Below are 63,661 nucleotides of genomic sequence, written 5' to 3'. Positions count from 1 at the left end.
TTTTTTTTCCTCTTCTTTATTCTAAGAACCAGCAAGGGTCGGCTAGGTTTCGTAAGAAAAAATGGAAAAGAAAATGAAAGAAAAATTACAAGAAATTTAGAAAATATAAAATTTAAAATTAATTAAAAATGATTTGATTCACTTAAGCTTAAGTTTACCCAACGTAGATTTATGACCCATTTAAAACTTGTTAGGTAATCCATTTATAACTCATTTAAGCTTGTTTTTAAAGTTGAAAGCAACCTAGTGACAACTCACATATTAAATATGAGTTAAAATATGGGTTCTAGGCCCATTTTGCCATTTCTACCTTATGCATAATACAAGAGAGCAACTCGAATTCTTGGGTTAGTAATCCTCTACACGTTGCGACTCGTGATTACGTGGTATACAGAATTGGACGCTTCTTGTACTTCAAACACTTCATAATATTCTCTCTCTTCAATGTTCAATTTATTACTTCTTTTTGTTCATCTCTTTTCTTGTATATTACTTCGACAACAATAGCAAGTATGATATATTCGATTCTCCTTCGAGTGCTAGGAATCAGCATATCAAGCCTTTCTATGTTCTGGATTGATCGAGAGAGATCTCACGTATTCAGATGGCTGCCTAGTCGACGAGTTCCGTGAAACCAAAACTGATTAAGGAGCAAGGACGTTGTCGATGTTGATCAAGCGCAAAGTAAAGGGTCCGCTTCTTTTTTTAGAAAAGCATGATCTTTAGAACATGCCGTGTTTCGTTATGTTGCTCCATATCTAGGACAAGACTCTTTTTTCTCTGCGAACCTGTCAGATTCCTCGTGGGCATAAGAAGTCTTTCCCGCTTGTTCCAGCGTGAGTCACATAGGACCACGTTAACCACGTCGGTAGGTAGGCAAGTGTCACCGGGAGCAACAGGTCATGCGTTCACCGGGGGGGAGTGAATTCCAACTGTGCACCGTCATGCGAACAAGTGCACAAAGCCACTGTTTATAAATAGAAAATTTGAACACAAACTCTCCATGCATGTGCGAATATACGGAGAGACGAGATCCGAATATGGGCTTGTTTCGCTATATCTAGGACAAGACTCTTTTTCTCTGCGAACCCGCCCTCCATCAGATTCCTCGCGGGCATAGGAAGTCCTTCCGCTCCTTCTAATGTGTTGAGATCGAACCGTCCAAATCCACTCGCAACATACAAGAACACGCCTTACTTTCCCGTACCACGTGTCTTTCATTATCTTCTTTGAACATCTGACATGATATCTCGAGTCACAGTACCACGTTAATCACGTTGGTAGGTAGTCAAGGGCGCGTTTGGTAACGATTACATTAGGGGTAGATTCGATCGAAACCGATTCTTTTTATTACATTTAGGAAGCGATTCTAAGCATTTTAAGCCGTTTTTTGTACTAAAATTTCTAATTCTGAAATAGAATTGCGTTTGGTACCGTGCTCATTAATTCGTTCCAAATCAATTTTTTTTTTTTTTTAATTTTTAAGTAATTTTTTTACTTTTTTTCCTTTTTCTCATCTTCTTCTTCTTCTTGTGGTGGCGACCTCACTAGAGCGTTGCCGGCCCTCATGGCCGAGCCTCCCGGTTAGGCGAGGCTCGCCCGGCCCCGCCCGGTGGCTGGCGGAGCCTAGCCGGGCTGGGCGTCGCAAGGCTTGCCCGGCCCACTTGCCCGGCCGAGGCTCGGCCTCGCCCGGATCTGGGGGCCGAGCCTCGCCCAGATCTGGGAGGCCGAGCCTCGCCGGTGGGCCGGGCAAGCCTCCCGTGAGCTCGCCGGTGGGTGGGCTTGCCTCGGCAGCGGCGGCTAGCGGCGGCGGCAGATGGCAGCGGCGGCGGATGGTGGCGGGCAGTGGTGGACGACGGTCGCGAGATGGCCGAAGGGAAGAAGAAGAGTTCTTGATTTTGATTCTCAAATTCGTTCCCGAAACAAGAATCAACTTTTTTTGGTTCTTAATTTTATTCCCAATCTGTTTAGAGAACAAAAATTTTACCAAACGCGATTCTAAGCCCAACCGATTATGGGAACAAAGAATCGGAATTTGGCCTGTTTGGCCCTGTTTGGATGGTTACCAAACGGGGCCCGGGTGTCACTGGGAGCAAAAGGTCATGTGTTGAGATCGAACCGTCCAAATCCACTCGCAACATACAAGAACATGCCTTACTTTCCCGTACCACGTGTCTTTCATTATCTTCTTTGAACATTTGACATGATATCTCGAGTCACATAGGACCACGTTAATCACGTTGGTAGGTAGCCAATGGCGCGTTTGGTAACGATTACATTCGGGAGTAGATTCGATCGGGTGATTCTTTTTTATTCGTTCTGGGAAGCGATTCTAAGCATTTTAAGCTATTTGGTAAGCTTGTCAAAAATTTCTAATTCTGAAATAGAATTGCGTTTGGTACCGTGCTCATTAATTCTATTCCAAATCAATTTCTTTTGATTTTTAAATAATTTTTTTACTTTTTTTCCTTTTCTTTTTCCTTTTTTTTTTTTTCTCATCTTCTTCTTCTTCTTGTGGTTGGTGACCTCACTAGAGCGTAGCCGGCCCTCGTCGGCCGAGCCTTGCCGGCGGTTGGGCGGGCTTGCCTAGCCCCACTAGTGGCTAGGCCCGGCCTCGTGGCCGGGCGAGGCTGCCCGGAGCCATCGGCGGGGTTGGGTGAGCCTCGCTTGGCCATCGGTGGGGGCTGGGCGTCGCGAGGCTTGCCCCGCCTGCGACCCTAGCGAGGCTCGGCCTCGCCAGATCTGGGGAGGTCGAGCCTCGCTAGTGGCTGGGCAAGCCTCCGGCGAGCTCGCCGGTGGCTGGGCTTGCCTTCGCCAAGCTCGCCGAACCTCACCACAGTGCAGCGAGCTTGTCGGCTGGCGGCCCAGCGGCCGGCATCGGCGGTGGATGGCGGCGGAGCGGTGACGGGCGGTGGTGGACGGCGATCGCGAGATGGCGAAGGAAGAAAAAGAGTTCTTGATTTTGATTCTCAAATTCGTTCGGAACAAAATCAACTTTTTTTTTTTTTGTTCTTAATTTTATTCAACTGTTAGGAGAACAAAATTTTACCAAACGCGATTTTAGCTCCCCAAATTGATTTTAACAAAGAATCGGAATTTGGCGTTGGATGGTTACCAAACAGGGCCCAAGTGTCACTGGGAGAAAAGGTCATGCGTTCACCGGCGGGGGCGGGGCGTGAAACCCAACTTTGCACCGTCATGCGAACAAGTGCACAAAGCCACTGTTCATAAATAGAAAGTTTGAACACCAAACGCTCCATGCATGGGGAATATACGGAGAGACCAGATCCGATGGGGGTTGTTGCATGCCAGCCCTGTCTTGCGCCCCCTTCTCTTGTCTCTCCCCTCACGGCTCTTCGCGCCCTCTCGCCTATTTAAATGCTCCATTTTTAACTAACCCCTCAAGGAACCTCCACTGCACCTCCTCGCTTTACCTCCTCCGGCCTCTCCTCCATGGACACCACCGTCGGCGACGTCAACTCCCGCAAGCCCGACTCAAACGGCATCGGGTCGCCCCCAGTGGCGCTGCCTCAGTGATGCAGAGCCTGGCCCTCCCCGCACGCCCTGGCCGCCGGCTCCCTGATGCCACCATGGGCCGCCACATCGCCCGCCGGCTCGTCCAGATTGGCGTCACTGACGTCTTCTCTGTCCCCGGTGACTTCAACCTTGTGCTCCTCGACCACCTCATCGCCGAGCCGGGGCTCAACCTCATCGGCTGCTGCAACGAGCTCAATGCTGGGTATGCCGCCGACGGCTACGCCCGCGCGCGGGGCGTCGGGGCTTGTGTTGTGACGTTCACTGTTGGTGGGCTCAGCATGCTCAATGCGATTGCAGGTGCATACAGCGAGAACCTGCCAGTGGTCTGCATCGTCGGCGGGCCTAACTCCAACGACTACGGGACGAACAGGGTACTTCACCATACCACCGGTTTGTCTGATTTTAGCCAAGAGCTTAGGTGTTTCCAGACTGTTACTTGCTTTCAGGTATCTCTTCGGTCCCTTCTCATCCTTTTCGCTGACAATAATTTTTCTCTTGGATGTGATCTTTGCCTTAGGAAAGATGCATATGTTGACTAGAAATATTGCTCAGAGGATCTCATTGTTTGTGGTGGGTCTGTTTAGTGAGATTATTATAATCTACTAATGGTTGCTTAAATAGTGTGCCAAGGGGAGTTGCTATTGGGGTTTTAGCACAGATCTTTGTGACGGGAATGTATGTTAAGTGCAGATTGAATGAACTGACTTGTTGATTGCTTCTGTTTCGCCTTTTTTTAGGCTGTGGTGAATAACTTGGAAGATGCACACGAACAGATTGATACCGCGATCTCGACTGCTCTGAAAGAAAGCAAGCCCGTTTACATAAGCATAGGCTGCAACTTGCCTGCCATACCTCACCCGACTTTCAGTCGCGAACCGGTTCCATTTGCACTCTCTCCCAAGTAATTTTTCATCTGTTCAGTCGATTGAGTCTGTTAGCTGTGTTAGCTTATGAATAGAGTGATGTGATTGATTAATTTTTGTTGACACAGATTGACTAATCAGATGGAATTGGAAGCTGCAGTAGAGGCAGCTGCAGAGTTCTTGAACGAGGCAGTCAAGCCAGTAATGGTGGGTGGCCCGAAACTCCGGGTTGCCAAGGCTTCTGAAGCCTTCGTAGAACTAGCCAATGCATGTGGCTATGCTGTAGCTGTGATGCCATCAGCAAAAGGGCTTGTGCCCGAGCACCATCCCCACTTCATTGGGACTTACTGGGGTGCGGTGAGCACTGCATTCTGTGCCGAGATCGTGGAATCTGCAGATGCCTATGTATTTGCTGGGCCCATTTTCAATGACTACAGCTCCGTTGGGTATTCCCTCCTTCTCAAGAAGGAGAAGGCCATTATTTTGCAGCCTGATAGGGTTGTGATCGGAAATGGACCTGCTTTCGGTTGTGTTCTGATGAAGGATTTTCTTAAAGCGCTCTCGAAGCGGGTCAAGCGGAACACGACTGCTTACGAGAATTATCACAGGATTTATGTTCCAGACGGCCATCCATTGAAGTGTGAACCCAAGGAGCCCTTGAGGGTCAATGTCCTGTTCAAGCACATACAGGACGTGCTCTCTAGTGAATCAGCTGTGATTGCTGAGACTGGAGACTCTTGGTTCAACTGCCAGAAGCTGAAACTACCACGAGGCTGTGGGTACGTGGGTGTAGTTGCATAAATTAGGTCTCTTGTCTTCAACTTTTTGATCTGGCGCTACTTAAGAAAACAAACTGAAATTGTTCGAATGGGGTTATGCAGGTATGAGTTCCAAATGCAGTATGGATCTATTGGATGGTCCGTTGGGGCAACCCTTGGGTATGCACAGGCAGTGCCAGAGAAGAGAGTCATTGCATGCATTGGAGATGGTAGCTTTCAGGTATGGAATGGTTTCTTATCTCTGTTATATTTCTTAGCACATTCGAACGAACCATCATGAATGACATAGCTATACATAGAGCTTCTGTCAAGAAGATATCCACTAGCTTTGCAGGCTCAACCTATGAACAAGCAAGTAATCCTTTTAAGCATTTTGCATAGGTGAAGAGTTTAGTCATACAATGCCAGTCATGCACTGACCTTATTCATCTCCTTCCCTTTTTCTACTAAAATTGATTATTTTAATCTTGTTTTGTTAATTGAATGGAAGAAATAAATAATGTAAGATTCGTGGGCGACTTTTGCACCTTAGGTAACTGCCCAAGATGTCTCAACTATGCTTCGATGTGGGCAGAACACCATCATCTTCCTGATAAACAATGGCGGCTACACCATTGAAGTGGAGATCCATGATGGTCCCTACAACGTGATCAAGAACTGGAATTACACTGGCCTGGTGGAAGCAATTCACAACAGCGAAGGCAAGTGCTGGACAGCAAAAGTAAGTTTCTTGTATACGAGTTACAATCGGGACGATCTGCCAATTCAAGAAATCCCTCCACAGAAATAATAAAATTTGCTCATGTTTGCAGGTTCTCTATGAGGAGGAGCTTATGGAAGCGATTCAGACGGCGACAGGGCCCAAGAAGGATTGCTTGTGCTTCATAGAGGTGATAGTTCACAAGGACGACACCAGCAAAGAGCTTCTGGAATGGGGTTCCCGGGTCTCGGCCGCCAATAGCCGCCCTCCCAATTCTTACTAGAAGCCTGATTCTCATCAGTATGTTGCTTCGAGTACTTGTTGGAGACATGAAAAGAGAGCGTCTTCTCGAGCATTGCCGATGCTCTGTGAAATGAAAATAATCATGTCTCCTGGTTGTGGATTTGAATAATATATTTGACCGTTGGCTTCGGGTCGACATCCTAAACATGCGAAAGGAACAATTGCGAATGCACGGTTGCATTTGGTGGGCTTGGAGTCGGGGACAAGGACCTCCACGAATGCATGTGTCACGGGTCAGCAGATCCTTGGCCATGAAATAGGCCATGCAACGTCTAATTAGCGAATAACACTCGGCTGCCCTTCCTTCCATAATTGTTCTAGAGAATATACGGCAAATAGTTTCCTCATATCAGATCACACCATGCGCAATTTAGCTTGAGCATCTAGTCCATCAAGCGAGATGGCATATCACTTTAAGCACACCAACTGATTTTGACTAGTTTGTGCACGAGAAGCTAATCCTGCCTTTAGAACTCTGTAGAAATTTATCCTTTCTATCCTAGAACTCCTAACACAAATCGTCCCGATGCTACTCTCGCGGCCAGTTGTATTCATCTCCTCTACATCACCTACTCTTTACCTGATAACCCCGAACTCCATTCACAAGGGTTCGAGAGTACAGAAGAATCACGAATTGTGCCATTCTCCCCCACTCAATTCCACAACACTCTCATTATAGGTTATCCCTGCATTTCCTTAACCATTGATGTCCCACTTTGGATCATCATATATCAAATGGCAATGCTCACCTAACAGAACAAACTACTCCATTGGTAATTTCTTTTTATCGCAACTATTCAGACACATTCGGTCACTTGTGCTTTCCTTGACAAGTGTGCTGCTATTGTCATCCTAGAAGTTGGTCAAGAGCCGCGATTTGTTCGAGCATATTTTGCCTTGGTGATTCACTATTTGCCCTTATAGGACCGAGTAGATCACAAATTTTCTCAGACTCATCTCACTTACTGGAGGGATCTTGCTTTGATACCATCTTTTACAAGTTAGTAGATCCTTGGTTGAGGAATAACTCGTGTGGCGCCTCATAAACGGATAACATTAGGCCAACCTTCCCTTCTACAGTTGTTCTAGAGAAAAATATGGCAAATAGCTTTCTCGTATCGGATTGTACCACGCCCAGTTTAGTTCGCGCGTCTAGTCTATCGAGCAAGATAGCAAATCACTTTTGACACAGTAATTGGTTTTGGCCTGCCATAGCCTCATTAATAAGAGAGTAGCATAAGCTCTCAACCAGTTTGTGCATGGGAAACCAACCGCACTTTTAGAGCTTTATAGAGATGTATCCTTTTTATCTTAAAACTTCTAGCATCAATTGTCTTGATACCACTCTCATAAACCTATTATATTCATCCCCTCTACATCACTCATTTTCATCCGATAACTCCAGCCTCCACTCACAAGTGTTCGCAAGTACAGAAGAATCACATACTATAGCACATGCATTGCCTCAAATCTATCTTTGATTAGTATGGGGACCCTTCAAGTTGTTTACTTTTGGGACATGTGAAATGATATAGCAGTCTGATTGTCATAATCTTCGGAATCAAGTTGTGGCATGATCCACCATCTTCTAACCTACGTTCAAAGTTAAGCCATTCTTTCTATAAATAATCACTTATAAAAGGAAAATCCGCTTCCAAGCTTGGGGATGGGAATTTTAGCTTATACCTTGGGCACTTTACTCTCAGACATGATTTTTTTCTTTTGGGGGTTGAGTGGAAAAACGTGGTTCAAGTTAAGTGGCTCCATATTATATTCATTAGCAATAGCCTAATACAATTATCTTCCCGCCTTTCACGTTCGCAATGAACTTAGTGGAAAGTAAAAAAAAAAATGAAGAAATAATGATACAAATGATCTTTGAACTTTGGTCAATGTACAATGTGATTTTTAAACTTTTGCTTAATGTTCAATGTGGTCTCTGAATTCTTAATTTCTTCAATTTAGTCTTTGGACTTTTGATACATGCTCGATATGGTGCTTCAATGTAGTCCTTCCTTCAATTCAAGATTAGGGATAACATTGAATCTTTTCATATAGTTTAAGGATTAAATTGAATATGTATCAAAAGTTCATAAACTATATCAAATAAATTAAAAGTTTAGGGATTGCATTACATATTGAGCTAAAATTCAGAATCACATTAAATAAATTAAAAGTTTATAAATCACATCATATATTTGGTCAAAGTTTAGAGACTACTTGTATTATTTTTCCGCAAAATGAAAGAAATGTTGAGAATAAAATAGAAAAAAAGTTTGCCCCAATCTAAGGACAAGTTACGGTTTTTGGCCCAAAAAGGAGAAAAGGTCAAATTGTCCAACAAAGGGCGGCAATGATCGAGGAAGGTCGGTTTCCCTTTGCCACTTGTCGTTTTCTATTGCAGAAGCCAAGCAAACCAGTGGCCCAATCCAACTCGACGTCTTAGTCTTCCGAAACCAGCCCGATGTATCGTTTCCAGGGACCGCTCGCCGGATTTTGAACCCCTAAAAACAGCGTCCACAGATGGATCTTACTCCACCATCGGGGCGGCGTTTCATGTGATTGGGAGTCACATGGGCAAAAGCACATTTTCCTTCTTATGTGGATCCGTCGCGTGTCGCTGTCGCACGGTGTATTCACATGTAAAAGTACCTATTTCTCTTTGAAAATCAATATTTAAAATTTCACGAGACTGGTTTTCATATATCGAATGATTTGGAATTTTCTGATTAAGTATTATATACTTCTTACGAGTATTACTTAACATGGGAATTTTGCGGATTAATTTTAATATGGTTAAATCTGGACACTTCTAAACATCAATTAGGTGAGTTTTTCCAAGTTTGTATAAGTTTCACCTTCCACTTATAATTTACCTGTTGGAACATGTTCCATATCTTTTGGAACTAGTAACTTATCCTGCATATTATGAAACTTAGAATCTATCTCTCAAAACTTATAACAACTCAAAACTGTAGCTTGTGGGTTTCATTAGGCTCCAAAGTACTTCACACAATCATGTGCAATTTTTTTTTTTAAAATTAAAGAAAATGTGGCAATTGTAGTTATTAGCACATTCAATAACATTCACCGTAAGAAAACAAAATCCGGTTCATTCATTATAAGGGACATGTTCGTGGCTACTAACGATGTAATTCTAAGACTTAACAAATACCGGAAAATAAAATTGTAAGAGTTAAATACACTTATTCCCATTACTCGATACATTTAAACATAAAAAAAAAGATCAGTAAAAAAAAAAAAAGATCAGAAAATCTTATGAATAGCTTGGTATGCGTAAAGAGTGTGCAGGCAGATTTTCAAATTCTGAAACCCCAAAACATATCATGTGACTTCTAGGGGTACATTTGGTAACATTTTTATTCTCGAGAATAATTTCGGTTTAGAAATAATTTTTTTTTTCCATTTCTATTCTTTTGATGAGTTGCTGTATAGAAAAACGTGTTTGGTAATTGTACAAGGATTTTGTTACCGGAATAGAAAATGAATAAAAATGTGATTGGTACAACTCTAAAAATTTCTACTTCTAATTTTTTATTTAATTATAAAAATATTTAACATTTTCGTGTTTGGATAAAATTGGACTTTTATAATGATTTGATTGATCAAGGTATTTTAAAATGACCTAAGAAAATCCAACATAATAGTTAGTAAAAAAATGGATGATTGGAATTGGAAAGGGAGTCTCATTAGTTTATAACTTACAATATGAGGAGATTGCGGGCATTACAATGAAAAGGTGTATAGATCTTTTGAGATAAAAGAGTAAGTGTTGCTTGGAGTCATCAAGCTTTTGTCACTTTGCATTCTCTCTACAAGAAACGACATTGAAAAATCTATCTAGTAAATCTCTAAAATTTTATTCAATTTTGAATCCAATTTTCATCAAAATATTTTCACATTTTTTTATGCTAAACTAATTCTAAACTAGAATCGACATTAAAATATAGTAAAACTACTCAAAATCTAATTTCTAAACTTTTTTTCTTATTTTTTTTATTATTCCAAAAATGGGACTTGGATTGGATCAAGAGACCGGATCTTGTGTCCATTGTGTAAAGACAAGTATTAAGTTATATTGAGCTTGTTTTTCTAAAATGACATTATTTCTTTCTTTTTTTTTTTTTCAGGAATAGGAAAGTGAGTTTTTTTTTTACTTATTGTTTTTATTCTAAATTTATTCTTTGATCATTGATCTATTTCGAGAAATAGAAAATTAGTTGATGTTACCAAACAAATTTATATTCTTTTTATGTTTTTTATGACCCAAGAACTTCGTGAGACGGTGACGGCCCGTGAGTAAACGGATAAGTAAGCGGGAGGACCCACCACCCCGATATTAAGGGGGAGAGAGCCTAAACCATCGCGGCCATTAAGGTGATGGTTATTCTTTTATGTTTTGGAGAGCAAAAGAATTGAAAAATATAAAAATGGAAACGCTACTAAATAGGGTCAATACCTCGTCTTGCTACCCCTTTTTCGAGTCACGCCTAGTCCCCCCCGCCCACAAATTCAAAACGAAACTGAATATTCCCCAATTCCAAGGTCCAAACAGTGTGGAACACAACATTTGTGGGTCAATTCGACATCCAAAACTAAGGAAATCCCACATGAAATTGCTCAGCTCACCTTTGAAAATTCAATCCTCCAAAAAGGCGCAGATAGAAAAAAAATCATCACGATCACTCCAATCTCCCTCCGCCTTCAACGGTAATGCCAATACCTTTCCTCTCTCCGCCGCAACACCGCCCATAGGATCCTCTCTCTCGTTGGCATATATAAAGACTTGCATTTTTTAACCACTCTTCCACGCCCAAACACACATAAAAAAAACTCCAAAAGCGCCCCGCCAGCCTCCATTGCCACTCCTCGCTTCACCTTCTCCCTCCACCTCCTCCTCCGCCGCCGCCGCCGCCCCCCCTCCGGCTCCTCCTCCGCCGCCGCCATGGACACCAGCATCGGAGCGCTCAGCTCATGCAAGCCCCCTGCAACGACGTCGGGTCGCCCCCAACGGCGCCGCCGCGGCCATCCAGGGCTCGTCCCCCGGGCCCGCTGCGGTCGGCTCCCCGACTCCACCATGGGCCGCCACATCGCCCGCCGGCTCGTCCAGATCGGCGTCACCGACGTCTTCTCCGTCCCCGGCGACTTCAACCTCACGCTCCTCGACCACCTCATCGCCGAGCCGGGGCTCAACCTCGTCGGCTGCTGCAACGAGCTCAACGCCGGGTACGCCGCCGACGGCTACGCCCGCGCCCGGGGCGTCGGGGCCTGCGTCGTGACGTTCACCGTCGGCGGGCTCAGCGTGCTCAACGCCATCGCCGGGGCGTACAGCGAGAACCTGCCGGTGGTCTGCATCGTGGGCGGGCCCAACTCCAACGACTACGGGACGAACAGGGTGCTTCACCATACCATCGGGTTGCCAGATTTCAGCCAGGAGCTTCGGTGTTTTCAGACTGTTACTTGCTTTCAGGTATCTCTTCGGTCTCCTTTTCATCTTTCCTTTTGCTGACACTAATATTTTATTCGGACCCGATCTTTGTCTGAAGAAAGTTGTATATGTTGACCAGAAAAATCGCTTCGAGGACTTTCTGGAAATAGTCATATTATAATGCTTGTCGTGATTTTGGATCACGTTATTTATGGTGGATCTGTCGTGTAAGATTATTATAATTAACTAATGGTATCTTAAGTAGTGTGGCATGGGACTCGAAGTTGGAGTTTTTGCTTGCAGAGATTGCAGTGATGGGGGTAAATATGTTGAGTGCAGATCGAACGAACTGATGTGTTGAGTGTTTCCTTTTCGCCTTTTTCCAGGCTGTGGTAAATAACTTGGAAGATGCACATGAACTGATCGATACTGCAATCTCGACTGCTCTGAAAGAAAGCAAGCCGGTTTACATAAGCATAGGCTGCAACTTGCCTGCCATACCTCACCCGACTTTCAGTCGCGAACCGGTTCCATTTGCACTCTCTCCCAAGTAATTTTCATCTGTTCAGTCGATTGAGTCTGTTAGCTGTGTTAGCTTATGAATAGAGTGATGTGATTGATTAATTTTGTTGACACAGATTGACTAATCAGATGGGATTAGAAGCTGCAGTAGAGGCAGCTGCAGAGTTCTTGAACAAGGCAGTAAAGCCGGTAATGGTGGGCGGCCCAAAACTCCGGGTTGCAAAGGCTTGTGAAGCCTTCGTAGAACTAGTTGATGCATGTGGCTGTGCTGTAGCTGTGATGCCATCGGCAAAGGGGCTCGTGCCCGAGCACCATCCCCACTTCCTTGGGACTTACTGGGGTGCGGTGAGCACTGCATTCTGCACCGAGATCGTGGAATCCGCAGATGCCTACTTATTTGCTGGGCCCATCTTCAATGACTACAGCTCCGTTGGTTATTCCCTCCTTCTCAAGAAGGAGAAGGCCATTATTTTGCAGCCTGATAGGGTTGTGATTGGAAATGGACCCGCTTTTGGTTGTGTTCTGATGAAGGATTTTCTTAAAGCACTCTCGAAGCGGGTCAAGCGGAATACCACTGCTTATGAGAATTATCACAGGATTTTTGTTCCGGAGGGCCATCCATTGAAGTGTGAACCCAAGGAGCCCTTGAGGGTGAATGTCCTCTTCGAGCACATACAGGACATGCTCTCTAGTGAATCAGCTGTGATTGCTGAGACTGGAGACTCTTGGTTCAACTGCCAGAAGCTAAAATTACCAAGAGGCTGCGGGTATGTGGGTGTAGTTGTATGGATTAGGTCCTTTATCTTTTAACCTTTTGATCTGGAGCTACTTAAAGAAAACAATCTGAAATTGTTTGAATGTGGGTCTACAGGTATGAGTTCCAAATGCAGTATGGATCCATTGGATGGTCTGTTGGTGCAACACTTGGGTATGCACAGGCAGTGCCAGAGAAGAGAGTCATTGCATGCATTGGAGATGGTAGCTTCCAGGTATGGAATGGTTTCTGATCTGTTATATTGCTAAGCACATTCGAAAGGACCATCATGAATGACAAAGTTATGCATAGAGCTTCTGTCAAGAAGATATCACTGGTTTTGCAAGCTCAACCTATGAACTTGCTAGTAATCCTGTTAAGAAATTTGCCTAGGTGAAGAGTTTTTGCCACGCATTGACCTTGTTCATTCCCTTCCTTTTTCTGCTAAATTTGATTTTATTGATCTTGTTGTGTTAATTGAATGTAAGAGATGAATAATGTAGAATTCGTGGATGATTTTTTCACTCTAGGTAACCGCCCAAGACGTGTCAACTATGCTGCGATGTGGGCAGAACACCATCATCTTCCTGATAAACAACGGTGGCTACACCATCGAAGTCGAGATCCATGATGGTCCCTACAATGTGATCAAGAACTGGAACTACACTGGCCTGGTGGAAGCAATTCACAATGGCGAGGGCAAGTGCTGGACAGCAAAAGTAAGCTGCTTGCATACGAGTTATGGTTACGATGATTTGCCAATCAAGAAATCCCTCCATTACAAAAAAAATAAAAATTGCTCCTGATTGCAGGTTTTCTACGAGGAGGAGCTTATCAAAGCGATTAAGACGGCGACAGGACCCAAGAAGGATTGCTTGTGCTTCATAGAGGTGATAGTTCACAAGGACGACACTAGCAAAGAGCTTCTGGAATGGGGTTCCCGGGTTTCGGCCGCCAATAGTCGCCCTCCCAATCCTCAGTAGAAGCCTTGATTCTCATAAAACAGAGCATCTTCTCGAGTATTGTTGATGCTCTGTGAAATGAAAATAATCTTTGTGAAAGGAAAACTGATGATCACATTATTCTGTAAAGGTCAATTTATATTACATTAGTAATCAGCAATAAATTAAGCGCTGGGTTTTTAAAGATCATTTTACTCTTCATACTTCTAATACTACCCTCTAATACTACCCTCAAGTTGGAGCACATATATTAATCATGCCCAACTTGTTACGAATATGATCTATCCTTTCTTTACCTAGAGGCTTAGTAAAGATATTTGCAAGTTGTTTACCAGTACAAATATGATTAGGAACCATCACTCCACTCTACAACTACTCTCGAACAAAATGACAGTCAATCTCAATCTTTTTTTTTTTCTCTCATGAAACACAAGGATAGAAGCTATATGCATTGTTGTCTTATAGTTACACCATAGAGACATAGGAGCTAAATCTCTAAAGTCTAACTGAGTCAATAGTTGAATCCACACTAATTCATGTGTCATTTTTGCCATGGCTCAATATTCCGACTCAACGCAGGAGTGAGAGACAACATTATGCTTCATACTCTTCCATGACACTAGATTTCCTCCAACCAAGGTACAATAGCCGGTGGTTGATCTCTTATCATCTAGAAAGCTTGACCAATTAGCATCAAAGGATCCTTCAACTTTGCCGTAGTTTTAAAAAACAATTCCTATCCCTTAAGCCTTCTTCAAATACCTTCAAATCCAAATGACTCTATACTAGTGAGATGTACGAGGGGAAGACATAAAATGGCTAACCACATTTACTAGAAAGGCAATGTCTGGTCAAGTAATTATGAATAATTTAGCTTACCTACCAATCTTCTAAATCTCTCGAGATTATAAATAACCTCTCCTCCCTCAGCAACCAATTTAACCCCTTGTTCCATGGGTGAATCAAGATTCCAACATACCTGTCTCATTGAGCAAATTCAAGACATATTTTCGCTTTGACAAAACAATACTTTTTTTGTGAATGTCTCATCTCAATTCCAAGGAAATACTTCAATTTTCCCAAGTCGTTAGTCTGCAAATGTTTCTTAAGATGGAGCTTTAGTTTAGCCATACCAATCAAGTCGCCTCCCATGATAATATTCAACATATACAATCGGAATATCTTGCCTCCCCCTAACTATTTATAAAAGAAATGGCGATCATTTTCTACATCTAGACAATTCATAAGAAAGTATAGACTTGAAGAATCTTCCAAACCATGCTTGTAGGATTGCTTCAAACCATACAAAGGTATTTTTAATTTACAAGCCAATCCCCCAGATTTCCCCTAAGCAACAAACCCAGGAGGTTGCTCCATATAAACCTTGTCTTGAATAGTACCATGCAAAAATACATTATTAACATCAAGTTGAAACAAGAGCTAGTTATATATGGTAGCAAGAGAGATCAAAACACGAACAGAAGTAAACTTCGCAACAGGAGAAAAAGAGTATAGATAGTCAACCTCATACACTTAAGCATATCCTTTTGCGACAAGACTTGTTTCCAAGCAACCAAGAGAACTATCGAGATTGACCATCACAACATACACCCATTGACAATCAATAGCAGTCTTGGCTAAAGGAAAGTACACAAATTCCCAAGTTTGATTGACCTTTAAAACCTTTAATTCTTCTTCCATAATTGTCCTCTAGCCAAGACTCTATAATGTTACAGCTATCAACTTAGGGAAAGGCTTTTGGTCATTAGTGGATAAAAAAGGCTAAAAAGAAGGAGACACTAAAGAGCAGAAATAAAGTTTGCAATAAAATGTTGAGCCAAGAACGTGCATCTTTGCGATGAGCAATAGAAAGATCAAGATCAAACCCAAGAAGATGGTGAGCTAATGACATATCTAGAGCTGAAGGTGACATAGATGATGATAGGAGGAAAGTGGGGAGCAATACCCACTCGAGGACGCCAAGTATAGACCTTGAGAGAAGATGATTCCTGTGTATACACTAGTGAGATAGTTGAAGCAATTGACCAAATGATGGTCACATTTAAGTCTTCATCCAACTTAGAAACAGTAATTGGAACATCATGATAAAGAGTGAATTCAAAGAATGAAACATCAATAATTATAAAGTACTTTCTTGATGATATAGAATAGCAATGGTATTGTTTTGTAGCGCAAGAATAACCCAGAAACACACACTTGATGGCCTCGAAATTAGATTTTAATACTCAATAACGATGATCATGAACAAAACAACTGCAACAAAAAATAGGGGTGGTAAGACAAACAATGACTTATTTGGAAACAAAGTAGAAAATAGTATACTACCTTGCAGAACAGAAGAAGGCACGCAATTAATGAGATAACTTGCAATCAAGATAGCATCAACCAAAAGATTTTGGGAACCTTCATCTTAAACAACATGGACCTAGTAACTTCAAATAAATGCCTATTTTTCCTTTCAGCTATACTATTTTGTTGTGGTTTATCAAGATAAGGAAATTAATGGATCATACAATGTTGAGTCATAGGGTGAGAAAATGGTGCAGAAAGGTACTCCTTAGCATTATCAGAACGCGAAGCTTTAACATGCACAAATGCACAAAACATAGAAAATAATTTTGAACAACTTTTCATTAGATATAGCCAAGCGACTCTCAAATAATCTTCAACAAAAGTAACAAAGTTTCTAAAACACAAATTGGAAATCATATGACAAGAAGCGTAAATATCTTAACAAACTAACAAAAAAGAGACGTCACCATTTAATGACTCAAGGCGGGTGATTGATGTGATTTAATTTGTTAAGTTGATACGACTCATATTCTAAACTAGAAAGAGCCTGAAAATTAGAATTTAATTTTGAAGACCATGCAACGAAAAATGACCAATACAATAATGGATCCGATGTAGGGATATAACACTAGAGCATGCAATTGAAGGAGCATTTTCAAGCACATACATGCCCCCTTTCTCATGTGCGAAATAAATAATTTCCATATCATATTCAATAGCAATAAAATAATTACTATGATTCTCTGCCCATCCACGGTCGTCATGAACCCGGTGGAAAGCAAAAGCAAATGAAAGAAACATCGAGAAGAAAATAGGAAAAAATTTTGTGGTTAGGCCCCCCATTCTGAGGATGAGTTCCAATTTTCGGCCCAAAAGGCAGAAAAGCTCGAAGTGTAAAACATAGGACGACAATGATCCGAGGTAGGTCGGATTCATTTACTTTACTGTAGAGGGGCATATAAAAAGGGCTGATCCCACTCGTCATTTTCTAATGCAAAAGCCAAGAAAACCAGAGGCCAAATCCAACTCGACATCGCGGTCTTCCGAAACCAGCCGATGGTATCGTATCCAAGGACCGCCGACCGGATTTTTGACCCCCCAAACACGGCGTCCACAGATGAATCGCACTCAGCCATCGGGCAGTGTTTCATGCGATTGGAGTCACGTCGGCAAAAGTACCTCTTCCTTCTTACCTTTACGTCATGTCGCTGCTGTCACGCAATATATTTGAAAGTATAAGTATCTCTTCCTTTTTGGAAATTAATGTTAAATTTCACAAGACCGATTAGTATGTTGAATCATTTTCAATTTTTAAGTAAATATCAAATACTTCTTATAAGTATTGCTTAACGTGAATATTTTGCGGATTGATTTTAATATGGTTACTGCTAACTCAAGATGAGGGTGAAAGAACATGATGGTAGGAGAAACAAGATAGACCCAGGTACTTCTTAACAGCAGTCAATGAGTATCAATGGTGGCCTTTCACTTGGGATGAATTTTGACCATGAAATGAGTGTGAAAAATATGCTCTGGTTAGTGAATATGAATAGGGTTTTGTTTACGAGAATATATATTTGTCATTCTCAAAAACTTTATCATTTTGTCGACGAGGTCCTATAAGGATCAATATTGAGTAATCTTTGAAGACATGAAAATCTACTATGCACAAGTTTTAGAACTGCTCGAAATTATAACGTGCTAGATTTGTGGCTATTAAAGTACTTCATACCATTTAAGTCTTCTCCTTGTATGTTCTAAAGAGAAACTTATTCGAAAAAAATGCCCTGATTCCAATTATCAACACATTCAACACTCACGGTAAAAAAAAAAAAATCCAGCTCATTCATAATAATGTACATGTTGATGGCTAACGGGCACGTAAATCCGAAACGCAACAAACAGCGAAAGTAAAATCAAGGAGTTAAATGTATTCATTTCCATTACTTGACATGTTTATAAGCGGAAAAAAAAAAGATCCATAAAAGAAGAAGAGCGGAAAGATCTGATGCATGGCTTGATAGGCGTAAGTAAAGGGTGTGCGTCAGATGGGCCTTCTCATCAGCGCTGATTCCCCTGTAAAGAAATTATCCGCTCACAAACTAAATGCATGTGCGTCTTATCTTAAAATATCCAAATAGAAGAAAACCAACATGCGAAATAAAAAACCAGATAAATAGGAAAAAAAGGGGAAAATCACCCCAACAACCAATGCTTCTCACAAAGGTTCAGAACACATTAGGATGCATGTCACAGGTACTTACTCAGTGAAATTACCATAGCTTTCAACGATTAGTTCTCACTCCTCGGGAACCTAGAGTAAGTTCGACATTATGTTACTTATTTGTAGAATTTGTGATTTGCCTAGTTGATAGAATATTTATTCCCCATTATTATCAGACCATCTCTGCCTTCGGCTTGAAAAAGTAATATCTCAGATGGTGTGCAAGCCAACCACGCGAGTACCATGTGATTTGTCAATCGTAGTTAAATGAGCCATCCACGCCTTATGTATGACAGTTGCCACAGGCTTTCTATGCTCTCCTTGCCATATTGCAGGTTTAGAAGATCATGCATAACAGTGTTTCAAACGCCAGAATCAACAGACAAATCCTTCGCAGTTACAATGCCTTCCTCTCGAGCAACTTACGGGGTATCGCGCCTGGTCCTCCAGTACCGGTTGACGCTGTTCTTGAAATACACCGACGCCATCAAGCGGACGTCCACTTGAGGCGCCAAATCCTTCGCGGTTATCACTTCCTGAACAACACAGAACAACCTCCTCAGCTTAAAGAGAACCGCCGACTCATCCACGCATTCAGCGCGAAAACAAACACGCGCGACAGGCGAAACGCCGGAAACCACCCCCGACGGGAGATGCCAATCCCACGGCACAGACCGAAAAAGCTAGGGAGCGAAGAGGAGGGAAGATACCATGAGACAGGAGCAGAAGCCGGGCCTGCTCTTGAACTCGCCGAGCGCGGCCTCGGCCGGCTTGCGCACCCTCTCGTCACCGCTCATCGAATTGGCGGGCAGGGCGTAGACGGCGGGGAGGTCGGAAGCCGATAGCGCCATGGCCGCGGCACCTTCGGAGCTCCGGAAACCGAGAGGCGGCGGCGGCGGCGGTGGCGGAGGAATCGGGCGGGGGGGTCCGCCGGAGATCCGATTGCCGCCGGGGGACGAATGCCGCGTCGCGGCGGAGATGAAGTCGAGAGGAGGTCGGCGCCGATTGATCGATTCGTTCGGGTTTCTCTCTCTGCGTTCTCGCAAGCGGAGGAGGAAAAATGGAAGGGAGGAGGAGCGAGGAGCAAGCTGGTCTCGTCTTCTTCGCTTTTTAGAGAGAGTTTACACGACGGGACGCTTAGCACCGTGATGTGGTGAAGCTTTTGTATTAGAATATTATTTTGGAACGTTTCCTCGCTTTTGCCGGAAAATTAAAAAAACTCCCTTTTTTTATTTTTGTATTTTTATTTTTAAACATACCATTAACTCCGCTAATTATTTTGGTTAATATAATTAAAAATTTTAAACTAATACATAAAAAATCTTCAACCGATATATTTATGATAGATAAATCATTTGTTAAATTGAATTAATACCACAAAATTGATATAATTAAGACAAATGAAGTCAATTATTTCATATCATCCAACTCAACAATTTAACAGTAAAATTTAACGAAATTAATAGAGGATAAATTTGTCACGAAAGTATATCTGTTCAGGATAAATTTGTTAAAAATCTATCGATTTATGGTTTTAGCGGTCAAAATATTATTTTTTGGTAAATTTATCATCGATATATTAATTTATGATTTTTCGTGATATTAATTTTAAAATTTTCGATGGTTAAAAATTAATTTTGATAAGTTTATCTCTTTTTTGGGGCGGGGGAGTTTACATGACACGACACTTAGCACCGTGATGTGGTGAAGCTTTTGTATTAGAATATCATTTTGGGACTTTTCCTCGCTTTTGCCCAAAAAATTTAAAAACTCCCTTTTGTTTTCTTTTCATTTTTAAAATATACCATTAACCTTGCCAATTATTTGGGTTAATATCACAAAAACTCTAAACGATACACAAAAATCATAAAACGATACACTTGTGATAAATATATCATCCATTAAATTGAATTAATACTACAAAACTGGTATAGTTGTTACAAATGAAGAGTAAAATCAAAATTAACATATAAGTCATTTGTCACATGTAAGCTAACTTTAATGGAAGCTAATTGAGGATAAATTTATCACGGGTGTATCAATTTGGGGTAAATTTGTCAATGGTATACTAATTTCGGGTTTTTAATGGTCAAAATTTTAGTTTCGGATAAATTCGTTATCAATGTATCATTAGTTTGAGGTTTTTTATGGTATTAACTATAAAATTTTCAATTGCCAAAAAATAAATTTGAGTAAATTTATTATGGATATACAGTTTGGAATTTTTGGAGGCACTAAACATATTCTTTAAACCCTACCAAAATTGACACCGCTAAAATAAATATAAAAGTCACTATTCCTATCCACTCATGACTGGGTGGGCATTGTCGATGGATCGAGATTGGGTGGGCATTGAATTTGGCCGCGTCAATTGGCATGAGCTCAAACCTCCATGACAAACATGAGTGTATACACCTCTCTTGAATTTTTCTTACTTCTAATTAATATGTGACTTGACGTGGTGCTTATTTGACGATGCATATATTTTTTTTTAAGTAAACCATCTACATTGGTAATTCAATAACCACGTCAATAAAACTCAACCAACATGAGAAAAAGCATAGTAGAAAGAGCTGCTTTTAAAAGGCAATGGGATGTTTATGAGAGCTTGAATGGGAGCACATCCATGGTGACATATGAAATATTTTACCATCCTTAAGATAGGATGAGTTTCATTTTACCAGTCAAGCACACCTCTACGAGCCTAAGTACTCAAAATTAGGATGAGATAGACTTGGCCATGACCCCCACAAGGGTACAAATGTAATTTTATTTCATTTTAAGGAAATATCTCTTAACAACTGTGAAATGTGGGGAAATATATATATATATATATATATATATATATATTAGATAATGCGTGAAAAGTACTAAAAAATCAATCATAATATTAAATAATTCAAATTTGTTAAAATTTCACAAACATAGCCACTTTAATGGAAAAGATTAAGATATTTTAAGAAAAAAAGAATGACCACAAATTAGGTAAAATGGGAAAACGACTCAAAGATATGTTGACACCTAAATTTTACCATTTTTATTTAGAACTTAATCGCATACAAAATTAGGATTAGTTGCTAAAAGAAGAAGAAGTAAAGAGTAAAGTAAATAACTATCACTAATTGTTAAAATTTTCAAAAAAAAAAAAGCGGAATGGATTTGGTCCAGTCCATCTCTTTTCTCCCCTCCTCTTTATGTCTTTTCCTTTGGGCCAAAACCGGCTTCATTTCCTTTTCACTAAGCCCAGCCCGCATGCTGGTCTTCTTCCTCCTCATGCTGGTCACGCTCTACGAATCAGAATTGCACAGGTCAGAGAGAGCGTCGCGTGAGACGTTCGGTCGGGGGCAGGTCAGCAACGGTAGCTGGCACGACAGGAGGCCATGCGCGCCGGTGCTTTAAAGTGTGAGGGGCTCGAGAGGGAGACCGAGAGAGATCCGAGTGAGAGAGATGTTCGAGAGAGAGAGAGAGAGAGAGAGAGAGAGAGAGAGAGAGAGAGAGAGAGAGAGAGAGAGAGGGAGCCTTGGCCACTCGTGAACTCCGCCCGATGATCTCCTCCGGTCGACGTCCTCAAGCCGAACCAGTAACCCCCCTTATTTCCCCTTTTCGGACCTTGTTTTGGGCACGTTGGGTTGGATCTCGCAATTGTCCGACTCACGCGAGCTCTGATCCCACCGGTTCCCTATTGAGTTGCTATGTGTTCTAGTTCACTTGTCAAGAGTCCCGGTCTGGATTTGAGTCTCAGTCGAGCCGGAATCTCTCATTCCTCTAGTGTATTGCACTTGTTGGATAGAAATGCCACAACGAGATCTAGTCTCCGTGGCTTCGTCTTTGGCTGAAATCGAGTTGTCCGGGCGAGTCGCGCTCTATTGTGATGTTCCAGTGGTGACGGGTGACCTTGGGCGTCGGCCGTGTGGTCGTTCGCTACGTTCCCATCGTCACCGTTGTTTGTTCGGTGTTTGGCCGAGGAGGGTATGTTCGGCCTGTTGGAAATTTCCTATAATATGAGCTTACATTAATTAATTGATTTTATATTTTAAATAATCAGGTTAATGGATATTCCAATATTTGTTGAACCCTAAAGTGATATGATTGAATTGGGTATTGGCATCTATTAATAACGGACCTAGTTGAGCAGCAAAGTGTAGACAATTGTGTTTAACTGAAGCCCGTAATGGGAAGAGCCCAATTGACACGCTATTGATTAGGGTTTGCTAGGTCCCCCTCTCTAGCCTATAAAATAATAGGTTATACCTATCAGTTGCTTTAATCCCATTAACAGCTACTATATCGAAATAGGTCATAGAGAGGAAGATCTGGCATTCCGATAGATCCTTGATTATCAGAGTAATCTACTTTTCTTCAAGTGAAGCAATGGCTCAAATAGGTATGCTTTAATTCCGTTGTATTTATTGATTTTAGTGTTTTACAATCATATATAGATCCGTTTTTCTTGATTGAATAGTTGTATATGTGAATAAATTTTCTACATGTGGTATCAGAGCTAGTCATATATGATTGTAGAACCCAAATTTTTTTTATAAACAAAATTCGAAATTTTCCTTTTTGAGCCGAATATGGGCGTATTTTTTCATGTGGATTTTTTTTTGCTCGATTGATCTTGAAACCTGAGGCTTTTGTTCTACATGTCGAGATCTTTCCAACCATATATAATTTATATGATTTTGTTGAGAATTGAGTGAGAATTTGAAATTTGAAATTCTAGGGTTTATACATCGAAAAAGTTCTAGCATTTTAAGTGACATTCTACCGCTACCTTCGTTGTCGTTTGAATTATAAACTGTTGATCAACGTGCACTCTTTCTCTCATGCGTCTCTGATTTCGCAATTGACTTGCTCCTCTTAAGGGTTTTGTTCTGTTGCCGTGGCGAGCTCGCCCGCAGTCGCTAGTCAACGCCAAATTCGTTCATGATGAGGAAGATGGGGGTTTGTGAAGATTTGTATTTTTGTGGTGGTAGAATGCTGCATGAAATTCATTCGCTGCGATCGTGTTGCGGGGATAAGTCGACAAAGGATCAGTTCGCGTTCGCCGTTTGGGTGCGTTTGGTTGGGAGGTGTGGTGTTGATGGGCGTTGCTATGTTGGATGATGGTTTTTGGGTTACCTTTTAATTCCGTCTTTATGATTTACTAGGGTAATGTGTTGATGTTGTGTTGGTGACCTGATAACCTTTTTAATGCTGTTCCTATTGTTTTGAGTGTTTATACTGATCGTGTTTGGTTATTTCGTTCTTTGTTCACGATAGAAGATCATGCTACAATATACCGTAAGATGAAAGGCTATTAGATTGTAGTGTTAGGAGTCCATCATGAGCGTTTTCTTCATGAAAACATGCTTCTTGCTTGTGACACGACCCACGGACAAAGCATGATCCAAGATCGTTCGTGACAGGCCGTGTCACGCACAAGGGGTTGCCCGGGAGCAGCCCACGATCGACCCATGAGCAGAACAAGCGAAAGGCCCATGCGCAGCCCATGAGCGACCCATGAATGATATTCGAGTAGCCCGTGACGGTTCGGCTGGTCGCGTGTCAGATGGACCTGCAACCCTGATCTTGCTTCTGACACACGCCCATGGTCTGCCTAAGGCCTGACGCGTGCGACCCCTGGGCTTCTGTGCGACCCATGAACTTCCCAAGGGCCTACCATGTGCAGACCATTGAGTAGCCTTCGAGTAGCCTATTTTATAGCTTGTAATGATGATACAGATTCAAAATGAACCGTTGGATCAGAGGGACGATCCACGGCTGAGATGCGACCTGCTCTTGTATAAATAGGGACCCCTCTCCCACTTTGTAAACAATTTGTTCACAAGCAATAGACACTCTCTTTGCCCATTCGGTTCTTGTGTTCGAGCGAGTGTGTGCCTAAGGCTAACTTGGGATCATCGATCCTAAGGCCGCGCGGTGTTTGATCTACCGAAAAAGATCGACCCGTGACAAGTGGTATCAGAGCCATCATTCCCAAACGAAATGGCTGATCCTCGCGTTGATGCTCCGGTCGTTCAAGGCGATGAGCGTGAAGATCGTGGGCGTCCAGCCGAGAGGGCTACCCTGTCGAAGAAGGCCCGTGCTACCTCGTGTGCGAGGGATTTGAAGGGGGATCTGGACAACCGTCTGACGGCCTTAGAGGAGACCGTCACGGATGTCCAAGTGTTGACAACCTGCATCAAGCCGTCGAAGGAGCGGAAGCCGAAAGGGAGGAGTTCTTGGCCGAAGTGCAGGAGCTCTAAGCCGGCATGGGAAAGCTTTGTGTCAAGGTGCAAGGATCCTTCATGCACGAGCTGCAGCAGTGGGATGAGACTTGGGAAGCCGCGATGGTGGCCATGCGGGCGGAAATGGCGGAGATGAAGGGCAAGCTTGTGGAGCTTGAAGTAGCACGCGTGAACGTGTAGTCCCGTGCCGATGCACCCAAGGCGAAGGAGTTCAAGGGCTCCCGGGTGACAAAGGACATGAATAACTTCCTATGGTATATGGAACGATACTTCTAGACCATGGGAACAACTGACGACGTGATCCGGGTGAACACCGTAGCCATGTATTTAGTTGATGATGCGCTGCTATGGTGGAGATGTCGGTCGGATGGTAGGAATGGCGATCCTATCGTGACATGGGCTCGGTTCGTCGAGGAATTTCGACGAACCTATTATCTCGCCTATGCGGAGGAGGAAGCCCGATGGGAGCTCAAACACCTAGAGCAGAAGGGCGAAGTTCGTGACTATGTGAAGCGGTTCTCGGAGCTGTTGCTCCAAATCCCGTCCATGACCGAGACGGAGGCGTTCCACCAGTTCATGGGCGGACTCAAACCTTAGGTCAAACAGGAGCTCAAACAGTGTAATGCAACGGATCTCACTACAGCCACTTTTGTGGCCAAGTCTCTCGTGGAATATAGGCCAGCAAACGCGGCCAAGCCCGACTCTCGACCGAGAGAAAAGGCCACTGGTGGGGGAGATCGAGGCAGGTTCCCTCGACCGAATGCTAACAGACCGCCTCCGACCCCTCATAGGAATCAACCCGAGTCTAGCCATGGGGGATACCAACGCAAGGTACGCACATACAAGTGCGTCTTTTGCGATGGTCCCCATATGGCTCGTGATTGCCTGAAGAGGGGGAAGTTGGCGGCCTTGTGCAAGGAGGACAAGCCACGAGAGGAGGCGCGGTTGGGATCGTTGTAGATCCTTGGAACGATCAAGGCCAAGAAGGCCAAAGAACCAAAAGGGATGATGTTCGTAGATGTGAAGATCAGAGGTACCACGATGAGCGCACTCGTGGATACTGGGGCGTCCGATCTGTTCATATCCAAAGAGGCCGCGAAGAAGCTGCATCTTCCGGTTGAGGCAAATGAGTCCAGTTGGCTCAAAACTGTGAATTCTAGAGAAGTCCCGACCAACGGCATGGCCAGGGGCGTGGAGTTCCATCCAGGTCTTTGGACCAGCAAAGAAGATATCGAGGTAATTCCCCTCGATGACTATGATTTCATACTCGGATCGGGATTTCTCGACCGGATAAATGTGAGTGTCATGCCCTTCGCGGATTACATATGTATCCTGGACAAGTGGTGCCAATGCATGGTCTCGATCTACCGCGAATCGGGGCGTGATTGAAAAATGCTATCGGCCATGCAGCTATCCAAAGGGCTGAAGAAAGGTAAGGTGACCTTCTTGGCGGCATTAAAGGAGGAGGGCGCGGAAGAAAACACGGTATCGGAAAAAGTATCCCAAGTCCTTGATGCCTTCCAAGACATGATGTCGCCCGAGCTACCCAAGAAGCTACCTACTCGAAGAGAGGTCGACCATCGGATTGAGCTGGTGCCCGATGCTCGACCACCGGCCATGGCTCCCTATCGCATGGCCCCACCTGAGTTGGAGGAATTGAGGAAACAGCTCAAAGAGCTGCTCGATGCTGGGTATGTTCGGCCATCTAAGGCCCCGTTCGGTGCCCGGTGTTGTTCCAAAGAAGCATGACGGATCCCTCCGTATGTATCGATTACCGAGCATTGAACAAGCGATCGTCAAGAATAAGTACCCGATTCCCCTTATTGCGACTTGTTCGATCAGCTCGGAGAAGCCCAATGGTTCTCTAAGCTCAACCTTCGATCGGGATACTATCAAGTGCGGATTGCGGGGGGGATGAGTCGAAGACAACATGTGTGACCCGCTATGGATCATTCGAATTCCTCGTCATGCCATTTGGCTTGACTAATGCGCCAGCTACGTTTTGCACACTCATGAACAAGGTACTACATCCGTTCCTTGATCGGTTCGTTGTAATTTATCTTGATGATATAGTAATATATAGTCGGACGCTTGAGGAGCATGTTGAACATTTGGGTCAAGTTTTCCAAACCCTTCGGGAAAACGACTGGTATGTGAAACGAGAGAAATGTGCCTTCACACAAAAAGAGATCCCGTTCCTTGGGCACATCGTCGGGGGCGGACGTGTGCGGATGGACACGGCCAAGATCCGTGCCATTGTTGATTGGGAACCACCATCCAAGGTGACCGAGTTGAGATCATTTCTCGGTCTCATGAACTATTATCGACGCTTCATTCGGGAATATTCGCGCCTCACCGTGCCACTTAGGGGTGAGCATCTTGGACCCTGGACCGGCCCAACCCTGCCGGTCTTGGTCCGGTTCCCAAGGGGACTGGGTCGGTCATTGGTCCTGAAATTCCATGACCAACACTGTGCGGGTTGGTCCTCGGTCCTGAGAGTTTTGGGTCGGTCCAACCCTGAACCAACCCTTTATATTATATTATATTATTTAAATTCTTTTATATATTCAAACCTAAGTAAAATTTATGTTATATTATATTACATATAATTCTTTTATATATTCAGACCTAAGTAAAATGATGTTAAAGTTGTTGACTCCTCATGCTCACAGTCATGGACGGGACGGCATCCAATTCCAAAAGGTGTGAAGTTTACGCCTTAAAGGTCTTCACGGCCTCCTCCTCCACGATCTAGACTCCAGTACATTCTTCGCCGTGAGGACCAAGGACTCCTCATAGTCATGGACTCGCGACGTCCAAAATGGTGCGAAGTTTATGCCGTAAATCTCCTCACGGCTTTCTTCCCTAAAGTACGTTCTCTTCCATTTTGTCTTCTTTGTTCTTCAATTTGTCAAAATCAAAAGTAGCAACATCCCGCTCGCCTCTGGTTGCCTACGCTGCTCACCTTTGACCGTGCGCGCTGCTCGCGCCGCTCGCCACTCACCACTCGCCCTTTGATGTCGTCGCTAGCCTCGATAAACGCTTGCCACTCACGACTCGCCACTAGTCTCGCTCAACGCTCACCGCTCGCCGCTGGCCTCACTAAACACTTGCCGCTTGCCAGTTGACACTCACCCCACTCGACACTTGACGCTTGCGCTCGCCACTCGCACCGATCGCCTCACTTATCGCTGAGTAAATCAAAAGGAAAAAAGAAGAAGCCCTAATTAGAAACCCTAATGCTCAGCTTGCCCTTGCTTTCCAAACACAACTTGACTAGTGATATCTACTTTGTGCTTCATTTGAGATCTTGTATTGGTATTTATAGTTTAGTTGCACAATATCGCATTGTCGATGGATGTGTAATTTGAATTTGTAAGTTTACTTTTTTAGAGAGTATGAAAAAACAAGACGAAATAAATTATCGATCGGTCCCGGGTTGACCCTGGAACCGGACTGAACCCATTGGGTCGGTCCGGTCCTTGGTCCCAAGCTCAGTAGGGTCGGTCCTCGGTCCTAAAAATTGAGGACCGACACTGTACGGGTTGGTCCTAGGGTTAGGGGGTGGCCCGAACCAACCCGGACCATGCTCACCCCTAGTGCCACTCACGGACATGCTGAAGAAAGAAAGGCCGTGCGAGTGGACGGATCGGTGTCAAGAGGCATTCGAGTGGTTGAAATGGGCCATGACCTAAGAGCCGGTTCTTATGCTGCCCGACTTCACCAAGCCATATGAAGTAGAGACCGATGCTTCTGATTTTGCCATCGGTGGTGTCTTAATGCAGGAAGGCCATTCGGTGGCCTTCGAGTCCCGAAAGCTGAATGACACGGAGCGACAATACACGGTTCAAGAGAAGGAAATGACCGCGGTGGTGCACTGTCTTTGCACATGGAGACACTATCTCTTGGGATCCTGGTTTGTTGTAAGGACCGACAATGTGGCTACAAGCTACTTCCAAACTCAGAAGAAGCTTAGCCCGAAACAAGCTCGGTGGCAAGACTTCCTGGCCGAGTTTGATTATGCCTTAGAATACAAGCCCGGAAAATCCAATTCCGTGGCCGACGCCTTAAGCAGGAAGTTCGAATTGGCCAATGTGGTGAGCAGACCCGATTGTCCATGGGTTGATCGAATCAAGGAGGGGTTGAAGCATGATCAAACGGCCCAAGCTCTCATTTGATATGCCCAAGAGGGCTTGACGAGGAGATTTGGGCTTGAGGATGACCTCCTCTACACCAAAAGACGATGACTCTACATGCCGCTCCATGGGAAACTTCGGAGGGAAATCCTAAAAGAGTGCCACGACTCCAAATGGGCGGGACATCCGGGGATCCACCGCACCAGGGCGTTCTTTGAGGATCAATACTATTGGCCGCACATGAGGGATGATGTGGAGACATGTGCGAACATGTTTTGTCTGCCAGCAAGACAAGATATAGCAACGGTCCCCCGCGGGACTCCTTGAACCATTGCCTATCCCGGAACGTCCATGGGAGAGTGTCTCTATGGACTTCATCGTGAATCTGCCAAAGTCTAAAGGGTGTCAGGCCCTCATGGTCGTGGTAGATCGCCTCTCCAAATATACGACGTTCGTGCCAACAACAAAGGAATGCCCAGCCAAGGAAGCCGCCAAGCTGTTCCTCAAGCACGTCGTCAAATATTGGGGCGTTCCACACACGATCGTGAGTGATCGCGACCCTCGATTCACCGGACGGTTTTGGACCGAGCTCTTCAAATTGCTGGGGACGAGTCTCAACCTTTCCACCAGCATGCATCCACAGATCAACGATCAGATTGAGCGGGTGAACGGGTTGCTGGAACTCTACCTTCGGCACTATGTGAGCAACACGCAAGTAAACTGGGCACGGTTGATCGACGTGGCCCAATTTTCCTACAACTTGCAGTGGAGCGAGTCCACAAACCAAAGTCCGTTCGAGATTGTGACCGGACAGCGGCCTCTCACACCGAGCGCACTTGCCTTGGGGTATCGAGGAAGCAGCCCGTCCGCATATAAGCTCGCTATGGAATGGAGTGAACACGCGGATTTGGCTCGGGCGTGTCTGAATAGGGCCACGAAACGCACAAAGAAATGGGCTGACAAAAAGCGACGGCATGTGGAGTTTCAGGTCGGGGACGTGGTGCTAGCCAAATTGCACCTTGTCCTTTGGTACATAAATGTGAACAAAGGGCTGATTCGTCGCTATGAAGGCCCTTTCCGAGTGATACAACGGATTGGAAATGTGGCGTACAAGCTGGACTTACCGCCCAAGTTCAGGCTACACCCCGTGTTCCACGTGAGCATGTTAAAACCGTTTCATGTGGACGAAGATGATCTGGATCGGGGCACATCACAGCGAGCGCCCCTTGGGGTAAAGACCTCATATGATCGAGATGTTGAGTGTATCATGGCTGATCGAATTGTACGGAAGAAGTATCGGGCATCAAGGAAGGAATACCTCGTTCGGTGGAGAGGCCTTCCCGAGAGTGAAGCAAGCTGGGAACCCTCCGAGGCTCTGTGGCAATTCAAGAAGCACATCGAAGCCTTCCATGCCACGGACGCAACGAGGGTGTCGCCTGATTAGGTGGGGGAGAATGACACGGCCCACGGACAAAGCATGATCCAAGATCATCCATGACGGGCCGTGTCACGCACAAGGGGTTGCCCGGGAACAGCCCACGATCGACCCATGAGTAGAACAAGCGAAAGGCCCATGCGCAACCCATGAGCGACCCATGAACGATGTTCGAGCAGCCCGTGACGGTTCGGCTGGTTGCGTGTTAGACGGACCTACAACCCTGATCTTGCTTCTGACACACGCCCATGGTCTGCCCAAGGCTTGACGCGCGTGACCCCTGAGCTTCCGTGCGACCCATGAACTTCCCAAGGGCCCGCCGTGTGCAGTACATCGAATGTTTTTTTTTTTTTAAAAAGCAGTCGAACTTAACTTGATTAGCTTGTTCAATTAATGATGCAATATTGTCAATACGTCTTTTGATGACGTCTCTAATAACATTTGCTCAAGTTGAGTTTGATAGGATTCTTTAGTGAAGCCATGCGGTTTTCAAGGGGTTAGCAGGCACTTCCCTAAAAATCAAAGGTTCATGATCAGCCTTAAACCATGCCATCTCCAAAGGTTCATTTTTAGCCTCAAACCATGTGGCCTACAAGGTTCATGGTTAGCCTTAAACCATGCAATTTCCAAAAGTTCATGATCAGTCTTAAACCATGTCATTTATATGGTTAGTGGGTTTATCCTTAAACCACGGGGTTGGTGGCTTTTTCTAAATCACACGGTTCGTGGGTCTATCCTTAAACCACACGGTTAGTGGATTTATCCTTAAACCACGGGGTTGGTGCCTTTCCTAAACCACATGGTTCGTGGGTCTATCCTTAAACTACGGGATTTGTGGCTTTCTTAAATCACACGGTTCGTGGGTCTATCCTTAAACCACAGGGTTGGTGGGTTTATCCTTAAATCACGGGGTTGGTGGCTTTCCTAAACCACACGGTTTGTGGGTCTATCCTTAAAACACAAGATTTGTGGGTTTATCCTTAAACCACGGGGTTGATGGCTTTCCTAAACCACATGGTTTGTGGATCTATCCTTAAACCACAAGGTTGGTGGGTTTATCTTTAAACCACGGGATTGGTGGCTTTTCTTAAACCACACGGTTCGTGGGTCTATCCTTAAACTACAGGATTGGTGGCTTTCCTAAACCACACGGTTCGTGGATCTATCATTAAATCACGGGAGAAGTACACTAATGGTGTCAAAAGTTGTGTACGGCGCTCACTTTGGTGCCAAAAGTTTCCGTCGGATCACTTAAGTGCCAAATCGGAGGAAAACGATCACTTTGGTGCCACCGCGAGAAATTCCGGCCAAAATAAATACGTGGCCTTTATATTTAAAAAAAAAAATCGACGTGGCTTAAGATTGTCCACGGTGGATAGCATAAAACGACGCCGTTGTCCTTTCTTCGTAAGAAACGACGTCGTTTCTTGCCATCCATCGTGGATTGACATAAGAAACGACGCCGCCTTGCTCCATAGCAAAAAACAACGTCGTTGCAGGGAGTAAAATAGGGTTCGTATACGGTTCTTCTCGACGCCGGCCGTAGCTTGCTCACCCACCGTCGTTCACCCACCGCCGTTCGCTCGCCCGCCGTCGCTCGCCTGTCGTCGCTCGGCCATTGCTGTAGTTGCACCGCGTTCACGATCGTTCGGGTTTGTCATGTTCTCTACGTGGATCAATTTTGCGAAAAATTTAGGGTTCCGAATGGCAAGTTAGGGCAAGGAAGGCAAATTGAGGGCTCGGCTCAGGGGGAAAGTAGGGGGAAAAGTGGTGGGGATGTCACTTTTATGGGGATGGAATAGAGAAATTGATTCTTTCATCGTTCGTTCGCTTTTTGTTGTGGGGACCGAATAGAAAAAAGCAGTGCTGAGGGGCTTGACTCGGATGGAAACAGTGGTGGGACCGAATTTGTTTATTTAATTAATTGGACTGCTTTTGTTGGGGGACCGAATGTGAATGTGATGAAATTGAAAAATGGGTGGTGGGGACCTCACTTTGTTTATTTAATTCGGTTTCTTTTGTTTCTGTAAATGCACCGAATTTGGGAGATTTTAGTCGCATTTGTTCATTGACAACAAAACGACAAGAACCCGCATGTAAAGTTGCCGATTCTGTCACGTGTTTCCAACAAAACGACAATAACTCTTTTCTTTTTTTCCATTGGGTGCAGCATCGACATGGACGCAAATCGGGTAGGCGTCATTGTTTGCTATGGTGGAGAGTTTGTTATTGGCATTGAAGATTGTGAATATAGTGGTGGAAATGAAGGTACTATTTATGTCAATGTTTGGAAGCCATAATATATTGATTTTCTGAGGGATTTTGTATAATTTTTACGATGCAAAGTGCAAAAACTACATTACTGTGTTCCTGGGAAGGAATTGAAGGATGGGTTGAGATTTTTAATGACGATAATGGTATTAAGGATATCATTTACCATTATCTTCATGGTGAAGAAGCTAAGATATATGTTGAATATTATAGTGAGGGTGAGGATGAGGATGAGGATGAGGATGGGGATGAGCAGACCACCACCGAAGGAGGAGAAGTGAGGGATCCTGTTCAAGCGAGTAATGAGGTTGGGGATGAGTTTAGGTTAGATGGAGGGCAAAATGATAGGGAGATAAGTCATATTGATAGAGATGAACAAAGAGGGAGATGTCCTGAAATCTTGGATGAAGACTTCATTGGATTAGAATGGGAAATTGCTTTATCTAGTGAATCGGAAGATGAATGTTTGGTTGTAGTAAATTTCCCAAGTGACGAAGATGATGATGAACTCGCACAGTCAAGACAAAAGCAAAGGGAATTTCTGAGAAAAAAACTTGCAGCTTCAGCAAGAAGGCCCGAGTCAGTAAATAGGGATGGAGATCCAGCTGAGGGTAATAGAAGTGAAGATGAAGAAAGCTGTGGCAATGAAGTTGCTGGTTCGGAAAATGAGCTTGACAATGATGATGAAGAACCTGCTCCTCGAAGAAAAAGTAAGTACCCTTGTTATGATCCGACTGTTGATAAACCTGTTTTGTCGGTGGGCATGAGATTTGATGATGCCAAACAGTTCAAGGAAGCTGTTGTAAAGAACTCAATTGGTGAACAGAGGAGCGTTAACTTCATTAGAAACACGAAGGAGTTTGTGAGAGCTAAGTGCTCACAAGCTAATTGTTCGTGGAAACTCTATGCTGCGCTTAGTAAGAATGGGTCATTCCAGATTAGGTCTTTTCAGAGGAGCATACTTGTCCAATTATCTTTAACAATAAAAGGGTAACAAGTGTGTGGTTATCAAAGCATTTTTTCAATACTATCAAAGCAATGCCCGAGATCAAGAGTCCTCAATTTCAACAGTTAGTGAAGGAGCAAGTGGGGGTTAATGTGTCGAGGAATCAATGTAAGAGAGCCGAAGATGAGGGTGATGAAGATATTGATGGGTGGGTATAAGGAAGAATATGCGCAGGTATGGGATTATGCTGGTGAATGTATGTTTCAAAACCCATCTAGTAGGGTATATGTAGAGGTTGTGGAGAGGCCACTCCCTGATCTTGGGCCTAGATTTGATAGATTTTATGTCTGTTTTGATGCATGCAAACGGGGCTTCTTGGCTGGTTGTAGAAGAGTTATAGGATTGGATGGATGCTTTCTAAAGGGTTTATGCAAGGGGGAGTTGTTGGCTGCTGTGGGGAGAGATGCCAATAATCAAATGTTCCCGATAGCGTGGGCAGTGGTAAAGATAGAGAACAAGGATATTTGGTCCTGGTTCCTAAAAAATTTAATGGCTGACCTTGAGATAACCGATGGGGGAGGATGGGCATTCATGAGCGACCAACAGAAGGTAATTTCATTGTCAATTATAATATATTCCCTTTTAAAATTTTTCACTTGCATATTTTTCTTGACTTGTATTTATTGGTTTGAATTTTTGTAGGGACTTATTCCCGCATTGGCTGAATTGATGCCACATGCCGAGCATAGAATGTGCGCGAGGCACATATATGCAAACCGGTCAAGGAACTTCAAAGGAGAAAGGCTACGAAGCGCGATTCCGCGAGATAGCAAAGAGTACGAATATGGCTGATTTCAGATTAGCCAAACAAGGATTGTTGCAATTGACAAAGGACGGTTTTGATGCACTATTCCATACGAAGCTAAGCACCGGTGTCGAGCCTTCTTCAGCGAAGATTTCAAATGCGATATCATTGATAACAACCTCGGTGAAGCTTTCAATGGTAGAATTTTAGAGGCAGTGCAAACCAATCATCGCATGCTTGATGATATTCGAGTTATGGTTATGACTAGACTGCATAGGCAAAGAGATGAGGCTACAAAATGGAGTAGAGACTGTGGCCCTAGGATTGTGAAGAGATTGGATGCAAATATTGCTGCTAGTAGGTTCTCGCCATCCAGCTTTGGAATGGAGATAATGGATATGAGATTATTCAAAATCAGGATAAGTATGTTGTCAACCTGGATAGAAGAAAGTGTTCATGCCGAGCCTGGCAACTGAATGGAATTCCCTGTGTCCATGCCATTTGTGCTATTCAGATGAAGCAAGAAAACCCAGATGATTACCTACATGATTGGTACAAAAAAAGCTCATACCTTGCTTCATACCAATTCATGATGCAGCCTATCAGAAGAAGCAAATTTTGGGAGCCAACAAATCATGAAAGTCCTCTACCTTTACCGCTGAAGAAGCAAATAGGAAGGCCAAAAAAGAGACGAAGAATGCAGCAGGAAGAGGCATCAAGTCAAAGGATGAGTAGGACTGGATCAAAGATGAAATGCTCCTATTGCAGCAAGGAAGGGCACAATAAGAAAGGTTGTGAGCTGAAAAAGCAGCATCAACAACAAGATGTAATGGCTGATTCAGTGCCAGGGACAGGACCTACTGAAGAAACTCTTGTTGGGCCTATTGAAGGGAGGACAGAAGGCCCTGTTGTAATTCCTACTGAAGGGCAAACAGAAAGCCATGTTGTAAGGTAAATATCCTCTTGGTCTTAGTAACTTTACAGTACTTATTCGATAGTACTGGTGGTCATAATCCTAATATAGTCCATTGTTGTAAGGCCTACTAAAGGGCCAAAAAAAGGCCCTGTTGTAGGCTCAAGTGCAGGGATAGGGACTAGAATGGGCAAGACAACAACAACAACAACCGAGTCCACTTGTTGAGCAAACAAGAAAAAAATATCCCGTAAGTTGTACATCGCTGTGTTTGGTTTTTTATAGGCTAAAATTTACATTTGTTATGTGTTTATCAAAGTCGGAAGACGAGCAACTACACAAGTTGCAGAGGTTGCTACAAGGATTATTGCTGCTGAAAATGATGCACCACAACGAACAAGATGGGCTCTTGGGAAAAGATTAAGGCAATATGGTTATGGGATTTACAGATGAACGTCTTGGAATGACCATTTTGAATGTAAGATTTATAGGCCTCATGCATTTAATTTGTTATATTTCAATTCATCCGGTTGACAATATCACTATGTTTTTGTAGCCTGGGAGAACTTTGGAGGTACTTCTCTCAAGGTGGGCCAACTCAAGAATCAAGGGCGCAGCCAAAGAAGAGTGCTCCAAAGAAGAAGAAGACATCGGGTACAGCTGCGAAACAACCATCCAAAAAGAACCCAAAGCACCAGTTCCATCTCAACCAACGATTGGGAGCAAGAGTGATGATATGGACCAACACATGACACGTGGTAGAACAAAAATAGCCGCCGTAAAAAACAAGGACAAGGAAAATGAGGTGATAGAAAGCCCAACTAAAGAACCTGCACGACCAGTTCGAAAGAGTGCTTGGATTATGAATCAATTCAAAGCTCCAAGAGGAAAATGAGATGAAGGTGTTGTCAATATTGACCGATGGGAGGGAGGGTGCTGGACATGGTCTCTTTTTATGTGATGTTGGACATGATTTTTTTCATGTGATGCTGACATGGTCTTTTCTTGTTTTCTTCTTTTTTTAGGAGTGTCTTTGGATTGATGGTAGTTGTTGCCTCGCAATGCCATTGTTTTTTTTAAGAGAGTGTTGAACTCTTGATGCTTGGGAGTGAAGTTAGACATGCTTTTCTTTTCTTTTTGTAAACAATCAATCAATGTTAATGGCAAGTACTGGAATGACTATTCATTTTTCCTTGTGTTGGTTTCGGCTAGAATGCTAGCAAGTCAGTTATGCTACTGTTGCTATATATTTTATTTTTGCTGTTACTGCAATGTTGCTGTTGCTGCACTGTTGTTGTTGCCGCACCGTTGTTGTCAGCATTGTTGATTAAAGTTGTGGATTATAATGAAATTTGTTGCTGTCGCATTGCGCACTGTTACCGTGCTGCACCGTTGCCGATTATATGTGTTGCATCTGGCTGGTGAAGAAGATGCACCAGCAACTCAACCGGTGCATCAACCGGTGCAAGAACAAGGTGCAAGAACAATGTGCATTTGGAATGTGACGTTTGGCACTAACATGTTCTTTTTTAAAAAACTTGTGCAACGTAAGTGATCACTTTGTAATCGCGACTGGCACTTAAATGATCACTTTCATAAAAACTTGGCACTTAAATGATCACTTTCATAAAAACTTGGCACTTAAATGATCACTTTCATAAAAACTCGGTACTCAAGTGATCACTATTTACAACTTATGACACTGAAATGGTCAATCGTGAATTTGCCACCATCCTTTAATTTCGGCCATGGTTTACAGTTGCAGTAAACCAGCAAACTAGCAAACCAGCAAACCAGCGAACTATTACCAAATAAAAAATGCAGCAAACCATCATCAAATAAAAAAATGCAGCAAACCATTACCAAAAGCTTTCAATGCAGCAAACCATTATCTAATAAAAAATGCAGCAAACATTACAAAAAGCTTTCAATGCAGCAAACCATTACCAAACAGAAAATGCAGCAAACCATTACCAAAAGCTTTCAATGCAGCAAACCATTACCAAACAGAAAAATGCAGCAAACCATTACTAAAAGCTTTCAATGCAGCAAAGCATTACCAAATAAAAATGCAGCAAACCATTATATTTGAAGCAAAAACTAACCAAAACAAACATTGACAATACACAACTAAACAACAAAACTTTTAAGTGCTCACAACTAATGCATTCCAAGTCCAACCTTGCATTTCTACCCATAGATTACAACAACAAAACATTCTGCTCCATACAATAATTGCAGCAAACCAAAAAACACATTTTACTTATAAACAATCCAATACAAGTGCATATTCCACGTCTTCGACTATGGTAGACATACAGACTTCTTTCTCATTACTCACTTTACATTTGAATAAACTACCCAAGAGAATAAGAACACAATCAACGCTCGATAAAAGTTTCTTTCGATTTTCAGCCTTGAAACCTCCCTCTTCAAATGGTCCACCAAAGATGTTAAACCCTTCATTTGAGCTTGCATTGAGTCGACATCCTCTAACTCGTCCATTAACATAGGTGGAGGTTGATTTCGGCCTTCAAGTAACTCCAATATCACCTCCGTCGCTCGATCGAGAATTTTCTATCAATCCATTTGAAATATTGGCACTTCGAGCCTCTCTATATATGCCGCACCCATGGAATCTTCTCCCGGATTCAACCGAGTCCAAGATGTTCTTCTCGGACTCGGTAACCCACAATAACAGTAATACTCACCATCTACTTCACTTTTCTTATAGGAATGTGAGCCGCCGAAGCTTTTGTCCTCCATTTGCAAGAGCGAGCTGATAACTTTGGGAGAAAATCGAAGTATGTACTCGAAATGATCGAATTGGGGATTTAGGGTTTTCAACTTTCGGTTCTAATCAAAATTGGGGATTTAGGGTTTCTTATTTGGGGAAAAACGGTAAACGGCATCGTTTTGTTTTTTGTATGCTGATTGTATTCTCCGGCGATCCATGTCGGCGTAAAAAATTAATAAAAAACTGCCACGTCGGATTTCCGGCCAACCAAATCGGCGATGGCACCAAAGTGATCATTTTTCAAAATTTTTGGCACTTAAGTGATCTGGCGGAAACTTTTGGCACCAAAGTGAGCGCCGTACACAACTTTTGGCACCATTAGTGTACTTCTCCCGATCAATTTGTCAAAGGTTACAAGATTTGAGTAATGAATACTCAAGTTTGTGTGACAAATTCCTCACACTTTTAATAAAAGATTACAGAGTATAGCTCTTAGAGGCGAATGTATAAAATTGAAGATCACTCAAGTTTAGGAATTATGAACTTTAGAATTTTAGTTATATATGCCTCTCATTATCTCGACCTTATATAATCCTCTTTATCCAAGCTAACCGTTAGATATTTCCTTAGATGATTGCTTAGCCAATCTATCCATTGGACTTGAACGTTATCAGAAGATTTGATAGTTTCAAGGTTACCGAGATTGAAGTCTTTCATTGATTCGCCATCCATACAGCAGATAAAGCTTCCTTAAGCCATCTCGCGAGATCCGGAGCTATAAAGCCTCTCGTCCATTGAATGGCAACGCATGGTTTTGCCTACGCTAAGAGCACATGGTTTTGCATGACAGGCCCCTCGCGGATGTACGCGAGCCCGACAATTGAAATTGTAGCGGGCATCTCGCGGTGCCGAGTGATTCGCCGATGTTGCCGGAATACCTGATTTTTTACTTTTAGGTATCGTAATTGGTCTTGTCAAGTTGATTTTGTACAACTTCCATTCTCAAACTCGGAGTAGGCATGGTACATCCGTCGGTTTGGTCTTCATTGATCTATGCGTGTCCATGCACATTTGCTGTGAGTCATGTATTGCTTACAATCATTTCATTGTCTATGTCGATGTCCGAAGTGGTAGTTAGAAAGTGCAGAACAACTCGATTTAACCCATTTGCGGATGGATTACCTTCTTTTAGGCTCTGTCAAATGGGTTGGTTGGGTTAAAAATGATCTCGACCCAACTTAACTCATTTAACCCGTTTAAACACATTTTCATTTAATATAAATTTAGCGGTCCATGCTCCACCCAACCCCTACTTGACCAATATTGCTAAAATACTTCCATATTTAACATAATCTCGAAAAATTATTTCTTATCATTTTTTCTAAAAAGTTATAATATTTAATCACTTCTTTGCAATACAAAATTAGTGGACAAATTTTATAATTTTTTAAATTTAATTTTCTGAAAAAATTGAATTTTTTGTATTAAATATTTTTTTCCTTTTTTTTTATTCTAAGACCAGCAAGGTCTCAAGGTTTCCTAGAAAAAAATTATAAAAATTCAGAATATTAAAAATTTAAGTATAATAAAAAATGGCTTGATTCACTTAAGCTTGTTAGGTAACCCAACAAATTTATGACCTATTTGAAATTTGTTAGGCTATCCATTTATAACCCACTTATTGTTTTTTTAAATTTAAAGTAATTCTTTTATAACTTACATCTTGGTTCTTAGCAAGACCTTAAAAGGCTATGACCACCAGAAAACTCTAGGTAGAGCTAGGTAGGGAGCTCGAGAAAGATTCCCTCCCCATGGGGGCCCGCCAAGAGGCCCATATGGGGTAAAACCCCACTGGAATCCTACCCAAATGAAGGTTCCGGGACCTCAGAAGGGACCCTGGTGGCGATGAGTTATTATATGGGTTTTAGACCCATGTTACCACCTCCACCTTCTCCATTGGTGATTATACAGTGTACAGAATTGGACACTTCTTGTACTTTAACACTTCATGATATTCTTTCTCTTCAATGTTCAATTTTGTACTTCTTTCTGATCATCTCTTTTCTAGTATATTGCTTCGACAACAATAGCAAGTATGATATATCCGATTCTCCCTCAAGTGGCAGGGGCCAGCAAATCAAGCCTTTTCTATGTTCTGGATCGATCAAGAGAGATCTCACGTATTCAGGTGGCTCCTAGTTGACGAGTTTCGTGAAACCAAAACTCATTATGGAGCAAGGACGTTGTCGATCTTGATCAAGCGCAAAGTAAAGGGTCTGCTTCTCTTTTTAGAGCGCATGTTTCGTTATGTTGCTCCATATCTAGGACAAGACTCCTTTTTCCGCGAACCAGCTCTCCATCAGATTCCTTGTGGGTACAGGAAATCCTTCCTGCTCGTTCTAGTGTGCCGAGATCGAACCTTCCAAATCCACTTGAAACATACAAGATCACGCCTTGCTTTCCTATACCATATGTCTCTCATTACCTTCTTTGAACATCAAAATGACAAGATATCTCACTGGCTTGTGGTGAAGCTCGAGTTGGCCGGTCAAGGAAGAAGAAAAAGATAAGGGAAGAAAAAGAAAAAAGAATTAAAAACTCAATTAAAAAATTAAAAAAAAAAAGAAACATAAAAAGAAAAAGAAAATGTGTTTGTGAAAGAAAGTAAGGTGGAAGAAGTTATCGAAAAAATAAAATATTTTCTGAAAAATAAAAAATATTTTCCTCACTTTTAAAGGTGTTTTTGCCAATGGTGGAAAATGATTTCTTTGACTTGTTCTTTTTTCATCAAACGAATGTTGAAAAATCCGAAAAATGTTTTCACGAACCTAAGTGTAGGTTTATTTTCTTGCTAGGGATAGATATATCCGGGGCTATCTACCTATTTTGTGTAGGCATGTTAAATTTCTTGAGGTTTACAACACCCAAGGAAAGCAGTTGCTTGGAAAATTTAGTGATGAACTCGATTTGACATGACGTCGAGACGCTTCAAGCTTCTTTCGTCATCTTCGCAACATACGGAACTAGAAAGCAACACATGGTTTTGCCTAATCTGACAGCACATGTTTTGCACGAGGGGGCCCCCCGCGGCCATCTGTCCGGTGCCGGATGATTCATTGTGCTGACGTTGCTGGAGTACCCGATTTTTGACTTCTAGGTATCTGTAATTGGTCCTGTCAAGTTGATTTTGTGCTACTTCAATTCTTGGGAAGAGGTATGGTACATCCGTCGGCTTGGTCTTTATTTATATATCCATGTATATGCACATTTGCTGTAAGTCATCGGTTGCTTACAACCATATTGTCTATGTTGACATCCCACGTGGTACTTAGGAAGTGAAGAGCAACTCTGATTTAACCAATCTGCAGCAGATGAGTTATCATCTCTTGAACTTTTCAAATGGACAGATCGAATTGAAAATGATCCGATGCAACTTGACCCATTCAACCCATTTAGACTCATTTTTATTTAATATAAATCTAGCAACTTGTGCCCATCCAATCCATACCTAACTCGACTCATATTACTATAACGCTTCCATATTTAACTCAATCATGAAAAAATTATTTTTTATGTTATGATATTAAAACAATTTCATGCAATACAAATTTAGCGGACAATCTTTAAAAATTTTAATTTTTATATTGTCTTTTCTTTTCCTCTTTTTTTATTCTAAGAACCAAAGCAAGGGTCGGCTAGGTTTCGTAAGAAAAAAATGGAAAAGAAAATGAAAGAAAAAAATTACAAGAAATTCAGGAAATATAAAATATAAAATTAATTAAAAATGATTTGATTCACTTAAGCTTAAGTTTACCCAACGGATTTATGACCTATTTAAAACTTGTTAGGTAATCCATTTATAACTCATTTAAGCTTGTTTTTAAAATTGAGAGCAAGCCATTGCAACTCACATATTAAATATGAGTTAAAATATGGGTTCTAGGCCCATTTTGCCATTTCTACCTTATGCATAATACAAGAGAGCAACTCGAATTCTCGGGTTAGTAATCCTCTACACGTTGCGACTAGTGATTACTTGGTATACATAATTGGACGCTTCTTGTACTTCAACACTTCATAATATTCTCTCTCTTCAATGTTCAATTTATTACTTCTTTTTGTTCATCTCTTTTCTCGTATATTGCTTCGATGACAATAGCGAGTGTGATATATTCGATTCTCCCTCTAGTGCTAGGAATCAGCATATCAAGCCTTTCTATGTTCTGGATTGATCGAGAGGGATCTCACGTATTCAGATGGCTGCCTAGTCGACGAGTTCCGTGAAACCAAAACTGATTAAGGAGCAAGGACGTTGTCAATGTTGATCAAGCGCAAAGTAAAGGGTCCGCTTCTTTTTTTAGAGCAGCATGATCTTTAAGAACATGCGCGGGTTTCGTTATGTTGCTCCATATCTAGGACAAGACTCTTTTTTCTCTGCGAACCTGTCAGATTCCTCGTGGGCATAGGAAGTCCTTCCCGCTTGTTCCAGCGTGAGTGGTCCGGGACCACGCTAACGTGGTGGTCCCGGACCACCCAATATTTTCTCGAGTCACATAGGACCACGTTAACCACGTCGGTAGGTAGGCAAGTGTCCCTGGGGGCAAAAGGTCATGCGTTCACCGGGGGGGCCGTGAAACCCAACTTTGTACCGTCATGCGAACAAGTGCACAAAGCCACTGTTCATAAATAGAAAGTTTGAACACCAAACGCTCCATGCATGGGGAATATACGGAGAGACCAGATCCGATGGGGGTTGTTGCATGCCAGCCCTGTCTTGCGCCCCCTTCTCTTGTCTCTCCCCTCACGGCTCTTCTCGCCCTCTCGCCTATTTAAAGGCTCCATTTTTAACTAACCCCTCAAGGAACCTCCACTGCACCTCCTCGCTTTACCTCCTCCAACCTCTCCTCCATGGACACCACCGTCGGCGACGTCAACTCCCGCAAGCCCGACTCAAACGGCATCGGGTCGCCCCCCAGTGGCGCTGCCTCAGTGATGCAGAGCCTGGCCCTCCCGCACGCCCTGGCCGCCGGCTCCCCTGATGCCACCATGGGCCGCCACATTGCCCGCCGGCTCGTCCAGATTGGCGTCACTGACGTCTTCTCTGTCCCCGGTGACTTCAACCTCGTGCTCCTCGACCACCTCATCGCCGAGCCGGGGCTCAACCTCATCGGCTGCTGCAACGAGCTCAATGCTGGGTATGCCGCCGACGGCTACGCCCGCGCGCGGGGCGTCGGGGCTTGTGTTGTGACGTTCACTGTTGGCGGGCTCAGCATGCTCAATGCGATTGCAGGTGCATACAGCGAGAACCTGCCAGTGGTCTGCATCGTCGGCGGGCCTAACTCCAATGACTACGGGACGAACAGGGTACTTCACCATACCACCGGTTTGTCTGATTTTAGCCAAGAGCTTAGGTGTTTCCAGACTGTTACTTGCTTTCAGGTATCTCTTCGGTCCCTTCTCATCCTTTTCGCTGACACTAATTTTCTCTTGGATGTGATCTTTGCCTTAGGAAAGATGCATATGTTGACTAGAAATATTGCTCAGAGGATCTCATTGTTTGTGGTGGGTCTGTTTAGTGAGATTATTATAATCTACTAATGGTTGCTTAAATAGTGTGCCAAGGGGAGTTGCTATTGGGGTTTTAGCACAGACCTCTGTGACAGGGGAATGTATGTTAAGTGAAGATTGAATTAACTGACTTGTTTTTTTTTTTTGGTTAAGAAATTAACTGGCTTGTTGATTGCTTCTATTTCGCCATTTTTTAGGCTGTGGTGAATAACTTGGAAGATGCACACGAACAGATTGATACCGCGATCTCGACTGCTCTGAAAGAAAGCAAGCCCGTTTACATAAGCATAAGCTGCAACTTGCCTGCCATACCTCACCCGACTTTCAGTCAAGGGCCGGTCCCATTTGCACTCTCCCCCAAGTAATTTTTCACCTGTTCAGACTATTCAGTCTGTTAGCTGTATTAGCTTATGACTAGAGTGATGTGATTAATTAATTTTTGTTGACACAGATTGACTAATCAGATGGAATTGGAAGCTGCAGTAGAGGCAGCTGCAGAGTTCTTGAACGAGGCAGTCAAGCCAGTAATGGTGGGTGGCCCGAAACTCCGGGTTGCCAAGGCTTCTGAAGCCTTCGTAGAACTAGCCAATGCATGTGGCTATGCTGTAGCTGTGATGCCATCAGCAAAAGGGCTTGTGCCCGAGCACCATCCCCACTTCATTGGGACTTACTGGGGTGCGGTGAGCACTGCATTCTGTGCCGAGATCGTGGAATCTGCAGATGCCTATTTATTTGCTGGGCCCATTTTCAATGACTACAGCTCCGTTGGGTATTCCCTCCTTCTCAAGAAGGAGAAGGCCATTATTTTGCAGCCTGATAGGGTTGTGATCGGAAATGGACCTGCTTTCGGTTGTGTTCTGATGAAGGATTTTCTTAAAGCGCTCTCGAAGCGGGTCAAGCGGAACACGACTGCTTACGAGAATTATCACAGGATTTATGTTCCAGACGGCCATCCATTGAAGTGTGAACCCAAGGAGCCCTTGAGGGTCAATGTCCTGTTCAAGCACATGCAGGACGTGCTCTCTAGTGAATCAGCTGTGATTGCTGAGACTGGAGACTCTTGGTTCAACTGCCAGAAGCTGAAACTACCACGAGGCTGTGGGTACGTGGGTGTAGTTGCATAAATTAGGTCTCGTCTTCAACTTTTTGATCTGGCGCTACTTAAGAAAACAAACTGAAATTGTTCGAATGGGGTTATGCAGGTATGAGTTCCAAATGCAGTATGGATCTATTGGATGGTCCGTCGGTGCGACCCTTGGGTATGCACAGGCAGTGCCAGAGAAGAGAGTCATTGCATGCATTGGAGATGGTAGCTTTCAGGTATGGAATGGTTTCTTATCTCTGTTATATTTCTTAGCACATGCGAACGAGCCATCATGAATGACATAGCTATACATAGAGCTTCTGTCAAGAAGATATCCACTAGCTTTGCAGGCTCAACCTATGAACAAGCAAGTAATCCTTTTAAGCATTTTGCATAGGTGAAGAGTTTAGTCATACAATGCCAGTCATGCACTGACCTTATTCATCTCCTTTCCTTTTTCTACTAAAATTGATTATTTTAATCTTGTTTTGTTAATTGAATGAAAGAAAGAAATAATGTAAGATTCGTGGGCGACTTTTGCACCTTAGGTAACTGCCCAAGATGTGTCAACTATGCTGCGATGTGGGCAGAACACCATCATCTTCCTGATAAACAATGGCGGCTACACCATTGAAGTGGAGATCCATGATGGTCCCTACAATGTGATCAAGAACTGGAATTACACTGGCCTGGTGGAAGCAATTCACAACAGCGAAGGCAAGTGCTGGACAGCAAAAGTAAGTTTCTTGTATACGAGTTACAATCGGGACGATTTGCCAATTCAAGAAATCCCTCTACAGAAATAATAAAATTTGCTCATGTTTGCAGGTTCTCTATGAGGAGGAGCTTATGGAAGCGATTCAGATGGCGACAGGGCCCAAGAAGGATTGCTTGTGCTTCATAGAGGTGATAGTTCACAAGGACGACACCAGCAAAGAGCTTCTGGAATGGGGTTCCCGGGTCTCGGCCGCCAATAGCCGCCCTCCCAATTCTTACTAGAAGCCTGATTCTCATCACTATGTTGCTTCGAGTACTTGTTGGAGACATGAAAAAGAGAGCGTCTTCTCGAGCATTGCCGATGCTCTGTGAAATGAAAATAATCATGTCTCCTGGTTGTGGATTTGAATTATATATTTGACCGTTGGCTTCGGGTCGACATCCTAAACATGCGAAAGGAACAATTGCGAATGCACGGTTGCATTTGGTGGGCTTGGAGTCGGGGACAAGGACCTCCACGAATGCATGTGTCACGGGTCAGCAGATCCTTGGCCATGAAATAGGCCATGCAACGTCTAATTAGTGAATAACACTCGGCTGCCCCTCCTTCCATAATTGTTCTAGAGAATATACGGCAAATAGTTTCCTCATATCGGATCACACCATACGCAATTTCGCTTGAGCATCTAGTCCATCAAGCGAGATGGCATATCACTTTAAGCACACCAACTGATTTTTACTAGTGTGTGCACGAGAAGCTAATCTTGCCTTTAGAACTCTGTAGAAATTTATCCTTTCTATCCTAGAACTCCTAACACAAATCGTCCCAATGCTACTCTCGTGGCCAGTTGTATTCATCTCCTCTACATCACCTACTCTTTACCTGATAACCCCGAACTCCATTCACAAGGGTTCGCTAGTACAGAAGAATCACGAATTGTGCCATTCTCCCCCACTCAATTCCACAACACTCTCATTATAGGTTATCCCTGCATTTCCTTAACCATTGATGTCCCACTTTGGATGATCATATATCAAATGGCAATGCTCACCTAACAGAACAAACTACTCCATTGGTAATTTCTTTTGATCGCAACTATTCAGACACATTCGGTCACTTGTGCTTTCCTTGACAAGTGTGGCATTTTTCGCCAATTGCACCTTTTGGCAGCAGTCTATTTTGCCTACGAAGCCTTTTTTGATCCCAACATATCAATGGAGGTTTCTCCCCTTGTTGGAAATGTGATAACAAACCTCCTTTTAAGATTCGCCAATTGATCTAGGAGAGTTTTCTCTATTCGGTGACAAAGTAGTTCTTTCTTGTGCTGCTATTGTCATCCTAGAAGTTGGTCAAGAGCCGCACTTTGTTCGAGCATATTTTGCCTTGGTGATTCACTATTTGCCCTTATAGGACCGAGTAGATCACAAATTTTCTCAGACTCATCTCACTTACCGGAGGGATCTTGCTTTGATACCATCTTTTACAAGTTAGTAGATCCTTGGTTGAGGAATAACTCGTGTGGCGACTCATAAACGGATAACATTAGGCCAACCTTCCCTTCTACAGTTGTTCTAGAGAAAAATATGACAAATAGCTTTCTCGTATTGGATTGTACCACGCCTAGTTTAGTTCGCACGTCTAGTCTATTGAGCAAGATAGCAAATCACTTTTGACACAGTAATTGGTTTTGGCCTGCCATAGCCTCATTAATAAGAGAGTAGCATAAGCTCTCAACCAGTTTGTGCATGGGAAACCAACCGCACTTTTAGAGCTTTATAGAGATGTATCATTTTTATGTTAAAACTTCTAGCATCAATTGTCTTGATACCACTCTCATAAACCTATTATATTCATCCCCTCTACATCACTCATTTTTCATCCGATAACTCCAGCCTCCACTCACAAGTGTTCGCCAGTACAGAAGAATCACATACTATAGCACATGCATTGCCTCAAATCTATCTTTGATTAGTATGGGGACCCTTCAAGTTGTTTACTTTTGGGACATGTGAAATGATATAGCATCGATTGTCATAATCTCTCGGAATCAAGTTGTGGCATGATCCACCATCTTCTAACCTACGTTCAAAGTTAAGCCATTCTTTCTATAAATAATCACTTATAAAAAGGAAAATCCGCTTCCAAGCTTGGGGATGGGAATTTTAGCTTATACCTTGGGCACTTTACTCTCAGACATGATTTTTTATTTTGGGGGTTGAGTGGAAAAACGTGGTTCAAGTTAAGTGGCTCCATATTATATTCATTAGCAATAGCCTAATACAATAATCTTCCGGCCTTTCACGTTCGCAATGAACTTAGTGGAAAGTAAAAGAAAATGAAGAAATAATGATACAAATGATCTTTGAACTTTGGTCAATGTACAATGTGATTTTTAAACTTTTGCTTAATGTTCAATGTGGTCTCTGAATTCTTAATTTCCTCAATTTAGTCCTTGGACTTTTGATACATGCTCGATATGGTGCTTGAATCTAGTCCTTCCTTCAATTCAAGATTAGGGATAACATTGAATCTTTTCATATAATTTAAGGATTAAATTGAATATGTATCAAAAGTTCATAAACTATATCAAATAAATTAAAAGTTTAGGGATTGCATTACATATTGAGCTAAAATTCAGGATCACATTAAATAAATTAAAAGTTTATAAATCACATCATACATTTGGTCAAAGTTCAGGGACTACTTGTATTATTTTTCCGCAAAATGAAAGAAATGTTGAGAATAAAATAGAAAAAAAGTTTGCCCCAATCTAAGGACAAGTTACGGTTTTTGGCCCAAAAAGGAGAAAAGGTCAAATTGTCCAACAAAGGGCGGCAATGATCCGAGGAAGGTCGGTTTCCCTTTGCCACTTGTCGTTTTCTATTGCAGAAGCCAAGCAAACCAGTGGCCCAATCCAACTCGACGTCTTAGTCTTCCGAAACCAGCCCGATGTATCGTTTCCAGGGACCGCTCGCCGGATTTTTGAACCCCTAAAAACAGCGTCCACAGATGGATCTTACTCCGCCATCGGGGCGGCGTTTCATGTGATTGGGAGTCACATGGGCAAAAGCACATTTTCCTTCTTATGTGGATCCGTCGCGTGTCGCTGTCGCACGGTGTATTCACTTGTAAAAGTACCTATTTCTCTTTGAAAATCAATATTTAAAATTTCATGAGACTGGTTTTCATATATCGAATGATTTGGAATTTTCTGATTAAGTATTATATACTTCTTATGAGTATTATTTAACATGGGAATTTTGCGGATTAATTTTAATATGGTTAAATCTGGACACTTCTAAACATCAATTAGGTGAGTTTTTCCAAGTTTGTATAAGTTTCACCTTCCACTTATAATTTACCTGTTGGAACACGTTCCATATCTTTTGGAACTAGTAACTTATCCTGCATATTCTGAAACTTAGAATCTATCACTCAAAACTTATAACAACTCAAAACTGTAGCTTGTGGGTTTCATTAGGCTCCAAAGTACTTCACACCATCATGTGCAATTTAAAAAAAAAAATTAAAGAAAATGTGGCAATTGTAGTTATTACATTCACTAACATTCACCATAAAAAAACAAAATCCGGTTCATTCATTATAAGGGACATGTTCGTGGCTACTAACGATGTAATTCTAAGACTTAACAAATACCGGAAAATAAAATTGTAAGAGTTAAATACACTTATTCCCATTACTCGATACATTTAAACATAAAAAAAAGATCGAAAAAAAAAAGATCATAAAATCTTATGTATAACTTGGTACACGTAAAGAGTGTGTAGGCAGATTTTCAAATTCTGAAACCCCAAAACATATCATGTGATCACTCGAAAACAATTTCAGTTTAGAAATATTTTTTTTTCCATTTCTATTCCTTAGATGAGTTGCTAAACAAAAAAATGTGTTTGGTAATTGTACAAGGATTCTGTTACCGTAATAGAAAATGAATAAAAATGTGACCGGTACAACTCTAAAAATTTATACTTCTAATTTTGTATTTAATTATAAAAAGATTTAACATTTCACGTTTGGATAAAATTGGACTTTTGTAATGATTTGATTTATCAAGGTATTTTAAAATGACCTAAGAAAATCCAACATAATAGTTAGTAAAAAATGGATGATTGGAATCGGAAAGAGAGTCTCATTAGTTTATAACTTACAATATGAGGAAATTGCAAGCATTACAATGAAGAGGGGTATAGATCTTTTGAGATAAAAGAGTAAATGTTGCTTGGAGTCATCAAGCTTTTGTCACTTTGCATTGTCTCTACAAGAAACGACATTGAAAAATCTATCTAGTAAAGCTCTAAAAGCTTATTCAATTTTGAATCCAATTTTCATCAAAATATTTTCACATTTTTTATGCTAAACTAATTCTAAACTAGAATCAACATTAAAATATAGTAAAACTACTCAAAATCTAATTTCTAATTTTTTTCTTATTTTTTTATTATTCCAAAAAATGGGACTTGGATTGGATCAAGAGACCGGATCTTCTGTCCATTGTGTAAAGACAAGTATTAAGTTATATTGAGCTTGTTTTTCTAAAATGACATTATTTCTTTCTTTTTTTTTTTCCGGGAATAGGAAAGTGAGTTTTTTTTACTTCTTGTTTTTATTCTAAATTTATTCTTTGATCATCGATCTATTTCGAGAAATAGAAAATTAGTTATAGAAAATTAGTTGATGTTACCAAACAAATTTATATTCTTTTTTTATTTTTTTTTTATGACCTAGAACCCCGTCTGGTGAAACCCAAAGTAAACGGATAAATAGCGGGAGGACCCACCACCCCGATGTTGAGGGGGGAGAGCCCAAACCATCGTGGTTATCAAGGCGGTGGTTATTTTTTTTTTTTTTAATGTTTTGGAGAGCAAAAGAATTGAAAAATATAAAAATGGAAAACGCTACTAAATAGGGTCAATACCTCGTCTTGCTACCCCTTTTTCGAGTCACGCCTAGTCCCCCCCCGCCCACAAATTCAAAACGAAATTGAATATTCCCCAATTCCACGGTCCAAACAGTGTGGAACACAACATTTGTGGGTCAATTCGACATCCAAAACTAAGGAAATCCCACATGAAATTGCTCAGCTCACCTTTGAAAATTCAATCCTCCAAAAAGGCGCAGATAGAAAAAAAATCATCACGATCACTCCAATCTCCCTCCGCCTTCAACGGTAATGCCAATACCTTTCCTCTCTCCGCCGCAACACCGCCCATAGGATCCTCTCTCGTTGGCATATATAAAGACTTGCATTTTTTAACCACTCTTCCACGCCCAAACACACATAAAAAAAAACTCCAAAAGCGCCCCGCCAGCCTCCATTGCCACTCCTCGCTTCACCTTCTCCCTCCACCTCCTCCTCCGCCGCCGCCGCCGCCCCCTCCGGCTCCTCCTCCGCCGCCGCCATGGACACCAGCATCGGAGCGCTCAGCTCATGCAAGCCCCCTGCAACGACGTCGGGTCGCCCCCCAACGGCGCCGCCGCGGCCATCCAGGGCTCGTCCCCCGGGCCCGCTGCGGTCGGCTCCCCCGACTCCACCATGGGCCGCCACATCGCCCGCCGGCTCGTCCAGATCGGCGTCACCGACGTCTTCTCCGTCCCCGGCGACTTCAACCTCACGCTCCTCGACCACCTCATCGCCGAGCCGGGGCTCAACCTCGTCGGCTGCTGCAACGAGCTCAACGCCGGGTACGCCGCCGACGGCTACGCCCGCGCCCGGGGCGTCGGGGCCTGCGTCGTGACGTTCACCGTCGGCGGGCTCAGCGTGCTCAACGCCATCGCCGGGGCGTACAGCGAGAACCTGCCGGTGGTCTGCATCGTGGGCGGGCCCAACTCCAACGACTACGGGACGAACAGGGTGCTTCACCATACCATCGGGTTGCCAGATTTCAGCCAGGAGCTTCGGTGTTTTCAGACTGTTACTTGCTTTCAGGTATCTCTTCGGTCTCCTTTTCATCTTTCCTTTTGCTGACACTAATATTTTATTCGGACCCGATCTTTGTCTGAAGAAAGTTGTATATGTTGACCAGAAAAATCGCTTCGAGGACTTTCTGGAAATAGTCATATTATAATGCTTGTCGTGATTTTGGATCACGTTATTTATGGTGGATCTGTCGTGTAAGATTATTATAATTAACTAATGGTATCTTAAGTAGTGTGGCATGGGACTCGAAGTTGGAGTTTTTGCTTGCAGAGATTGCAGTGATGGGGGTAAATATGTTGAGTGCAGATCGAACGAACTGATGTGTTGAGTGTTTCCTTTTCGCCTTTTTCCAGGCTGTGGTAAATAACTTGGAAGATGCACATGAACTGATCGATACTGCAATCTCGACTGCTCTGAAAGAAAGCAAGCCAGTTTACATAAGCATAGGCTGCAACTTGCCTGCCATACCTCACCCGACTTTCAGTCGCGAACCGGTTCCATTTGCACTCTCTCCCAAGTAATTTTTCATCTGTTCAGTCGATTGAGTCTGTTAGCTGTGTTAGCTTATGAATAGAGTGATGTGATTGATTAATTTTTGTTGACACAGATTGACTAATCAGATGGGATTAGAAGCTGCAGTAGAGGCAGCTGCAGAGTTCTTGAACAAGGCAGTAAAGCCGGTAATGGTGGGCGGCCCAAAACTCCGGGTTGCAAAGGCTTGTGAAGCCTTCGTAGAACTAGTTGATGCATGTGGCTGTGCTGTAGCTGTGATGCCATCGGCAAAGGGGCTCGTGCCCGAGCACCATCCCCACTTCCTTGGGACTTACTGGGGTGCGGTGAGCACTGCATTCTGCACCGAGATCGTGGAATCCGCAGATGCCTACTTATTTGCTGGGCCCATCTTCAATGACTACAGCTCCGTTGGTTATTCCCTCCTTCTCAAGAAGGAGAAGGCCATTATTTTGCAGCCTGATAGGGTTGTGATTGGAAATGGACCCGCTTTTGGTTGTGTTCTGATGAAGGATTTTCTTAAAGCACTCTCGAAGCGGGTCAAGCGGAATACCACTGCTTATGAGAATTATCACAGGATTTTTTTGTTCCGGAGGGCCATCCATTGAAGTGTGAACCCAAGGAGCCCTTGAGGGTGAATGTCCTCTTCGAGCACATACAGGACATGCTCTCTAGTGAATCAGCTGTGATTGCTGAGACTGGAGACTCTTGGTTCAACTGCCAGAAGCTAAAATTACCAAGAGGCTGCGGGTATGTGGGTGTAGTTGTATGGATTAGGTCCTTTATCTTTTAACCTTTTGATTACTTAAAGAAAAAAATCTGAAATTGTTTGAATGGGGGTCTACAGGTATGAGTTCCAAATGCAGTATGGATCCATTGGATGGTCTGTTGGTGCAACACTTGGGTATGCACAGGCAGTGCCAGAGAAGAGAGTCATTGCATGCATTGGAGATGGTAGCTTCCAGGTATGGAATGGTTTCTGATCTGTTATATTGCTAAGCATATTCGAAAGGACCATCATGAATGAGGTAGTTATGCATAGAGCTTCTGTCAAGAAGATATCACTGATTTTGCAAGCTCAACCTATGAACTTGCTAGTAATCCTGTTAAGAAATTTGCCTAAGTGAAGAGTTTTGCCACGCATTGACCTTGTTCATTCCCTTCCCTTTTTCTGCTAAATTTGATTTTATTGATCTTGTTGTGTTAATTGAATGTAAGAGATGAATAATGTAGAATTCGTGGATGATTTTTTCACTCTAGGTAACCGCCCAAGACGTGTCAACTATGCTGCGATGTGGGCAGAACACCATCATCTTCCTGATAAACAACGGTGGCTACACCATCGAAGTCGAGATCCATGATGGTCCCTACAATGTGATCAAGAACTGGAACTACACTGGCCTGGTGGAAGCAATTCACAATGGCGAGGGCAAGTGCTGGACAGCAAAAGTAAGCTGCTTGCATACGAGTTACAGTTACGATGATTTGCCAATAAAGAAATCCCCCCATTACAAAAAAAATTAAAATTGCTCCTGATTGCAGGTTTTCTACGAGGAGGAGCTTATCAAAGCGATAAAGACGGCGACAGGGCCCAAGAAGGATTGCTTGTGCTTCATAGAGGTGATAGTTCACAAGGACGACACTAGCAAAGAGCTTCTGGAATGGGGTTCCCGGGTTTCGGCCGCCAATAGTCGCCCTCCCAATCCTCAGTAGAAGCCTTGATTCTCATAAAAAACAGAGCATCTTCTCGAGTATTGTTGATACTCTGTGAAATGAAAATAATCTTTGTGAAAGGAAAACTGATGATCACATTATTCTGTAAAGGTCAATTTATATTACATTAGTAATCGGCAATAAATTAAGCGCTGGGTTTTAAAGATCATTTTACTCTTTATACTTCTAATACTACCCTCAAGTTGGAGCACATATATTAATCATGGCCAACTTGTTACGAATATGATCTATCCTTTCTTTACCTAGAGGCTTAGTAAAGACGTTTGCAAGTTGTTCACCAGTACAAATATGATTAGGAACCATCACTCCACTCTACAACTACTCTTGAACGAAATGACAGTCAATCGCAATCTGTTTTTTTTCTCTCTCATAAACACAAGGATATAAGCTATATGCATTGTTGTGTTATAGTTACACCATAGAGACATAGGAGCTAAATCTCTAAAGTCTAACTGAGTCAATAGTTGAATCCACACTAACCATGGCTCTATATTCTGACTCAGCACAGGAGTGAGAGACAACATTATACTTCATACTCTTCCATGACACTAGATTTCCTCCAACCAAGGTATAGTAGCCGGTGGTTGATCTCCTATCATCTAGAAAGCCTGACCAATTAGCATCAAAGAATCCTTCAACTCTGCCGTAGTTTTAAAAAACAATTCCTTTCCCTTAAGCCTTCTTCAAATACCTTCAAATCCAAATGACTCTATACTAGTGAGATGTACGAGGGGAAGCCGTAAAATGGTTAACCACATTTATTGGAAAGGCAATGTATGGTCGAATAATTATGAATAATTTATCTTACCTACCAATTTTCTAAATCTCTCAGGATTATAAATAACCTCTCCTCCCTCAGCAACCAATTTAACCCCTTGTTCCATGGGTGAATCAAGATCCCAACATACCTATCTTATCGAGCAAATCCAAGACATATTTTCGCTTTGACAAAACAATACCTTTTTGTGAATGTCTCATCTCAATTCCAAGGAAATACTTCAATTTTCCCAAGTCGTTAGTCTGAAAATGTTGCTTAAGATGGAGCTTTAGTTTAGCTATACCAATCAAGTCGCCTCCCATGATAATATTCAACATATACAATCAGATTAGCTTGCCTCCCCCTAACTATTTATAAAAGAAATAGTGATCATTTTCTACATCTAGACAATTCATAAGAAAGTATAGACTCGAAGAATCTTCCAAACCATGCTTGTAGGATTGCTTAAACCATACAAAGGTATTTTTAATTTACAAGCCAATCCCCCATATTTCCCCTGAGCAACAAACCCAGGAGGTTGCTCCATATAAACCTTGTCTTGAATAGTACCATGCAAAAAAACATTATTAACATCAAGTTGAAACAAGAGCTAGTTATATATGGTAGCAAGAGAGATTAAAACACGAACAGAAGTAAACTTCGCAACAGGAGAAAAAGAGTATAGATAGTCAACCTCATACACTTAAGCATATCCTTTTGTGACAAGACTTGTTTCCAAGCAACCAAGAGAACTATCGAGATTGACCATCACAACATACACCCATTGACAACCAATAGCAGTCTTGGCTAAAGGAAAGTACACAAATTCCCAAGTTTGATTGACCTTTAAAACCTTTAATTCTTCTTCCATAATTGTCCTCTAGCGAAGACCCTATAATGTTTCAGCTATCAACTTAGGGAAAGGCTTTTTGGTCATTAGTGGATAAAAAAGGCTAAAAAGAAGGAGACACTAAAGAGTAGAAATAAAGTTTGCAATAAAATGTTGAGCCAAGAACGTGTACCTTTGCGATGAGCAATAGGAAGATCAAGATCAAACTCAAGAAGATGGCGAGCTAATGACATATCTAGAGCTGAAGGTGACATAGATGATGATAGGAGGAAAGTGGGGAGCAATACCCACTCGACGACGCCAAGTATAGACCTTGAGAGAAGATGATTCCTGTGTATACACTAGTGAGTAGTTGAAGCAATTGACCAAATGATGATCACATTTAAGTCTTCATCCAACGTAGAAACAATAATTGGAACATCATGATAAAGAGTGAATTCAAAGAATGAAACATCAATAATTATAAAGTACTTTCTTGATGATATAGAATAGCAATGGTATTCTTTTGTAGCGCAAGAATAACCCAGAAACACACACTTGATGGCCTCGAAATTAGATTTTAATACTCAATAACGATGATCATGAACAAAACAACTGCAACAAAAAATAGGGGTGGTAAGACAAACAATGACTTATTTGGAAACAAAGTAGAAAATATTATACTACTTTGCAGAACAGAAGAAGGCACGCAATTAATGAGATAACTTGCAATCAAGATAGCATCAACCAAAAGATTTTGGGAACCTTCATCTTAAACAACATGGACCTAGTAACTTCAAATAAATGCCTATTTTTCCTTTCAGCTATACTATTTTGTTGTGGTTTATCAAGATAAGGAAATTAATGGATCATACAATGTTGAGTCATAGGGTGAGAAGATGGTGCAGAAAGGTACTCCTTAGCATTATCAGAAGGTGAAGCTTTAACATGCACAAATGCACAAAACATAGAAAATAATTTTGAACAACTTTTCATTAGATATAGCCAAGCGACTCTCAAATAATCTTCAACAAAAGTAACAAAGTTTCTAAAACGCAAATTGGAAATCATATGACAAGAACCGTAAATATCTTAACAAACTAACAAAAAAGAGACGTCGCCATTTAATGACTCAAGGCGGGTGATTGATGTGATTTAATTTGTTAAGTTGATACGACTCATATTCTAAACTAGAAAGAGACTGAAAATTAGAATTTAATTTTGAAGACTGTGCAACGAAGAATGACCAATACAATAATGGATCCGATGTAGGGATGCAACACTAGAGCATGCAATTGAAGGAGCGTTTTCAAGCACATACATGCCCCCTTTCTCATGTGTGACATAAATAATTTCCATATCATATTCAATAGCAATAAAATAATTACTATGATTCTCTGCCCATCCACGGTCGTCATGAACCCGGTGGAAAGCAAAAGCAAATGAAAGAAACATCGAGAAGAAAATAGGAAAAATTTTTGTGGTTAGGCCCCCCAATCTGAGGATGAGTGTCAATTTTCGGCCCAAAAGGCAGAAAAGCTCGAAGTGTCAAACATAGGACGACAATGATCCGAGGTTGGTCGGATTCATTTACTTTACTGTAGAGGGGCATATAAAAAGGGCTGACCCCACTCGTCATTTTCTAATGCAAAAGCCAAGAAAACCAGAGGCCAAATCCAACTCGACGTCGCGGTCTTCCGAAACCAGCCGATGGTATCGTATCCAAGGACCGCCGACCGGATTTTTGACCCCCCAAACACGGCGTCCACAGATGGATCGCACTCAGCCATCGGGCAGTGTTTCATGCGATTGGAGTCACGTCGGCAAAAGTACCTCTTCCTTCTTACCGTTACGTCATGTCGCTGCTGTCACGCAATATATTTGAAATTAAAAGTATCTCTTCCGTTTTGGAAATTAATGATAAATTTCGCAAGACTGATTCGTATGTTGAATCATTTTCAATTTTTAAGTAAATATCAAATACTTCTTATAAGTATTACTTAACATGATATTTTGGGGATTGATTTTAATATGGTTACTGCTAACTCAAGATGAGGGTGAAAGAACATGATGGTAGGAGAAACAAGATAGACCCAGGTACTTCTTAACAGCAGTCAATGAGTATCAATGGTGGCCTTTCACTTGGGATGAATTTTGACCATGAAATGGGTGTGAAAAATATGCTCTGGTTAGTGAATTAATAGGGTTGTCCTATAAGGATCGGTTTTGAGTAATCTTTTAAGACATGAAAATCTAACATACATAAGTTTTAGAACTACTCGAAACTATAACATGCTAGATTTGTAGCTATTAAAGTACTTCGTACCGTTTAAGTCTTCTCCTTGTATGTTCTAAAGAGAAACTTATTTGAAAAAAATGTCGTGATTCCAATTATCAACACATTCAACACTTATAGTAAAAATACATCCGGCTCATTCATAATAATGTACATGTCGATGGCTAACGGGCACGTAAATCTGAAACGGAACAAACAGCGAAAGTAAAATCAAGGAGTTAAATGTATTCCCATTACTCGACATGTTTATAAGCGAGAAAAAATAAGATCCATAAAAGAAGAAAGAGCGGAAAGATCTGATGGACGGCTCGATAGGCGTAAGTAAAGGGTGTGCATACGGGTTTTCAATTTTCGAAGCCTCGAAACCTATTACGTGACTTCTAATACCCCGCCGGGCGACCCCCTTTTTTGGGTCACGCCCACAATTTCTAAACGACATTGAATAGGCCCCAAGCTCCACGGTCCAAATGGAGTGGAACCCAAACATGTGGCAGGGGGGTCAATGCGAACAGTGAAGAAATTCCACATGAAATTGCTCAGCTTACCTTAAAAAAATCAACCCTCCAAAAAGGACAAGAAATTCAATCATGATGCCTCCGTCCTCCCGCAGTCTTCCGCCTTATTCAACGGTAATTGCTAATAACTTTTGTCTCTCTCTCCTTGCAGCTAAACCGCATTGTATATTCTCTCTCTCTCTCTCTCTCTCTCTCTCTCTCTCTCTCGTGGGCATATATAAAGACTCAATTTTTAATTACTCTGCACACAAAACACACGGAAAAACTCCAAAAGCAACCCCGAACCTCCATTGCCACTCCTCGCTTCACCTTCTCCCTCCATCTCCCGAAGTTCCTCATCCACCGCTCCGCCATGGACACCAACATCGGAGCGCTCAACTCATGCAAGCCCCCCTGTAACGACGTCGGGTCGCCCCCCAACAGCGCGGCTGCGGCGATCCAGAGCCCAGCACCTGCGCCCGCGGCGGTCGGCTCCGCCGACGCCACCATGGGCCGCCACCTCACCCGCTGGCTCGTCCAGTTCGGCGTCACCGACGTCTTCTCCGTCCCTGGGGACTTCAACCTCACGCTCCTCGACCACCTCGCTGAGCCGGGGCTCAACCTCATCGGCCGCTGCAACGAGCTCAACGCCGGGTACGCCCCCGATGGCTACGCCCGCGCCCGGGGCGCCAGGGCCTGGGTCGCGACGTTCACCGTCGGCGGGCTCAGCGTGCTCAATGCCATCGCCGGGCCTACAGCGAGAACCTGCCGGTGGTCTGCATCGTCGGTGGGCCCAACTCCAACGACTACGGGACGAACTGTGTACTTCACCATACCATCGGGTTGCCTGATTTCAGCCAAGAACTTCGGTGTTTTCAGACTGTTACTTGCTTTCAGGTATTCAGGTATCTCTTCGGTCCCCTCTTTATAATTCTTTTTGCTGAAACTAATATTTTATTCGGATCGATCTTTGTCTGAAGTGTGTATATTGACTAGAAACATCGCTTCGAGGACTTTCCGGAGTTAGTCATATTATAATGCTTGTCTCGCTTCTTGGATCTCGTTGTTTGTGGTGGGTCTGTTCTGTGAGATTATAGTAATCTACTAATGGCTGCTTTAATAATTTGGCATGGGAGTCCGAGTTAGAGTTTTTGCATGGATTGTTGTAAAAGGGGTATGCATGTTAAGTGCAGATCGAATGAACTGATTTGTTGATTGTCTCCGTTTCGCCTTTTCCAGGCTACGGTGAATAATTTGGAAGATGCACATGAACTGATCGATTCTGCGATCTCAACTGCTTTGAAAGAAAGCAAGCCCGTTTACATGAGCATTAGCTGCAACTTGCCTGCCTTACCTCACCCGACATTCAGTCGCGAGCCGGTTCCATTTGCACTCTCTTCCAAGTAATTTTCCATCTGTTCACTCGATTGAGTCTGTTTGCTGCATTAGATTATGATTAGAGTGAAGTGATTGACTGAATTTTATTGACACAGATTGACTAATCAGATCGGATTGGTAGCTGCAGGCAGCTGCAGAGTTCTTGAACAAGGTCGTGAAGCCAGTAATGGTGGGTGGCCCGAAACTCTGGGTTGAGAAAAATTATCTAAAAAATCATAAACCTATTGAATCCTAAACATTTTTACTTCTTGTCAATTAAGTTTATTCGGCCAATTTTGGTCGGAAAATACTGACATGGATACTGGCAGTGCCACATGGACCATCAGTGCTAATGTTGATAATTTTTAATATTTTTTTGAATTTTTATTATTTTTTCTGTTTTTTTTTTTTTTTACTTTTTTCTTATTTCTTTTCTTTTGGCTTTCTTCTTTGCCTTTTTCGGTGGCCAACCGACCATACGTCACAACCAAACTGCTGGCCTCCCTAGCCATAGGTGAGGCCCAATTGGGTGAGGGCTAGCCTTGGCAAGAGGAGCCCTCGCCCAAGCACGGCTCGGCAAGTGTCACTTGGGCAAGGTTGACCTGCGCCTAAGCTAAGGTGGTTGACGCAGGCGACAACAACAGCAATGATGAGTGATGCCGCCCTGGCCTGGGCGAGGACCGGCCTCGCCAGATCTGGCAAAGGGAGCCATCGCCGGGGCTCACCCTCACCTAGGCGAGTGTTGGCCTCACCTAGACCCGGATCTAGTGAGGTCGGCCGTCGCCTAAGCTAGGGCTGCCTTAGCTTGGGCGCAGGTTGAACTTGCCTAGGCAACCCTTCTCAAGCATCACCTAGGCGAGGGCTCCCCTCGCTAGAGCTCGCCCTTGCCAGCCGGGCCTCACCTGTGGTGGGTGAGGCTAGCTGGTGGCAAAGGCAAAGAAGAAAGCCAAAATTTTTAAAAATAATAAAAAATAAAAAGAAAAAAATGGGGAAAACAGAAAAATTAATAAAAATTCAAAGAAATATTAAAATATTATTAAATGTCAACATTGACGGTCCTACGTGGCACTGCCGGCATCAATGTTAGCATTTTCCAGTCAAAATTGGCCGAATGAATTCAATTGGTAAAAAGTAAAAATATTTATAACTTAATTGACAAAGTTAAAAGATGTATGACTGAATTGACAAAAATGCAATAGGTTTAAGACTTTTAGACCAAGGCTTTTGAAGCCAACCGTTTGACCTTTTGAATCTTTGGTAAAAATGAGCAGAAAATCACTTAAAAATGACAGATCCAAAGAAAGAAAGGAAAAACGATACTTTTTGTTTGAGAAACAAGCCTTGTCGTGATTAGAAATCTCAATCTTGGTTTTCTTACCTTTAACGATGCATTGACTGAAAATTAGCTATCAATACCACCCAAATCGTAATGATTTGCATCTCCAGTGGAAATAGCTACAACTCCTACTGTCGGACTTAACCAATTCCAAGCTGATATCTAAGAGATCAAGACCACCCTCTCTTGATTAACTTGATATCTCATCAAGATTGAACGCACACTCATCTTGAACTATCTCATCAAGATTGTGCCAATGAAGTGGGGATGGTGCTCGGGCATGTGGGATAGCATACTTGCCACAAATTCTTTTTCATTTTTCCTTACTCGTATCATGGGCAAATTTTCTAGCTCAAGACACTCAGGCAACAAAATTCAAGAAAAGGTCATCCGAATCCTCCTAATATTCTATTTAGCTCATACCAACCTCTAGATCCTCTGAGCTTTCAACACTCTCCACTGTAAATATTTTTGTTTCTCTTAATCCTCCTCTTGAATTCTGCTGGAAAATCTCCTTAAGTCTGCGTACAGACTTAGTTTGCCATGGTTCACATGGAGGAGCATCTTGATTCTTAACTCAGGCCTTCGACAAGCCTGGTCAAGTTCCTTATTGCTCTTGAGAAAGATAGCATTTTGATTGATTTATCGAGGACTTCTTGATGGATGGCTTATGGTATTTATAGTGAAGGAATGATAACCGTTCAGTGGTTGCATCTTCTCTAGTAATTGCCACTCGCTCTGTCCATGTTCCTTTATTCCTATAGATCACTTTGCCCATACTTCATATAATCGTCCTAGTTGTATTTTGAGTATTGTGTAGATATCGATGGTCGTTCCGTTCCGCGACTATTTTACAACGTGTGTCTTTGATACTGACTATGTTGGAACCTTGATTAATGTTCAAAGTGTCTCTATTTAAAAAGTTGCCGCCAAGGTTCATACGGGTGGCCACCAACCATTTGTCATCTAATTTCAACAATGAGACACGTGGCATTTCTTTATCTTATCGTCAATAGTCTAGCATGCATCAGACATCATCCATGACAGGCACGGTTGGTATCAACACAAACATGGGATGACAATGATCCGAGGATGATCGGTCTCATTTTGTTTACTGTAGAGGGACATGAAGAGGGCTACCCAACTCGTCATTTTCTATTGCAAAGCCAAACAAACCAGCGGCCAAATGCAACTTGATGTCGCCGTCTATCCGGCCGATGTATCATCAAAATGTATCTTTTACTTTTCAGAAAGCAATGATAAATTTCATGAAACTGGTTTTCGTATATCGTATAATTTAGAATTTTTAATTAAATATTAAATCACTTTTTCATAAGTATTACTTAACATGATTATTTTGAGGATCGATTTCAACATGGTTCCGGCTTAACTCAACATTAATGGTGCGCAAAATGGATAGCCCGAACCACAAACAACCTAAATCAGATTCGGTCCTATTTTCAGGAGTGTTGGTTCGGTTCTCAAGTTCTAAAAGTGAAACTGGTGTCCGAATAGTCTTGTTCCTAGTTCCAATGGGAAACCAAACCAGACCAACTACATATATATTTTTAAATGTCTTTTAAAAAATAAAAGTGACCAGTTTTTATTTATTTATTATTTCTTCATAATAGAAAGCATTAAGTAATGGAAAGAAAAAAGTAATCGATTTCATAAGACTGAATTGGTCTAAGATTCTAAACTAGTCCTTTCGGTTCAGGAACCGATCACCACTACTTAAGATGAGGGTGAAAGAATTAGACACTAGGAGAAAAGGATAGACTTGGAAATAAGGAGGTGGCCTTTCATACGGGATGAATTTTGATCATTAAGCCAGCGTTGCGTGCCAGGTGCACGTGGAATGAAAAGATGCTCAGGGTAATGAACATTGAATGGGATTTTGTCTAGGAGAATAATTTCGCCACTTTCACTGCATTTATTGAAAAACGTAAGCGTCTTTAATTAGTACCCTCGAGACATTCATTGACAAAATCCACCTATAAATTAGGTACGTGCACATTCGAGAATAGAAAAGGTAATTGCTCTATCTCGAAACCCATACTTAAGGAATTGGATTCCAAATATTCTTTGAAATCCGAAAATCTCTTGCGTTATCTCAAAACTGCTCAAAACTTTTAACTTGCCAGTTTCATTAGTTCAAAAGTACTTTGTACTACCCGAAAGAAAAAGTTACAATACTTGATCCCAAGAAAAAAGTATGTGGCTTTTTTAAATAAAAATTAAAACAAAAAACATCTCGATTCCAATTCTCAACACATTCGACATCCGGTTCATTCATAATTGATAAATTTTTATGGCTAACATTGTCATAATCTCGACACACAACAAACATCGAAAGTAATATCAAATAATTAAATATACTTAATCGACACATGTCAGGTCAGCAGATGAGGTGATCCGAATATTTTCTCAGCTCAAGGTGTTTGAGCAGGTCCTGTTAGAGTCCGGCTTGGGGACATGAAAAGAGGGACGGCAGAAATGGTAGTGTGTGTGTGGGTGGGTTTTAAGACTGAAAGGGAAATCGATATGCCAACACCTTCTCTCTCTCTTTCCCCCCTCACGGCTCTTCGCGCCCTCTCCCCTATTTAAAGACTCCATTTTTAACTAACCCCTCAACGAACCTCCACTGCACCTCCTCGCTTCACCTCCTCCAGCCTCTCCTCCGTGGACACCACCGTCGGCGACCTCAACTCCCGCAAGCCCGACTCAAGCGGCATTGGGTCGCCCCCCTGTGGCACCACCTCGGTGATGCAGAGCCCAGCCCTCCCGCACGCCCCAGCCGCCGGCCCCCTGATGCCACCATGGGCCGCCACATCGCCCGCCGGCTCGTCCAGATTGGCGTCACCGACGTCTTCTCCGTACCCGGCGACTTCAACCTCGTGCTCCTGGACCACCTCATTGCCGAGCCGGGGCTGAACCTCATCGGCTGCTGCAATGAGCTCAATGCTGGGTACGCTGCCAACGGCTACGCCCGAGCAAGGGGCGTCGCGGCCTGCGTTGTGACGTTCGCGGTCGGTGGGCTCAGCATGCTCAACGCGATCGCCGGCGCGTACAGTGAGAACCTGCCAGTGGTCTGCATCGTCGGTGGGCCCAACTCCAACGACCATGGGCAGAGCAGGGTAA

The 63,661-nt window shown here is 42.7% G+C and overlaps 4 protein-coding genes and 2 pseudogenes across 4 annotated transcripts; 5 read left to right on the top strand and 1 right to left on the bottom strand.

Moving 5' to 3' along the window:
• The first annotated feature begins 3,453 nt into the window (after positions 1-3,453).
• On the top strand, positions 3,454-6,200 carry LOC120291301 (annotated as a pseudogene).
• A 4,826-nt stretch (positions 6,201-11,026) lies between these two features.
• Positions 11,027-14,058, top strand: LOC120288828 (pyruvate decarboxylase 1-like). The gene is given in 8 exon segments (XM_039302996.1): positions 11,027-11,204; positions 11,206-11,269; positions 11,272-11,673; positions 12,018-12,181; positions 12,270-12,920; positions 13,025-13,142; positions 13,438-13,626; positions 13,720-14,058. Coding segments are annotated over 8 exon segments (1,815 nt in total). The 5' UTR covers positions 11,027-11,148; the 3' UTR covers positions 13,891-14,058.
• A 4,067-nt stretch (positions 14,059-18,125) lies between these two features.
• On the bottom strand, positions 18,126-19,467 carry LOC120295979 (importin beta SMX1-like). The gene is made up of 3 exons (XM_039317620.1): positions 19,117-19,467; positions 18,833-18,942; positions 18,126-18,258 (listed from the first exon to the last, which is right to left on the bottom strand). The coding sequence occupies exons 1-3, from the start codon at positions 19,255-19,257 to the stop codon at positions 18,126-18,128; spliced, it is 384 nt and encodes a 127-aa protein (XP_039173554.1). The 5' UTR covers positions 19,258-19,467.
• Positions 19,468-42,752: 23,285 nt separating this feature from the next.
• On the top strand, positions 42,753-45,545 carry LOC104422688 (pyruvate decarboxylase 1). The gene is made up of 6 exons (XM_039302999.1): positions 42,753-43,318; positions 43,645-43,808; positions 43,899-44,549; positions 44,650-44,767; positions 45,080-45,268; positions 45,360-45,545. Exons 1-6 carry the CDS (start codon positions 42,788-42,790, stop codon positions 45,528-45,530), a joined length of 1,824 nt encoding a protein of 607 aa, XP_039158933.1. The 5' UTR covers positions 42,753-42,787; the 3' UTR covers positions 45,531-45,545.
• Positions 45,546-50,650: 5,105 nt separating this feature from the next.
• LOC104422950 (pyruvate decarboxylase 1) lies at positions 50,651-53,579 on the top strand. Its single transcript, XM_010035437.2, is given in 8 exon segments — positions 50,651-50,709; positions 50,712-51,196; positions 51,541-51,704; positions 51,795-52,278; positions 52,281-52,447; positions 52,545-52,662; positions 52,958-53,146; positions 53,240-53,579. Coding segments are annotated over 8 exon segments (1,818 nt in total). The 5' UTR covers positions 50,651-50,669; the 3' UTR covers positions 53,411-53,579.
• A 4,601-nt stretch (positions 53,580-58,180) lies between these two features.
• Positions 58,181-63,661, top strand: part of LOC104422860 — a 7,690-nt pseudogene continuing 2,209 nt past the window's right edge.

Source organism: Eucalyptus grandis, chromosome 1 (genome assembly GCF_016545825.1).
Source record: "Eucalyptus grandis isolate ANBG69807.140 chromosome 1, ASM1654582v1, whole genome shotgun sequence".
NCBI lineage: Eukaryota > Viridiplantae > Streptophyta > Magnoliopsida > Myrtales > Myrtaceae > Eucalyptus > Eucalyptus grandis.
The sequence above is the reverse complement of the archived record's forward strand: the minus strand, read 5'-3'. Positions and strand labels throughout refer to the sequence as shown.

Excerpts from the sequence above, each read along its gene's own strand:
- LOC120295979 (XM_039317620.1), bottom strand. The coding sequence starts at position 19,257 with ATGGCGCTATCGGCTTCCGACCTCCCCGCCGTCTACGCCCTGCCCGCC. Across the intron at positions 18,943-19,116 it reads GCTTCTGCTCCTGTCTCATG|GAAGTGATAACCGCGAAGGA; the intron begins GTATCTTCCCTC and ends TGTGTTGTTCAG. Across the intron at positions 18,259-18,832 it reads AGGACCAGGCGCGATACCCC|GGGAATCAGCGCTGATGAGA; the intron begins GTAAGTTGCTCG and ends ATTTCTTTACAG.
- LOC104422688 (XM_039302999.1), top strand. The coding sequence starts at position 42,788 with ATGGACACCACCGTCGGCGACGTCAACTCCCGCAAGCCCGACTCAAAC. Across the intron at positions 44,550-44,649 it reads AAACTACCACGAGGCTGTGG|GTATGAGTTCCAAATGCAGT; the intron begins GTACGTGGGTGT and ends GGGGTTATGCAG. Across the intron at positions 45,269-45,359 it reads GCAAGTGCTGGACAGCAAAA|GTTCTCTATGAGGAGGAGCT; the intron begins GTAAGTTTCTTG and ends TCATGTTTGCAG.